The sequence below is a fragment of the Aegilops tauschii genome, chromosome 4, assembly GCF_002575655.3.
Source record: "Aegilops tauschii subsp. strangulata cultivar AL8/78 chromosome 4, Aet v6.0, whole genome shotgun sequence".
NCBI classification, from domain to species: domain Eukaryota; kingdom Viridiplantae; phylum Streptophyta; class Magnoliopsida; order Poales; family Poaceae; genus Aegilops; species Aegilops tauschii.
In genome coordinates, this window is record NC_053038.3 from 114718978 (window position 1) to 114788971 (window position 69994).

At 44.1% G+C, this 69994-nt stretch overlaps 6 protein-coding genes across 23 annotated transcripts; 3 read left to right on the forward strand and 3 right to left on the reverse strand.

Moving 5' to 3' along the window:
- Positions 1-9927: 9927 nt before the first annotated feature.
- On the forward strand, positions 9928-11151 carry LOC109775951 (uncharacterized). Its single transcript, XM_073496383.1, has 3 exons — positions 9928-10160; positions 10576-10651; positions 10871-11151. Exons 1-2 carry the CDS (start codon positions 10038-10040, stop codon positions 10639-10641), a joined length of 189 nt encoding a protein of 62 aa, XP_073352484.1. The 5' UTR covers positions 9928-10037; the 3' UTR covers positions 10642-10651; positions 10871-11151.
- Positions 11089-13977, reverse strand: LOC109775949 (calcium-dependent protein kinase 25). The gene is made up of 6 exons (XM_020334652.4): positions 12800-13977; positions 12596-12711; positions 12313-12480; positions 12091-12218; positions 11894-11993; positions 11089-11711 (listed from the first exon to the last, which is right to left on the reverse strand). The coding sequence occupies exons 1-6, from the start codon at positions 13779-13781 to the stop codon at positions 11607-11609; spliced, it is 1599 nt and encodes a 532-aa protein (XP_020190241.1). The 5' UTR covers positions 13782-13977; the 3' UTR covers positions 11089-11606.
- A 346-nt stretch (positions 13978-14323) lies between these two features.
- Positions 14324-17161, reverse strand: LOC109775950 (uncharacterized). Its single transcript, XM_020334653.4, has 5 exons — positions 16879-17161; positions 16587-16719; positions 16177-16415; positions 15268-15439; positions 14324-15112 (listed from the first exon to the last, which is right to left on the reverse strand). Exons 1-5 carry the CDS (start codon positions 17007-17009, stop codon positions 14957-14959), a joined length of 831 nt encoding a protein of 276 aa, XP_020190242.1. The 5' UTR covers positions 17010-17161; the 3' UTR covers positions 14324-14956.
- A 4747-nt stretch (positions 17162-21908) lies between these two features.
- On the forward strand, positions 21909-29529 carry LOC109775948 (protein ZINC INDUCED FACILITATOR-LIKE 1). 3 transcript variants are annotated; one of them, XM_020334648.4, is made up of 17 exons: positions 21910-22209; positions 22627-22667; positions 23201-23261; positions 23385-23487; positions 23610-23712; positions 23793-23846; positions 23932-23994; positions 24080-24129; positions 24209-24284; positions 24962-25162; positions 27293-27380; positions 27791-27876; positions 27965-28072; positions 28296-28340; positions 28439-28527; positions 28980-29023; positions 29191-29529. In XM_020334648.4, the coding sequence occupies exons 1-17, from the start codon at positions 22053-22055 to the stop codon at positions 29292-29294; spliced, it is 1473 nt and encodes a 490-aa protein (XP_020190237.1). In that variant the 5' UTR covers positions 21910-22052; the 3' UTR covers positions 29295-29529. The 3 variants fall into 3 exon arrangements, with proteins under 3 accessions (XP_020190238.1, XP_020190237.1, XP_020190240.1); XM_020334651.4 differs by having other exon boundaries at positions 22097-22209; positions 23157-23261; XM_020334649.4 differs by lacking the exon at positions 24962-25162 and having other exon boundaries at positions 21909-22209.
- Positions 29530-30612: 1083 nt separating this feature from the next.
- Positions 30613-32972, forward strand: LOC109775947 (uncharacterized). Of its 16 annotated transcripts, XM_040386819.2 has the most exons (5): positions 30637-31033; positions 31602-31672; positions 32038-32065; positions 32483-32559; positions 32673-32972. In XM_040386819.2, exons 1-5 carry the CDS (start codon positions 30950-30952, stop codon positions 32674-32676), a joined length of 264 nt encoding a protein of 87 aa, XP_040242753.1. In that variant the 5' UTR covers positions 30637-30949; the 3' UTR covers positions 32677-32972. The 16 variants fall into 16 exon arrangements, 4 of the variants coding, with proteins under 4 accessions (XP_040242753.1, XP_020190235.1, XP_040242752.1 ...); XR_002235931.4 differs by lacking the exon at positions 32038-32065 and having other exon boundaries at positions 30613-31033; positions 31124-31672; XR_005753775.2 differs by having other exon boundaries at positions 30638-31033; positions 31124-32065.
- A 6793-nt stretch (positions 32973-39765) lies between these two features.
- LOC141021689 (uncharacterized) lies at positions 39766-40122 on the reverse strand. The gene has a single exon (XM_073497544.1). The coding sequence runs from the start codon at positions 40120-40122 to the stop codon at positions 39766-39768; it is 357 nt and encodes a 118-aa protein (XP_073353645.1).
- Positions 40123-69994: the final 29872 nt, after the last annotated feature.

Consider the following 69994-nt stretch of genomic DNA (forward strand, 5'->3'; position numbering starts at 1 on the left):
CGGGATTACCCAGGGCTCGTTCAGGCTATGACTCAATATGGGTTGTAATCGACCGTTTGACGAAAGTGGCTCATTTCATTCCAGTGAAGACCACTTACACCAGTGCTAAGTTGGCAAAGATATACATGACCAGGATCGTATGTTTGCATGGAGTTCCGAGGACCATTGTATCAGACAGAGGAACCCAATTTACCTCGAAGTTTTGGAAGCAGTTACATGAAACGTTGGGAACCAGGCTGGAATTCAGTACAGCTTTTCACCCGCAGACAGATGGACAGACCGAGAGAGTCAACCAGATTTTGGAGGACATGTTGAGAGCATGTGCACTAGATTATGGATCTAGTTGGGACGACAATTTGCCATATGCGGAGTTTTCATATAACAACAGTTATCAAACCAGTTTGAAGATGGCCCCTTTCGAAGCTTTGTACAGAAGGAGGTGTAGAACACCGTTGTTATGGGACGAAGTTGGAGATCGTCAGTTGTTTGGACCAGATTTGATTAAGGAGTCTGAACAGAAAGTAAGGTTGATTCGCGATAGGCTCAAGGTAGCCCAGTCCAGGCAGAAGAGTTATGCTGATTCTAAACGAAAGGAGACCGTTCACGAAGTCGGAGACAGAGTGTATCTTCGAGTATCACCCCTTTGAGGAGTGAAGCGCTTCGGAGTTAAGGGAAAGTTAGCGCCCCGTTTTATCGGACCATACAGAGTGTTGGAACGTATGGGAGAAGTTGCTTACAAGCTGGAATTGCCCGAAGGATTGTCTGGAGTACATAATGTATTTCATGTTTCGCAGTTGAAGAAGTGCCACGCGGAGATGGCTGAGATACCACTAAGAGATACTGTGCCACTGGAAGCGATTCAGTTGGAAAGTGATTTGACTTATGAGGAGAAGCCAGTTAAGATTCTCGAGTATGCCAGCCGAGTTACCCGTAGCAAGGTTATCAAGTTTTGCAAAGTTCAGTGGAGTCACCACACAGAAGATGAAGCCACCTGGGAGCGAGAGGAAGATCTACGGAAAGACCACTCCCACCTGTTTTCTAGCCAACCCGAATCTCGAGGGCGAGATTCATCTTAAGGGGGGTAGGTTTGTAACATCCCAAATTTTCAATTTGGAATGTTATACATAGATCATCATTGCATATCATGTTTTATTGCATTTTGACAAATCCTCGATAAATCCTAAGCAACTCAAGGACCCTCGGAGAGAGTTGGGGATTTTCTCGAATTTTCATATTTGATTTTCGTCAAATAATAAGACGAGGATTTTTGGTTTTAATTATTTTCTCTCTGGAAAAATATTTCATTTTAAATAAACGAGAGGAGAAAACATGACTTCTCCAAAACAATTGAAATACTGGAGGAAAAATGTTAAAATCATTATTTGGAATTTATTTGGATTTTATTGCATTAAAAATATTGCATGTTTTCAAAATATTTATTTTGTTTTAAAACAATGTTCACCCTATTCTAGATTTTCTAACTAGACGGGGAAAATTTATTTCATATTTTTCTGATATTTATTTATTTTTCTACGTATTATTCTCCGCGGAACTTATTTAAAAAATAAAAAAAACTGCGACCGCGCGCCGACTGGGCCAAAGGCCCAGCCGACGGCCCAGCCCCGCCGCCCCGTCGTCTCCGTCCCGGAGACGGGATCGCCGCCCGAGTCCCGGCCGGCCACGCCGCCCCGGCCGCCCCCTTCCCCAAGCTTCGGACCCCCCTTCCTATATATATAGCCCCCCCTCTCTCTCTCCTCAACCGCCGCCGCCGCACTTGTCGCCGCCGCCGCCGCACTCACCGTCGCCGCCGCCGCCGCCGCACCGGAAGCCGCCGGAGTCGTCGCCCCTCGCCGCCCCTCGCCCCCTCCCCCGACCCCCGCACCCCGCCGCCAAGCCCCGCGCCCGCCGGAGCCCTCGCCGGAGCCCGCCCGTCGAGGTACTGCCGCTGCCGTTCGTCGTTGCCGGTTTTCGTTTTTTTTTAAACCCTTCGTTTAAAAAAAACCCTAGATCGGTTTTTTTTCGGTTTTATTATTTTGCGAGCGTTCACCGAACCGTTCGTTTTAACGAACGCGTTCGTCGGTTTTTCTCTGTTAACGAACGTCCGTTATTTAACGTTCGTCCGTTTTTCTTTTTCGTCGAAGTTTTCTCGTTATTTTCTCAGATTCGACCTCTGATCAAATCTTCGATTCTGTTTAACATTTCGCTCGTTTATCGGAATCAGGCGATTCAAGCGCCTAGAGTTTCGTCTCGAAATTCTCTTTCCGTTTAACCTACTCAAACAAGTTTTTGCTACAGTAAAATTTGACCTAGATCCAGATTAGCAAACGAAGTTTCTCTCTTTCGCCGTTTGACTTTCGTTGCTTCTTTCGAGTTGATTCTTTTTGCAAACCGGAGTTCTTAAGTTGAACTTTCTGGTTGGACCTTTCATTCGAGTTTTACCTGTGCATTAGATGAGTACTGATTGTATGCTTGTTTGTTTGCGATAGAGTACCCGGAGTGTGCCGCTTGTTACTTCGACTCGTTAGCTTTTGCGGATCATCAGCAAGGCAAGTAACACTTTGATCATACCCCGTTCATACCCGGTTTTATTGCATTAGATCTGTTTTCCTCAAACACTTGCATGATTAGGATCTAATTAAACTGTGGGTATTGGGAAGTAGTTGAGGTAGTGCCTATTACCTGTTTTCTTATCAAACCCTTGGGAGTTACTTCTACGTTGCTTTTATTATTGCCATGCTATGCTCGTAGACGTGGATTTGGGTTTGAGTGATATTCATGACAGATGTGAGATGTTTATTAATGGTTCAACTTAAGGTGGCAACTAAAACTCACATCTGGGTGGATTGAGGCACCTGGAGAACCCAGTGTTGCTGTATGTATAAGGTCCGCCACCCAGGCTCAAAGGGATCATAAGATTATTCATGCTAGAAACTTCCGTGTGCAGCCACAAGCTATTATGGGCTCTAGCATAGCTGAGTAGGTTACAGGATCTCTTGAAGAGGTGGACTAGCAGATGTAGGGGAAAGTAGGTGTACCGGTCCATCCAGAGTAAAGAGTGATTGTTTCTGAAAGACTGTGTCTCGGTCATCCGTTTCTCAAACATCATGTAGTGCGAGAATCAAGCGGAGGCGATCGAGTCTTGTGGGGAAAAGTGCGCAAACCTCTGCAGAGTGTACAAACTGATCATGATTAGCCGCGTCCCCGGTTATGGACAACTTGAGTATCTAGTACCTGGATTATCATTTGAATCTCATCACCATGTTACTTATAATTAATTTTGTTGGGTTAATGATGACACTTAATTGGGATTGAGTTGGAGGTACCTTCTCAATGTTTCACAACCACCATGATAGTTAAATAAAATTTATTCCTTTGTAGTAGGATAAAATTGGCTTTTCGCAAAACTGTAACCATAGAGCTTTCCACCAGCCATAAATGCATATAGTATAGCATTATTATTGTTCATTGTTCTCTATGTGTTACTTTGCCAGCATATCCTATGTGCTGACCCGTTTTCGGTCTGCAACGTTTCATGTTGCAGAATTTTCAGACGACGAGTAAGGTGCCTTAGGTCGTGGTCTTATACTCAGTGATGCTGCTGGAGTTGATGGACTCACTTATCTTCCAAGTCTTCCGCTGTTATCGTTTTAGATGGCCTTAAGCCATGTTTATCATACTTAACCTCTTCAGAGATTTTCGATGTAATAAGTGTGTGATTGCTACTCTGTTATAAATCCTCCATTTGTACTGTGCGTGTCAGCATTACTGATCCAGGGATGACACTGGTGCACAGCAGCACAGACCATTTGAGGTCTGGTCGCTACATCGCAATGCTCAAAGCTGCAGAGGTAGAAATCAAGAAGGGGCATCAAGTGTTGATGGTTAACAAGACCACTAGTTTCAAGAAAAGGGCAAAGGAAAGAAGGGAAACTTCAAGAAGAATGGCAGGCAAGTTGCCACTCCCGGGAAGAAACAAAGTCTGGACCTAAGCCTGAAACTGAGTGCTTCTACCGCAAAGGGATTGGTCACTGGAAGCGGAACTGCCCCAAGTATTTGGCGGATAAGAAGGATGGCAAAGTGAACAAAGGTATATTTGATATACATGTTATTGATGTGTACCTTACTAATGCTCGTAGTAGTGCCTGGGTATTTGATACCGGTTCGGTTGCTCATATTTGTAACTCGAAACAAGGACTACGTATTAAACGAAGATTGGCTAAGGACGAGGTGACGATGCGCGTCAGGAATGGTTCCAAGGTCGATGTGATCGTCGTCGGCACGCTACCTCTACATCTACCTTCGGGATTAGTTTTAGACCTGAATAATTGTTATTTGGTGCCATCGTTGAGCATGAACATTATATTTGGATCTTGTTTAATGTGAGACGGTTATTCATTTAAATCAGAGAATAATGGTTGTTCTATTTATACGAGTAATATCTTTTATGGTCATGCACCCTTGAAGAGTGGTCTATTTTTGTTGAATATCGATTGTGGTGATACACATATTCATAATATTGATGCCAAAAGATGCAAAGTTGATAATGATAGTGCAACATATTTGTGGCACTGTTGTTTAGGTCATATTGGTGTAAAGCACATGAAGAAACTCCATGCAGATGGACTTTTGGAATCACTTGATTATGAATCATTTGATGCTTGCGAACCATGCCTCGTGGGCAAGATGACTAAAACTCTGTTCTCTGGAACAATGGAGCGAGCTACTGACTTATTGGAAATATTACATACCGATGTATGCGGTCCAATGAGTGTTGAGGCTCGCGGCGGGTATCGTTATTTTCTGACCTTCACAGATGATTGGAGCAGATATGGGTATATCTACTTAATGAAACACAAGTCTGAAACATTTGAAAAGTTCAAAGAATTTCAGAGTGAAGTGGAGAATCATCATAACAAGAAAATAAAGTTTCTACGATATGATCGCGGAGGCGAATATTTGAGTTACGAGTTTGGCCTTCATTTAAAACAATGTGGAATAGTTTCACAACTCACGCCACCTGGAACACCACAGCATAATGGTGTGTCCGAACGTCGTAACCGTACTTTATTAGATATGGTGCGATTTATGATGTCTCTTACCGATTTACCACTATCGTTTTGGGGTTATGCATTAGAGACAGCTGCATTCACTTTAAATAGGGAACCATCTAAATCCGTTGAGACGACACCATATGAACTGTGGTTTGGCAAGAAACCTAAGTTGTCGTTTTCTTAAAGTTTGGGGTTTCGATGCTTATATGAAAAAGCTTCAGCCTGATAAGCTCGAACCCAAATCGGAGAAGTGTGTCTTCATAGGATACCCAAAAGAGACTGTTTGGTACACCTTCTATCACAGATCCGAAGGCAAGATCTTTGTTGCTAAGAATGGATCCTTTCTACAGTAGGAGTTTCTCTCGAAATAAGTGAGTGGGAGGAAAGTAGAACTTGATGAGGTAATTGTACCTTCTCTTGAATTGGAAAGTAGCTCATCACAGAAATCCATTCCCGTGATGCCTACACCAACTAGTGAGGAAGCTAATGATAATGATCATGAAACTTCGGATCAAGTTACTACCGAACCTCGTAGGTCAACCAGAGCACATTCCGCACCAGAATGGTAAGGTAATCCTGTTCTGGAAATCATGTTACTGGACCATGAAGAACCTACGAACTATGAGGAAGCGATGATGAGCCCAGATTCCGCAAAATGGCGTGAGGCCATAAAATCGGAGATGGGATCCAAGTATGAGAACAAAGTATGGACTTTGGTGGACTTGCCCGATGATCGGCAAGCCCTAGAGAATAAATGGATCTTCAAGAAGAAGACTGACGCTGATGGTAATGTTATTGTCTACAAAGCTCGACTTGTCGCGAAAGGATTTCGACAAGTTCAAGGAGTTGACTACGACGAGACCTTCTCTCCTGTAGCGATGCTTAAGTCTGTCCGAATCATGTTAGCAATTGCCGCATTTTATGATTATGAAATCTGGCAAATGGATGTCAAAACTGCATTCCTTAATGGATTTCTTAAAGAAGAGTTGTTATATGATGCAACCAGAAGGTTTTGTTGATCCTAAAGGAGCTGACAAAGTGTGCAAGCTCCAGTGATCCATTTATGAACTGGTGCAAGCCTCTCGGAGTTGGAATATACGCTTTGATGAGGTGATCAAAGCATATGGTTTTTTACGGACTTTTGGAGAAGCCTGTATTTACAAGAAAGTGAGTGGGAGCTCTGTAGCATTTCTAATATTATATGTGGATGACATATTGTTGATTGGAAATGATATAGAATTTCTGGATAGCATAAAAGGTTACTTGAATAAAAGTTTTTCAATGAAAGACCTCGATGAAGCTGCTTATATATTGGGCATCAAGATCTATAGAGATAGATCAAGACGCTTAATTGGACTTTCACAAAGCACGTACCTTGATAAAGTTTTGAAGAAGTTCTAAATGGAACAGTCAAAGAAGGAGTTCTTGCCTGTGTTGCAAGGTGTGAAGTTGAGTAAGACTCAAAAAACCCGACCATGGCAGAAATTAGGAAGAGAATGAAAGTCATTCCCTATGCCTCAGCCATAGGTTCTATAAAGTATGCTATGTTGTATACTAGACCTATTGTGTAGCTTGCCATGAGTTTGGCAAGGGGGTACAATAGTGATCCAGGAGTGGATCACTGGAAATCGGTCAAAGTTATCCTTAGAGGACTAAGGAAATATTTCTCGGTTATGGAGGTGATAAAGAGTTACGTCGATGCAAGCTTTGACACCGATCCGGATGACTCTGAGTCTCAATCTGGATACATATTGAAAGTGGGAGCAATTAGCTAGAGTAGCTCCATGCAAAGAATTGTGGACATGGAAATTTGCAAAATACATACGGATCTGAATGTGTCAGACCCGTTGACTAAACTTCTCTCACAAGCAAAACATGATCACACATTAGTACTCTTGGGTGTTAATCACATGGTGATGTGAACTAGATTATTGACTCTAGTAAACCCTTTGGGTGCTGGTCACATGGCGATGTGAACTATGGGTGTTAATCACATGACGATGTGACTTATTAATGTTTAATCACATGGCGATGTGAACTAGATTATTAACTCTAGTGCAAGTGGGAGACTGAAGGAAATATGCCCTAGAGGCAATAATAAAGTTGTTATTTATATTTCCTTATATCATGATAAATATTTATTATTCATGCTAGAATTGTATTAACCGGAAACTTGATACATGTGTGGATACATAGACAAAACACAGTGTCCCTAGTAAGCCTCTACTAGACTAGCTCGTTAATCAAAGATGGTTAGGTTTCCTAACCATAGACATGTGTTGTCATTTGATGAACCGGATCACATCATTAGGAGATTGATGTGATGGACTAGACCCATCCGTTAGCTTAGCATAATGATTGTTAAGTTTTATTGCTATTGCTTTCTTCATGACTTATACATATTCCTTTGACTATGAGATTATGCAACTCCCGGATACCGGAGGAATACCTTGTGTGCTATCAAACGTCACAACGTAACTGGGTGATTATAAACATGCTCTACAGGTATCTCCGAAGGTGTTTTGTTGGGTTGGCATAGATCGAGATTAGGATTTGTCACTCTGAGTATCGGAGAGGTATCTCTGGGCCCTCTTGGTAATGCACATCATATCAAGCCTTGCAAGCAATGTCACTAATGAGTTAGTTGCGGGATGATGCATTACAGAACGAGTAAAGAGACTTGCCGGTAACAAGATTGAACTAGGTATAAGGATACCGACGATCGAATCTCGGGCAAGTAACATACCAATGACAAAGGGAATAACGTATGTTGTCATAACGGTTCGACCGATAAAGATCTTCGTCGAATATGTGGGAGCCAATATGAGCATCCAGGTTCCGCTATTGGTTATTGACCAGAGAGGTGTCTCGGTCATGTCTACATAGTTCTCGAACCTGTAGGGTCCGCACGCTTAACGTTCGATGACGATTTGTATTATGAGTTATGTGTTTTGGTGACCGAAGATTGTTCGGAGTCCCAGATGAGATCACGGACATGACGAGGAGTCTTGAAATGGTCGAGAGGTAAAGATTGATATATTGGACGATAATATTCGAACACCGGAATGGTTCCAGAGTGTTTCGGATATTTATCGGAGTACCGCGAGGTTACCGGAACCCCCCCGGGGGAAGTAATGGGCCACATGGGCCATAGGGGAGAGGCAAGGCAGCCCGCAAGGGGGTGGCGCCCCCCCATGGGGAGTCCGAATTGGACAAGGGGAGGGGGCGCGGCCCCCCTTTCCTTCTCCCTCTCCCTCTCCTTCCCCCTTTCCCCCTCCGATAAAAGGAAGGGGAGGCCGAATAGGACTTGAGTCCTAGTAGGACTCCTCCCCACTATGGGGCGCGCCTAGGCCAGCCTCCTCCCCTCTCCTCCTTTATATACGTGAGAGGGGGGGCGCCTCCTAGACACACAATTGTTCCAAGCCGTGTGCGGCGCCCCCCTCCACCGTTTACTCCTCCGGTCATATTGTCGTAGTGCTTAGGCGAAGCCCTGCGCGGATCACTTCACCATCACCGTCACCACGCCGTCGTGCTGACGAAACTCTCCCTCTACACTTTGCTGGATCAAGAGTTCGAGGGACGTCATCGAGATGAATGTGTGCAGAACTTGGAGGTGCCGTACGTTCGGTGCTTGATCGGTTGGATTGAGAAGACGTTCGACTACATCAACCGCGTTAAGCTAACGCTTCCGCTTTCGGTCTACGAGGGTACGTGGACACACTCTCCCTCTCTCGTTGCTACGCATCTCCTAGATAGATCTTGCATGAGCGTAGGATTTTTTTTTAATTGCATACTACGTTCCCCAACAGCTGCACACGAGGTTGGCTCCGGGGCGGCGGCGCGGGCACGGATCCATCGCGGATCTGGTCCTGCGGCGCGGTCTCGGCCTCCCCTGCTCGATCGGCGGGTCTCGGTTTGGGGACTTCTCCTTGCTGAGATCTAGCAGCGGCGGCCTGGATCATCTAGATCCCAACAAGGATGGCGGCGACCCGTGCACGAGAGATGGAGGTCTTCGATCAGATCTGGGTGAAAACCTACTATTGGCTATTGCCAAGGCTGGCGATGGCGACGTTGTCTGCATTGTTCCCTTCCTGAAGGCATCGCCGTGGAGAAGTTCAAGGCCACTCTCTGCTACCTCCGAGGGAAACCCTAGATCAGTAAATCGGATGACAGCGGCTCTCTGGTGTCGTTTCCCCCTTGGGGGCGTCATTCTTGGAGGTGCACACGGGCTCGAGGGACCGGAGGACGGCGCCTTTGGTGGAGCGGTGCTTCATCTTACACATTGATGGTGGCGGATCTCGGCGGCGTGGCGCTGTGGAGACTCGGCGTCTGATGCGTGGAGATGGACTCGCGCAGGTGGAGGAAGCTGTCTGGCATCATGGTGGTGTTGATGGCAGAGAGGCCTGGCAAGGTGGGTGCTTCAGTTCTGCTCTGAGGATGGACCGAGGGATGATGGATGTGACGGCCCTTGCAGCGTGCGGTGCTCACTGGGAGTGTGCCAGACCGGTGTGGGACCCAATCCAGGTAGTGGCTTGGATGAGACACCCGACTTTAGATGTTAGGCTTTGGTGCGATGTCTGTTTGATATTAGGCCCGGACATTCGGCACGCCTTCATCAATGGGATAGGAGTAGCAACGGTGTTGCCAAGATGGTGGCTTCAGACTTATTGATGTATCACCATGTATGATCTTTGTGAATAATTAATAATATGGCTGCATGCATCGTCCAAATGCAGAGGCCGGGGTACATCCTCCTTTTCTAAAAAATAAAAATAAAAAAATTCTTTCTTTAGAGGGAGTATTTCTTTTTCTTTCTGTCGAGAGATATTATCAGACTGGTGACTGGTCAATGATCTGATGGTTTGGTTTGGTTTGGTTTATCCGACTCGGCCCCACCTGTAAGCGCTGCCTCCTCTCTCTCATTTACTTTTGTCGCATCGAGAGCTCTACCCGGAACGGCGGCGAGAAGGGACGGGCGGAGGAGAGATGCCGCACCGCGCGCGGCCGATGACGGGGCTGCTGGTGTTCATGGGCGTCAACCTCGTCCTCCTCAGCACCATCACCCCCGTCTACGACTTCGTCTGCTTCCACCCCTACTGGGACCGCAGGGTACCCCCACCCTCTCCCCGCTCCTTCTTCTCCGACTATATGCGGAAATGCCTGTGATCGTCGTTGGTTTAGACATACCCACTGGAAACTTCACTCGCCGTGCAATTCCTAGCTAGAACGAGTGCCTGTTTGGTTGGATTCTTGTTCTAGATTTGCCCATGCGCATCTGCACACCAGCTGTTTGTGGAAATGCCCGGGGGCGGTTAGATAGATAAGTTGTTTGGACTGGATGTGCCTGGGGGCGCCTCTTCCTGCCGTTCTTGAAAATTTTCCAGGGAAACTACATCTGCACATGTTCCATGATAGGCCCATCCTTACTTCCCAACAACTTGCAATGATAGTACTAGGATCTTGATTTATTGAATACAATTTTGAATTCTGTATGTAATGTGTAATTTCTTGTCCAAATTTGCAGAGAGAACGCCGTCAAAGGGAACGTGAAGCACTGCAAGGCAATGGTTCTCTAGAAACTGCAAAATAGACTCTACTAGGTAAATACATGCTTCCGGTGAATTAACTAGACTTCAACTACACTACACTGATATTCCACAAATAAATGCCTTTTTTTCGAGGTGAGAAGCGCTCATTCCTCGCATACCATTTGGTGCCAGGAAACTGGGAGATTCCGTTGATGTATCTCATAGCAAATAGTCCAATAAGTAGCGACCTCACTTTCCATTGACAAAATATTTTACTTTTCATTCGTGCAGGTATCTGCTTACATTATTAGCTTATCACATCCTGGATTGTTCATTTACGTGGGATGAAGAAAGTTTGATGAAGTTGCGACCAGGCTTTTCAGTGTCGGTGGGTCATTAGATCTTGTTTCGTGATGCTCCTGCAACGTGTCAGTCAATTCTCTGTAATGACAAACCAAGGAACACCATACGCTGTGAAATAAGTTCTTTAAACTACACTGTTATGAATCTTTTGTCAACTTCTTGTATTCATCTGGTGTAACATAAGCAAATGAAATCATCTATTTAGTTCAGACCTGTTGTAATACAAGTAAATCAAATCATCTGGCCTCACTATATACTATATGTAGTCTTGAAATTGTTGGTGAAGACCAATCATATCTTCATTCATCTAGTCTTCCCTCTATGTTTCTTCTCCCTCAACCACATCAGCAGAGGCTTGCACCCTCATGAATGCACCGATGACCTCTAGGGCTTGCGCACCACCAACATCTTATGTAAGTGTACAAGATGACAAAAATGTGCAGGGGGGGGGGGGGGGGGGGGATAAATCCATCTTTCTTCCCCAAATTCATGGGTATGTATGTGGATTCCAATCCAAGTGATACTCCTCAGCAACTAGTGAGTAGATTGTACAAATCTGTCCACGGTTTTAGCTCAAGCTGAGAAGCATCTGGAAAGAGGGTTCCATTATGCACTCTGCACTGGTGGTGCTGCACATCTCCCTGTTTGAGCTAAAATGTATGTTTCACTCTAGAACTAGATCTCTCCTCTTCTTTGGGTTCGTTGGCTCGGTGCTGCCTGCTCCTTTCTTCATCATCGCCACAAATTCTGAATAATCTATCCTCCCATCCTATATGTGCAAAAGTATCTTTAGTTTCTTTGGATGCAATAAAGTAAAATAATCATCATCAACTGAGTAAACTGGCTATCAATTTGATTTATCAGGTCCTATTTTTGGGTGCAATGTAACTTCTGTGCGTCAGATCGCGTATGTGTAATGTATATACTCAATCTATACTTGTTGTTCCTTACATTGTCAGTGTCAGCCTCTGAGATGATCTCCTTGATCTCTTTGGCATCATACATTCCCTTCTCCTTCAAGGCTTGCTCGAGCTCATCTCTTGTTATGTACCTGCAAGATTTGTGAGATAAAACATAAGTCGTAGTAAAATACTATCTAAACTACATAATTCAGCTACCTAGTCTGTTGATTTTGTTGTTCAGCTTACCCACTGTTATCCTTGTCGAAGAACTGGAATGCTGTGTATAGGTGCTCCTCTCTATGCATCTTGTTCATGTGAACTGTCGCGGTGACAAACTCCTCGTAGTCAATCAATCCATTGCCATCTGCATCAGCCTGGAGAAATTTGAAGTACAGATGAATTTTGATGAAAAATCTGTCGTGCAACGGAACCGTGTTATCGATAGCTCGCTGAAGAGTGAAGACTCACTGCTTGCATGAGTTGCTCAATTTCATTGTCTGACAGCTTTGTGCCCTGCTTTGCTAGCCCGTTCTTGAGCTCTTCGAGCGTGATCGTGCCGCTGTTATCTTTGTCGATGTTCTTGAACATCTCCTTGAGCCCCCTGATCTCCTCTTCCGATAAGCACCCAGCTATAACCTGACAGCACACACACCATCAAGGTTGAGTGCCTGACAAACTGCAATCTAAGCATTGTTTGTTCAATTCAACAGCTACGAGTAGATACGAGGAGAAAAACAAGAGTTCCTCCTACCCTCAGCGCAGCTTTCTTGAACTGGTTCATGGCCCTGAATTGCTTCAGCCTGTTGAGAACGACATTGTCGAGCGGCGTATCGGGTGCGTCTCCGTCTTCTTTGATCCATGGGTGATCTGGCAACTCAAACCCACACAACTTTCAGGCCATGAGCTTCGACACAAGAACCATATGCACATGAATCAGGTCTGGGAGAGTGCTTACTGAGGACTTGGAAGGCCGTGAGCCTCTCCTTGGGGTTGATGTTGAGCATCTTCTTGACAAGATCCTTGGCGCCAGAGGAGATGTTTGGCCATGGATCGCCGTTGAAGTCGACCTGCCCGCGCAGGACGGCGGTGAAGATGGCGTTCTCGTTCTCCGCCCAGAATGGCGGGACGCCGGCGAGGAAGATGTAGAGCATGACGCCGATACTCCAGATGTCAGCCTCGGGGCCGTAGCGCCGCTTGAGCACCTCCGGCGCGATGTAGTAGGCGCTGCCGACGATGTCCCTGAACACCTCGCCTTCCTTGAAGAAGACGGAGAGGCCGAAGTCGGTGGCCTTGAGCGGCGAGTCTTCCCCTTTGCTGAGCAGGAGGAAGTTCTCCGGCTTGAGGTCCCGGTGCATCACCCCCATGCAGTGGCATGTGTGGACGATGCCGACGATGGCCCGGAGCAGCGCGGCGGCCGCCCGCTCCGTGTAGTGGCCCTTGGCGATGATCCGGTCGAAGAGCTCGCCGCCGGCGCAGAGCTCCATGACGAGGTGCACGTTGTGCTTGTCCTCGTAGGCGCCCCGGAGGTCGACGATGTTGGGCTGGCCGGAGAGGTGGTACATGATCTGCACCTCGCGCCGGACGTCCTCCACGTCCTCCTTGTTGGCCAGCTTCCGCTTGGCGATGGTCTTGCACGCCAGCTTCTCGCCGGTGGAGCGGTGCGTGCACAGGTGGGTCACGCCGAACTGGCCGCGCCCGAGCTCCTTGCCGATGGAGTAGGTGGTGCGCACGTCCTCCATGGCGCGGCCGAGCACCTCGCCCACGGGGGGCGGCGGCTTGCCCGGCTTGGCATTGGCGGCCGGCGGCGCTGCGAGGCCGTTGCTGGCGGTCGACGACGACGCGACGGGCTCCACCTTTGGGGCTGCGGGCGGGGGCGGCGGCGGGTCCGAGTTGGCGTCGCCGGCGCGCCCGGCACCCTTGGCGCAGCATTGGCCCATGGCTCTCCGACGGAGACACAGGCATGCATGGAGAACCGGCCAAAAGAGAGACCAGCATGCAGCATTTTTCGCTTTGTTTGGTTGGAAAGCCTTTGTGTGATAGAGAAAAAGATGGATTCGGAGTTTGGAAGGTGTGGAGGGAATGGCGGCAACGGGCGCCGGATTCCGGATATCCGGATATAGCTTACTTGCTTGCTTCCTCACTTGCTCTCTTTTCCGGTCAATGTTTTATAGCCATGGCTGTCAGTTCCTGGTACGCCCCATTTTGATACTAATAGTACAATTCTTCGAGTGTATGCCCATTATTTTTCCAAGATAAATGCACATTATGGAAGTGACTTCAAATTGCTATGATAAAATGTTGCGGTTGCACTTGGGGTGATCATCTTAGAGATTCACAATTATACTTGAAAATAAAATATATCATTCTGCAGGCTTGCAGCCCTCGTGCATAAAATTGAGGTCGATTCAACATTTCTCATCTATCTAAAGCATCCATAAGGCTCCGGGACTTTTCAATCTCTATACACACACCAATGAAATTTGACCAAAAGGCAACTAAAACATTTTCTATTCTTCTGATGATTCAACATCTCTACATAATTTACAGAGTAATCTTCCAGGCCTCAGAGCTCAGGTGACTGTATCCTATCACCTGGAAGCAGCCATACAGAATGTTTCAACCTTGAGAGGCCTCTGAAACTCCAAATAAGATAGCTATATACAGTGCTTATGTTGAGAACTGACTAGAGACACCTAGCTAAAATTCCTCATGGGGCAACTTGCGTACAGTATATGCAGCTCCCATCGTAAACAAGATTATCATAGCATGTAAACCCTTCCAAAATTGTGATCTCCTTTTGCCATAAATTGGAAAAAAAATCCTAATAGATCATCCTGCGCAAAAGCTCTGAGCATAAATCATGCAACCTTGTTCTGAATAAAAATTGGCTTACATTTAGCAGGCATACATCGATCTTTCTAGTTTGAAGGATTTTTTTTTATCTCTTCGATGTAATCCACTTATTTGACACCTTCATGTATATATGTCATCTCTTGATTCATTCCTGCAGTAGTACGCAACTGGGAATTAATAAGCCTGAGGCGTTTCATCTCTTGATGTGATCCTGCACTCGTATGTTACTGCACTATATAGGAAAGCTAGCCAGCTAAGATTATAATTGTGTAAGTTGCTCCACTGTCTGTAGCGTGAAAGTTTCTTCTGGGATCTCTAGTGCAGCATAAAATTCTTCTTCCTCAACAACCACATTAGACAACGTTGTCTTGAAGCTGTGTATAGCATCCTCCGGATGCCCTTTCGCTATGGACGCCTGCAATTGCATTTGTAATGGTAAGTAAGTAACCTGTCACAAGAACTAACCTGCAAGAGCATATCCCTTCTCTACGCTTTGTAAAAAACATATAAAAGATTTTGAATTGGATTTCTATCTGTGCAAAGTATATGATGTGAACAATCCATACATACCAAATGCATTTCATCAAGCTTGAAAAGGCAGAACCTCCATTTCCTAGACTCTATCCCGTCAATGTAGACAGAGATGTTACTCCATTCAACATGGTGGAATTCCAAGCGATGCAGCCCAAATCCAACACCAGCGCCTACAGCTTTAACAAATGCTTCTTTGAGACACCAGTACCTACAAAAGACGAACAATTTAAAGCCTGGTATGGCGAGGGCATTTGCAGGTGTCCCTTTTCTTTACTGTTGACTCAGTGCGATTTCAATCTCCGACGGGCGGCAATCAATCGAAGGAAGAAGAAGGCCAGTATGTTTTTCAATGTAATGTACTGGTTGTTTTCATTGATAATTATCAAATCAAAGATGGCACTTTGGGTGTCTTTCTTCAAAAAAAAAAGACGAACAATTTATACTATGCAGATCATCAAAAGCATGAAGATGATCTCAACTAACATAGCTGTTAACATACACTTCTTACAACAGCAGAACAACCACATCCTTGGTAGGGTTTGAAGCGTACTTATTTCAAATTTAAAAACACCAGTAAAGAAAAATCTCCTTTCACGTTGTTGGCAAAACTCAGAGATTTGTTATGCTAAAATATTAAAAATTAGGACTCAAGCCCCATGCAGCTGAATGGGTTGTTAAACACTGCGGCGTCTATGAACTTGCATGCAGTAATGATAAGCTTTAGTACATGGGAGTACAGGTACTTGGTTAGGTTTCAGCAGAAATTCATAAGTAGTAGCATCGATCTACTACTCTTTTCTTGTGCTGTTTTCATGGTGATTCTAGAACTAGCTCATAGTCCTCTGAATTATCCTTTAGGGTAGAGGTTCTGACGCTCAACCACATCTCCGAATGCTCATTATGTATACATTATTGTCTATTAGAAAGCTCCCAACAAATAATTACCTGTAGAACTCTGTTAACATCTCAATGGAGCCGGCAGCGCGACCAATGCAGTTCCACTCATGGCCAGTGAGGTACGAAGAGAAGTTCTTAAGGAATTCCACGGTGGTTTCTCCCTGAGGCTTAGAGATACACACAATATCAAGGCCAACAAGGCAAAGCAGCTCTGATGCTATGCCGACGTAGTCACCCTGATGCGACGTGTTGAAATTGAAGTTTTTGAAGGCCGGAGGGCCATTCTCCTGCAAGAATGACAGGGGTATACAACTTAATCAGAGGGTGATCCATTGATTGCAGAAGCTATTCGACCTAACAAATGCTCATTTCATCCGGTGATGTAGTTGAGAGTAAATAAAGGGTAAAGAGTTGTTGTAGTGACTTCGGAATGAAATTGATTGAACAGGCTGCAGTACCAGATACGGCTTCCCTTCAGTTGTTCGGTATATGTGAATTTGGTGGAATGGGATGCCAAGAACACGGTGCACAAGCGAGTACTGGAGCAGCCGGCTGAGGAGCGCTCGTTTCCTGTCTTCCTCCTTGACAAACCTGCACCAGCGAGCAAGATGAATCTCCGAAGGGCATGGTTAAGGGTTTTGATTCGAATTCAACCCTAGCAATTCCATGGGTTTTTCTTATCGATCTCCGAAGGGCATAGTTAAGAGGGCAAGGAAGCATGGGGGGAGTTAAATTGGTGGGAGAGTTTACCTGGCGATGGCATGGCGGTGGTGCGGCGGCAGGAGGGCAGCCGCGGCTTGGAACTGCGTCGGGGAGGGGCTCCAGCGGGCGACGTCGACGAGCCACCTCCGCCGCACCCCGCCGCTGTGCTCCTCCTCCATCTCATTCCTTTCTGGTAACTTCTCCCAAGGTGAGATGGCGGGGCCGGGGCGGGGGCCAGGACGCCTCGCCGGCGCCGCCGGCACCCCCACCTCTAGACAAGTGGAGTGCGACGACAAAGTCTCCCACCTACAAGCAGGCTGAATCCTATTCGGCGCCCTCTGCGCCCGCTACAGTGCAATACGCAAACGGGCGCATACCCCCCCTTCTCCGCTGGGCCGGCCCATCTAGCTCTTTTACTCTGTGTTTATCAATTCGCAAAAAAACTCAGATTGTACTGAGAATCGAACTCGGGACGACCTGCTTAATAGTAAACCACGGTAACCACCCCGCCATCCCCAACTGACATGCAAACTTTTAAATATTTTTTTCTTCTTTCTTTTTTTCTTCTGTGTTCGTTTTTCTATTTTCATTTTTCATTTTTTCTTCCTAGGTTCCGTGAACTTTTTTCAAATTTGTGAAATTATTATTCAAAATCGATGAACTTTTATCAAATTTGACGAACTTTTTCAAATCGATGAACATTTTCCAAATTCGATGAACTTTTTACCAAATTTGATGAACTTTTTCCAAATTTAATGATTTTTTTCAAATTCAATGAACTTTTCTTCAAATTCGATGAACTTTTTTCAAAATTGATGAACTATTTTTTCAAATCGATGAACTTCTTAAATTTTGTGAACTTTTTTCCAAATTTGATGAACTTTCCTTAAAATCAATGAACTTTCTCAAATTGAGGAATTCTTTTTCAAATGTGATGATTTTTTTGAAAAGTCAACACGGTCAACTGCAAAGCGGTCAAAAGTTTAATGGTCAACTGAATTGAACGATCAACGTGTTAATTGAATCGGACGATAGAGTTTTCTGTCTGTAGAGCGATCGAAGAAGAGGAATGATCGATCCAGCTAAATGGGCCGGCCCAAGTGAGCTGGGACGTGAGCGCCAGCAGCCGAAAGCGGCGCATAAGGCGCCAACGAGGAGGACTCTACAAGCAGGGCCCACCACCAACCGGTGCCGAACCCCTGAGAAGAAGCTGGAGGCCCGTCAGGAAGGACTAGGCACACAATCAAAGGCCCATGTAGCCCTAAAAAAAAAACCTCAAAGGCCCATGTACGCAACGGTCAGCTACTTTTTTGATGAGGGGGGCAGCTCTGAAGGGAGAGCTCCTAGTTGACGCTCGCGAGCGTCAACCACACGAGCTTCCGCGCAGGCGCACGATCAGAATGGGCCGGCCCATTCAGTGGCGTCAAAACGAGCTGCTATTAATCCAAAAAAAAAAGATGCGGCATCGAGGAATCGAACTCGACACCCCACGGTAGTGGGCAAGTGTCCAATACCACTTGAGCTGCTCACTGTTTGCTGTGTATACGCCGCGCGAATTTATAAGAACTAAGAGCAGCGGAAGAAAAAAAATCAAATGTTTTGATCATTAAACATTTTCGTGATATATGCTCAACAATTCTTAAAAACACATTGAACATTTTTGTGATATATGCTGAACATTTTGTAAGTACACAATGAACATTGTTATAAATACGTTGAACATTTTCCTAGTATATGGTGAACATTTTGTTAAATGTGTGATTAATTTTTTTTGTAATACACAATGAACATTTTTATAAACGCAAGGTGAACTTTTTTGCAATATATGTTGAACATTTCCTTAATATACGATGAACATTTTTTTGTAATACACAGTGAACTTTTTATATAATACCAAAAAATGAGAAGAAAAAAGAAAATAAGAAAATAAATGAAAAGGTAAAAGGGAACAAAAAAAACATAAGAAATCACTGAAAACCGGACAAAACAGTGAAAAACCGGAAGCAAAAACAGCACAGAAGAAAAACGAAATAAAAACACGAAACAGCGAGGGAAAGCAGCAGGGAACGGATAAACAGGTGAATCCCGCACGTGGGCCGGCCCAACCAGACGCTAGCCTCAGCGAAGGCACGACGTTTGGACGCTAACGAGCGTCATATAGGATCCACCCTCTGAAGGAGGTGTCCAAGAACAGATATCTCTTTTCTCTGTCTCTCTGCACCTGCGTGTGCCTCTCTCCTTCCTCCTAGAACCCTAGACTAGAATCATCTCCTTCTGATGAATTAGTGCATCGGATCTCGAATTACCGTCTAGTGTGATGCTAAAGTTAGACTGTCTATAAACAAATTATTGTATGTGTTGTCTAGTATATTGTAGTAGAAACTACTCCCTTCGTTCGGAATTACTTGTCACAAAAATGGATGTATCTACAACTAAAATACATCTTCGGCCACTGGGTGGACACAGTTGCAAAGCCAATGCACGAGAATTGGGTCTAAAATCTAAGTGAACCCAATAATCTGTTCGAAAACCTCTGATAGACAGTAGTGTGTGTGCGCGCGCGCGCTGTTGCCGGCTTCGAACGAAGGTTTAAGTGATTTAAAAATATTGGAGCCGGTTATATTTGTTAGAGTTGTGTCGAATATTGTGTACAAGGCAGGTTACAGTTGGACTTGTAGTTGTATTGTGTTAAGATAGGATATGGAGTCGTGTCCAACCGACTTCTGGGCGTGGAATAGAAACCACACCACTCAACCCCCACTGCAGAGTACCATCGATCATCACCGACCGATGACGAGTTTCACACTTCCGCGCCAAGTGGTCTGATGGAAGCGTGAAACTCGTCATCGGTCGGTGATGATCGATGGTACTCTGCAGTGGGGGTTGAGTGGTGTGGTTTCGCGGCCCTTGAGACTCGACCGGGACAGCGGAGGCTCGACGTGGTAATAGCGGTGAGGCGTGCGGTATGCATGGGACATGGAGACGGGCCAGGGCTCTGGTGGTCATACATGTGGTGAGACAACTGCGAATTTGACTCGGGGTGACTACAAGCAACGGTGAAATTCTTTCAAGTTTCAGACAGGCGGTCAAGAAAGGAGCGGTGATGTTGAGTTCAGGTAACTCTTATGTTTGACACCCAATATGTGAGTTGTTCACTTTCACGTAGGTCAGTGATCAGTGTGTGATGACGTTGGACTGAAACTCTGGAAGTTGGGAGCGCAAAGTAGAGTAATGTGGAACTTAATTTCGCTCGAGTGTTGACTGTGGTCAAGAAAAGAAGGGACTACAAGTTGCAGGTGGAGTCACATGGAGTCTTGGAGTAGCAGCGGTGCTCATGGTATAAGCTCAAGTCCAATGTACATGCAAGTTTGACACATGGGCGAACTCAAGGTGGTGGAGAATATTCGCCAAGGTAGAGTTTGTTAGAGTTGTGTCGAATATTGTGTACAAGGTAGGTTACAGTTGGATTTGTAGTTGTATTGTGTTTAGATAGGATATGGAGTCGTGTCCAAGTAGGACACTTGTATCCTAGGCCTCTCATATATAGCGGGGCTAGACACACGATGTAACCTATGCCAACATAATAGCACAGGCGCGCAAGGGGGAGCCGACGGCATGTGCCGGTGCCCGGGTGGCCGGTGTGCAGTATTGTGACGGTGTCATGGGGAGGAGCGCCCATAGTCAGGCCCGGGGGATGTAGCCATATCGGTGAACCTCGTTAACAAATCTCGGTGTTGTGCCTCGTGTGATTGCTTGGTCCTCGGATGATCAACGATATGCCTCGGATTTATTCTAACAATATTTTATTCTAAGAAGCAGAATGAAATAAGTAAATAAAATTATAAGCCTGCATGCAAATGCTGTTAGGATGATCTCCACCGTGTGGGCCCAACGGCCCACCGGGCCCTTAGATCCGCGCCCTGATCGGGGGCGCTCAACCCACTATGGTTGACGGGCCCCTGTCACCTGCACTATATATAAAGAGGTGGGGTAGGCGGCTCGAGATACGAGGTTCGTCGCAACGCCGTACCCCACCTACATCCCTACCGATCTAGGGTTAGTGCAGTGCTGACGGGAAGCGCCGTCACCACTTCACCCACTCTCTGCCACCGCAGCCGCCGCCATCCCATCATGGCCACCGGCGGCAGCTCTTCAGGCAAAGGAGAAGGTAATACCTATCATCACTGTTGCCGGAATTCGAGCCTACCCGATCCAAGAGGTCCAACAAATGCAAGTGCTGTTATTTTTAACAGGCTTGAGAAATACTCTTTTCGTTCTAAAATAGATGACCCAACTTGGGTCATCTATTTTGTAACGGAGGGAGTATTAGGCATGTAAAGATCAAGGGATGGGAGAGAGCCTTGTTTGGAAGACGGCACGTGCGACCGACAAGATGACATACAATGATCGGGATTAGGTGAAATGAGACAGAGAGTATTTCCAAAGTCTTGCACATCCCAATCAACGTGTAATTACGGTGATGGAGCTAGCTCGTGGCCCTGGGGATGAGCTATCCTCTGTTTAATACTAGTTGTGTCTTCCAGGTTAAGACAAACCACAACCGATCACGTGTATACTTGCTCAGCCCACTCTACAGGTTTTGGGAGAAGAGAGAAAGAAAATAGCGATGGCCGCTAGCGATCGAGGCAGGCCACCGTTGATGGAGACGGGGGAGAAGGTGGCGGGCGCGTGCGGTGTAGTATGAGGGGTGCCCGGGAGGCCTCTCAACAAGATTCTGAACTGGGAGCATCGTTTTCTGTTCATGTCGGCATTTATTTTAGTGTGATGATGATGTGTTGGAATCGGAAATCCTGGCTATCATGGAAGGCCTTATGCTGGCCTCACAACGGAGCAGCCTCCCAATAGACATCGAATTGGATGGTGTCGATGCAGTTAAGATGGCGCAGAGTACAAAACAAGATTCAAGAACACATACATCGTACAAAACCAGCAGGACATGTACATATCAAAGCACTGTTTGGAGAACAGACACGAGAGGCTGGCAAGACGCCACGCACGCGGATCAACTAGGATTGCAGGTGAAACCACAGCATAAACCAGTTCCAAGAACAACATTACATACATGTCTCAGTCAACTTGTGCCCACGGTCGTTCAGTCGTTGAGCACATGCATAACAACCACCCCTCGCCCTTGTTTATCGATCGCGCTGCACACACGAGTGGAGCTGAGCCACTGAGCGGCGAGCCTGGATAAAGGATCGATGGCCGGCGGCGAGGCAGCAGCACCGTTGCTGGAGAAGAAGGAGGCGGTCTACCGTGAAGGGTGCCCGGGATGCGCCGTGGAGCGGAGGAAGGCGCTGAACCCCGGCGTCCCCTACAAGGAGTTCTTCCACATCTGGACCATCATCCTCGCCTCATGTATGTATCTACCTAGCCTAGCTACTGGTTACTTCTGCATCACATCTCTCTCTCTCTCTCTGGAACAATGCTTCGTCCAGCTAAACTGGGTGAGGCCAGGTGATGTGAAGCAGAGCATTTCGAGTGGTAGTTGTTCTGTTTTGGTACCATCTCAGAAGATAGTTGTGCCAGTTTGGCAGCTTAAGCTGCTGCAGTAATCCGTGGCAGAATCAACGAGGAGCATCAGTTTCTGAAATGTCTGTCTAATTAATTCCTGAACAATTATACCAAATATTGTGCATGATTGCAGCTAGCTAGCCTTGTTCTTACAATATATTTATGCATGATTTTTCTACCTTTGCTCTATTTTTGTGCCATCTGATAACTGGATCATCAATGTAAAGGTGTATTTTTAACTCTTTGTCATTCTTATTCTAGGTTTGCCAGTATCATCACTATTCCCCTTCTTGTATTTCATGGTACGTTTTTCTAATGTAAACGAAAACCATAACATTGGGATCAAAAGAATACAAAACGCTGCTTACGGAATTATGTGCGTACATCTTTTTTTTTTTGGTCAAGACAATAAGCTTTGCATCGTAGGAAATGTGAACCATTGAATCTTGAAACTATAAGTATGCTTAGTATTGTCTTAACTATGTACATAGTTTGTGCCTGCATTACATATTCATTTGTCATGTTGTTATTTAGTTCTCCAAGGTTGTAAATTGTAATACAATATGATACTCCCTCCGTCCCAAACTATAAGACGTTTTTTACACTATCATAGTACCAAAAAACGTCTTACATTTCGGGACGGAGGGAGTAGTATTTTACTAACATAAATAGCATGCATCTGCAGTATGGAACAGTGTTTGGTACATTTGTCCTGACTTGGTTATTTATGTTAATAATAGTGTAGTCATGCATCTATGCAAATGTCGGCCCAACATTATCCATGACCACAGGTAACCTTTGAAAAATATTGTGTGGTACTCCTCTCAAATAACAGATACGAGACTTGCACATTGCCAAAACAGTAGAGGACATTGGATTCTATGCTGGGTTTGTAGGTAAGACCCTTCCAAATTGTTGGAACTCTAAGTGCCAAGAGTGTTATATTTACAGATAATACAAACGTGTTGTGCACTCTCACTCAGGAAGAATGACCAATGGCCTATTTTGAATCTTTGTAGGCGCCTCCTATATGCTTGGTAGAACTTTAACCTCCACTGCTTGGGGGATGGTAGCAGACCGCATTGGGAGAAAGCCAGTTATTGTGCTTGGAATTTTCTCCGTGTTAGTATACTTCTTTTATGTTTACATAAGAATGAATTTAGGTACTAGCTAGCGCTATTTTGCTTTCACTATATTTTTATGACACATCCCAAATTGATGATGCGAAATTTATAATATCTCAGGATTCTATTCAGTGCTTTGTTTGGACTAAGTGTGCATTACTGGATGGCAATATCTACACGATTCCTTCTTGGTTCTTTGAATGGCATAATTGGACCTATAAGAGTATGTTGGTTGTGTGCTCTGAAGTTTTATTTGCCATTTGAACAAGTTACGGCTGTTTACTTGGCAATTGATGGTTGCAGGCTTATGCTATTGAAGTTTGTCGACCAGAGCACCACGCTATTGCATTATCACTTGTAAATTACACATTATGCTCCAAACATTTTCCATTGCACTCTAATTCTATATATTTAGATAATGCATTCAATTTTGTATGAATAGGTTAGCACAGCATGGGCAATAGGTCTCATTGTAGGACCAACGATTGGCGGATATCTTGCACAGGTATCCATGAAAACTGTAGTAATACATTAGTTACTGTATCCTATATTAATCAATTCATATTATGTTACATTTACTTTTTTGGTAGCCTACAGAAAAATATCCAAAGTTATTTCCCGTCGACTCATTATTCGGAAGGTATTTTTTGTTACTTTGAAGTTATTTACCGTTGACTCATTATCCTTCAACTTACTAACTACTGAATATTATTTTTTAGGTTCCCATATTTCTTACCTTGTCTGTGTATATCAGTCTTCAGCTTTCTCGTTCTAATAAGCTGCATTTGGCTCCCAGTATGTGCCATTAATCCACAATGTTCTCATTGCTTATACATTTTGCTGCAAATGTGCGAACAAAATATTCATCACATAAAGATTTTTTTACAAAGTACTCTAATATAGGGTGGTCTAAATAATGGGAAGTATCCGATGGTTGTGCACTGATCCGATGGCATGCTAGGATCAGTAGTCCAATGTCTAGTCATGTCAAAGATTTTATTGTAATCAAGCTCATCGTGTTACCATTTCAACTTTTATCACCAACTTTTGGGTTTAGTAAATGTGAGATTATACAACTTATGACTTATTTTTATTTTCCTATGTAGTACTAGTACAAGTATTCTATGAAAAATGATACATTTTGATGCATGTCTCTAGCTGTATAGTTACCAATGATGAATAGTAAGGTTCACCATACATTTTGTGTGCTCCTAAGCTCTTAGCAATTTAACCAAAATATGTGATAAATTTCACAAGATAATGCATAACCACATATTATACTACTTATCACTTGATTCTAGTTTTCCCTTTTTTCACTAGTAAAGTATCTCCTGAAAACAAGGCATGCATGCAGCTGATTCGCTAGACCTAAAGGCCTTACTTGATTTGGTCCTAATTTGATAAGATCCGTTGTGCACTTCATGCTATCTTTAGTTCTTAATACCATAATTATAACATTACATAAATTTCAGGAGACACTACATAACCACAACACTGACAAAAAGGAAGATCAAGCAAGTGAATCTTTGACTGTAATTTTTTCTAATTCAGAAGAGATTGTTGAGCATAATATTACTTCAACAACGAAAAACAATGTATTGAAGAACTGGCCATTGATGTCATCTATTATTCTGTTCTGTATCGTGTCCTTTGATGACATGGCATATTCAGAGGTATTCTTTGGAACGGGTTTGCTTGAAAACTTGTTGTTTCCAATGTCTCGTTTATGGTGTTCCTTTAATAGCTCTTTTATGGTGTTACTTTAAAACTGTATGTTTTCAACGAAAAATATGGTCTCATTGAGCCTCAGATAAACTAATAGCAAACACATGCATAGTGAAAGGCATGATTAATTGTCCATATTGTTTTCTTTGATACAATGACGATAATTATTTTAACAAGTTAGACACGACATGAATAATCATATGTTATGTTGTCTAAGCTAGATAAATTTTCCAAATAGTTTGTATTTATCTTTTATAAAACACAACTAATAACATTACATACACATCATTTTCTTTTCGCATGAGTTAATTATTTATTATCATTGAAGATCGAGTTGGTTAAGCCAAAATACCATTGATACAACAAAATGAATAATCTCCGTACATTTTTTCAGTATATCTTAGTACTCCTTGCTTTAGTCACCATGATCGATAAATCAGTTGGCCCCCGCGTCGCCCGAGGGGCGACCTAAACTTCTCAGGGAAAACCACCCCTCCTCCTTCCCCTTCCCCTCGCCGCCGTCGGCCAGTCCCGCTAGGGGAAAGCCCTGTGCGGCACTCGGCGGCAGCGGGGAGGTTCTTCTCTCCCTCCCATGCCGTGTTACGATGCTTGTGGGATCCATCGCTGATCTGCGTTCGCCGGCGCCGCCGCGGGTCAGTGCCCTCCTCTGCCGGCTGCAGGAGTTCTGGGAGTACAGGGACCGTAGCCAGCGGGGACAAGGTCGCGTACTTGGCCGTGGTGTGGCTGGTCTCTGGCTGGACCATCTTAGATCCAACCTGGATGGATGGCCGCCTGTTGGGACTACCTCCCGTGATGGCAGCTATGGCCGGGCTGCAGCTACTCCGGTGGTGTCAGCCGTGTCCAGGTGGGCTGCCGTTGCTCCTGACCACCGGGTTTTGACCCGCCTGCACTCTGTTGTGGTTGGCTTGGTCTGGACCCGACGAGTGCGTCGACGACATTGCACTAGTTCCAGCATTGTTGTGGGTCGTGCCAAGCCGGCTTTGAGCTAGGTGGAGGGAAAGGACCAGCCGGTGGCCCTAGTGGTCTTCGTCCGAAGTGTCTGTTCTACCTGCGGTTGGTCCTCTTCGATCTGGCCATCAGTGAGTTCCGGACTTATCCTTTGAAGGAAAACAAGGACTGGCGTATATGGCGCTCTTTGAACACTTTGATTGAGTAGGGGCCGGTCGTGTGCACCCGCAACATCAGCATAACCAACTTCACCGGGTATCACAAAGCTCTGTTTTTGTTGACACCTTGGGACATGTCTGTAACAAAGATTTTCAAGGGATCAACACATGCGGAAATGCCATGGCGTGATTGGAGGACCTGCAAGTGGCGAAGGCGGGGTCTTTTTGATGCGATTGAGACTTTGCTTCACAGGCAGTTGTTCAGACTTGGCTTGCGGGATATGTTCCCGTCCAAACCGGACACGAGTTCCTGTGAGCCTGGTGGTACGTGACTTACAGTAGTGGCCTCCGCAAGTGGGGGCGGCAGCATTGGAGGACTTCTTTGTTGGTGGTGCTTCTTTGAGTACCGAGTCATGATTTCCATGGTGAAAACCTAAGGTCTGGTCTTTATTGGTTGTGCCTGGCAGTGGCCTTGTTGAAGACATTATTTTAGGAACGTGGTCTTTCTCGAGGCTGAAAATCTAAGATCTCTGGTCGGGAAACGACAACGCTTGTGCATTGTTTTCTTCCTGGAGGCGTTGCTTGTGGAGAACCTCCTTTGCAGTACGGGTATTGTCTTTGGTAGTGGTTAGAGTGCTACTACTGCGGGTGATTGATCTTTTTTCTCTTTTTGTTCTTTTTTATTTTCTTTTTTGGTTGTGTAGATCCTGGATGTTTTAGACATCTTGTTGATGTAGAGGCTGGATGTAATTGATATCTGCTTGATATTAATATACGCCCTTTTTTTTAAAAATGGTCGATAAATCCGTTCAGATTATCCTACTATAAACTATGTGAAAGAAAAATAATTGTCCTTTGGGACATTTCCTTTGTGCCTATAGTCAAAATTAGTGTAGCCTGGAAATTTAGTTTCTATCACCTTAACACTTATGTTTCGGATCACATATTTAGATATTCTCCTTATGGGCTGAAAGTGACAGAAAGTATGGTGGACTAAGTTTCTCGTCTGAGGATGTTGGTCAAGTTCTTGCAATTACAGGTATGGATGTTTGTTCTATATTATAATAATCTGCATAACCTTAATATGCATCAGTACTTTAGTCCACTTCTTGTTCCTTATTTCATACGGGATCCCTTGTTTGAGTTGATATGCTGATGCGGTAGAGAAACTGAACAGCACACACCATGGTTGGCAAGATCAAGTTAAACAATTTTTAGTTGACAAGAGAAAGAGAAACAATTTTGTACTCACAACTCGAATTATGTTGTCTCGCGAGTATGAAATTGTTGAATTATGATATGTTGTACGATATGCTGGAGTGTCTTCATTACGATATGGAAATATGCTAATGCCCCTTACCTTTTATAAGAACCCCTCCTTTAAAATAATATTTTTCTAATTTCATACTACAATACTTGTAACTAATGATTTCATATGTTCGTGTATAGGTGTTAGCATTCTTGTATACCAAACATTTATTTTCCCACGTATTAACAGAGTTTTGGGACCAATCAATACTTCTCGTGTTGCAATTGTGAGTTCAAGTTATACATGATTGTATTTCAATGGAAGTTCACTTTTAATTTGAATCGACTAAATATTAATGTGGACTAATTTTGCAGAGTCTGTCTGTGGTGCTTCTGTTTACATATGCACCAATCACACATCTCTCAAGACCTTGGTCGTCAATAGCAGTAAACATCGCATCGATTCTTAAAAATAATTTTCTCGTGAGTATCCATATCCTAAATTTTTGTATGGCATTTTTAAGAATTTATGAACACCTTGATACATGATTCTTTTCTATCTTTGCAATGACTAATGCGAAGTGTTTTTATGACATCAACCTCTTTTTGTACCTGCCCTTATCTTGTACAATGATTTTTTTTAATATATACATCAATTTTGTCTCAGTGTTCTTACTAACATCGTCCATTTTCACATACTTATCAGATTACCATTGTTACTAGTTCTTTCATTCTTCAGAATAATTCTGTGGTACGTGTCTTCGTATTTTATTCAATTACTATTTTGGTGCAGTTACATTTTCTGCAGCTTTGTAATTGTCTCTAACTCTCTATACATGGGACTGACAGACTCAAGGTCAAAGAGCAACTGCAAATGGCTTAGGCACCACTTTAATGTCCTTTTGTAAAACATTCGCTCCAGCAGGAGCTGGAATTGTGTAAGTATAAATGCATATTATGTTAATATTTCATAGGAACATAAGCTCTTGGCTTCTATTTTAGAGCGACATGAGATACATTTTCTGATATTTCAACCGCCGCACATATAATTCCCTTTCAAGGTTCAAATTTCTGGGAAAAACATAAGCCATATCTTTCATCCTTAATTAGGTTTAAACTTTTTTAGATAGGGGAGTTACTATTTACACCAAAGATATAAATATAGTGACCAATAGGGTTGGAACTACATATGTTAAAACTAGATCAAAGTTAGTTTCAATTAGTTTTTACGTGTACTATGAACACAATGTAATCCTAGTGATCACTGTACTTATATCATTGATGGAAATGACACCAATTTAGTTTGTTTCTGAGATAAATTAATCATCCACAAAAGTGTGTAACATGTAAAGGTTCTAGTGTTCACATATTTAATAATCTGGTAATGCAGGTTTTCATGGGCACAGAAACGCCAACATGTTTTCTTTTTTCCAGGTAAATTCTATGCAATGAGTGCTTTATCATTTAAAACAATAAATGAACAAATTGATTTGTTTAGTTTGTTTTGACGGGTATATGCTTTTATGTATAATTAGACAAGCAAAATTCTGCAAACATCCTATTCTTGTTAACTCCTCTTTTTTGGCTTTTGCTATATGTAGGTGACCAGATGTTGTTTTTTCTTTTGGCCATTGTCGAGCTTGTGGGACTTGTTTGGACATTCAAGCCGTTTCTTGTTGTGCCTGATCAGTTTTCTTCAAATTAGCACTCCGGATTTGTACGTGCTATTATGGGTGCACGCCTGTATCATACTCTTCTTACAAAACTGTATTCATACTTTGGCGGTATGCGCAGTTTGAATCGGGTTGTAATGTAATTACGCAGTTAGGATTGCGGAGTAGCTGAAATAAGTAGAAAGCCATTTTCAAGTGCCATTATTATCTCCCTGCAAAAAAATACTGCCATTATTTAGTAATTAGAGAAAAATACTACGAATCAAATGCATCCCTATTGTCCAATTGTCATGGAGCTTTTTCTTTTGGGAAATCCTACTTTGTATACGTGTGCATGTGTGCACTCTGGTGTTGCGGCATCCTAATGAAATGTGTACCTTATAGAGAGAGCACATGCATGAATGCAGGATTCTACACATCATGCTGACATCATCATATTAATTGTTTTCTTTGCTTTTTTTAAAAATTATCTCACAAATGGTTAATTTGATTAGTGATCCGTTTTCTTCAATGACTTCGTCTCAATGAGGTCATCAAAACAGATCCCCACTTTCGATCATTTTTTCACCACCGCGAGCTGCCAGATGATTCTTGTTTCAAGATGATTGTCTCGAAGATTGTGTAGCTACTGTGCAATAGTTTTGTATGTTTTAAAACATTGTGATGCTATGGACAACTAGGGAGTCAATCTCTAATGTTAACAATAAGTAAGAAGTGGCATCACTCCTCTCCCGCATTGAGCTCAACACCGCCGACCACGCATCCGCTCATCGTCGGTGACCCATGCCATCGCAGAAGGGCAGTAAGGAGAGCACGGATGATGACTACGACATGGCTAGTAACATGGACATGGAGATGTGGGCAAGTATCTTCCGCACCTAGGGTTAGGGTTCTTTGATTTGATCTCTGTTTTGCATTGATTTGAAAGTTTTTTGGCTAATGTTCATACTAATCAATCTAGGAGAGCCTTGACATGATTCCCGAGCCACTATATTGTGGTGCTGCTGTAGATGAATCACCCAAGTGTATGCTGCACCAGCTGAGGCCAAACAAATGTGTTGCCTTTGATGAAATGAAATTGATACTCAAAGGAGATTTCATGGCTGCTCTGTGCAAGTGAGTTAGCGGCCGATGAAGCTTTTGTGGAATTTAATTTTTTCGAAGCATTATTCGTTGACCGTTGTGGCCGTACCTATGTATGTAACTGAAATACTCAACTGAAATGGAATGTCGCTGGATGACTGCATCATAGGATAAAAGCTGAGCCTAGGGTGCAAAAATAGAAAAAACATTCTGGGCCCTCGGATTGAAGATCGATGGTGCAAGTTATGGTGGACCAATCTGTGCAGAAAGACCCCTCGTTTATGTATAATTTTCCCCGCGACGTCCTCCTCTTTCCAACGAGAGTCCCCGCCCATCTCTCTATCGCTTTGCCTGACGGGGCGGCGGCAATCCAGATCCGGCGCAGAGCTTGAGGGCTATGCCGACGGCAGGTGCTTGACTACATCTTGCCGGAGACCATCGACGTGCACCACGTCGCCGCCTTCTACGAGGATGTACTCCGCTCCGCGCGCGTCCCTTCTCCCTATGGTTTCCAGGTCGTCTGTCTCCTCCTCACGGGCACCCCCGCCGCCATGGGCTACTGCACCCAGGGGGTGCGGGTGCCCCGCCCACGTAGCTGCCCAGGATGCACCACACGGCCTTCTTGAAGCCCGCTTCTGTCACATCTGCAACAAGGAGGAGCCCACCCTGCCAGCAGCCAAGCTGCAAGGTTGGTACCTCGCTGCTTTCCTGTAGTGCCGATGAGGTGATACAGTGATTTTCTTTGTTGTGCATAATTATTTTATCAATATGTTGACAGGGAAGATGCTAATATGAACCTGAAGTCAAAGCTGATGCCATTTATTAGCTTGGAGATCGTTAATCTCTCAATGCTTTGGTTACATTGATTAGGAAACGTGTTAATGATAGTGAAGTTGCAGAGACTGTGGTGACATTGCATTCCACATTTGGAGGTGCTGTGTAGTAGGCAGCAAAATGGGTTGCACTGGACTGTTGCATGTGATTAGTTCATTTTAGGAGTTCAGAACAGGTGGTTAACAAAGGAATGATGGACTGGAACTGTTACTTTGTTTACTTGTAGTTTTCTGTGTCTATGCTATTGTCCGACTGAGGATTTCGTCTTTGATTGGCATCGTAGTTCAGCGATGTTCAAATTTCTTCATAATACTTTTTGTACATCCCTCGTTTGATGTTGTTTGCTAAAATCCGTTTGTAGCCATGGTGTCGGTCAAATGGTGTTCAAAATATAAATGTCGGAGCTGCTACCTCATTTGCAGCGATTAATTTCCCAGTGCTTCTCATTGATGATTTCAGTACACCGGAAAAGAACCAATCATTCTCTAACGAGGTACCCACACAGCTGAATTTTAATCTAACATAATTTCTTATATCTGTCCATGTTTAAGTCCCTGAATTTATTCATGTCTGATAGGACATTATACACACTTATCACATGTGTCACTTGCCTTTAAATCAAAACTCTGTTGCAGTTTTCTTATTCTATATGAGCATTCATGAATCATGCTTTTCTGATTGCTTGGGAGACAACTGAACTTTGATATTTAAACAATCAGAAGTTGTAACTTGCAACACCATAAAATTGCACTTTCACTTTTCCAATTATACAAGAGATTCGTCCTTGCTGTGAATATATTTTGCCAGATGGTACTCCTTTTTCTTTTCTCTAGCCTGACATACGTCTTTGTGCTGCAGCATTTTAACAGGGTTTCTATCATTTGTGGTGAGTTGTTCCTTTTCATCATGTACGAGTTTAGAAAAGCAAACGAACTTCAGTTCCATTCTTAATTGTTGAACACCTACGCGATTAGGACACGAGCTATTATTCAAGTCTAGAAATTTGTAGTATAAATACGAAGTAAGCACTATGCCACTACTGCAAGCAATTCTTTTGGGTCTGTACACAACCAATGTTGGTATTTCACTTGCAAGGGTGCAGTACTTTGTTCACTGTTTCGGTTCTGGCAATTTTACTTAACTTTCATGCTAGTTACCTAAATATGATATTCCAGTGCTTAAAATACAAAAGCTATGCTTTTACAACATGTTGTATTTTATCACTTACAACTGTTTAGTCCACCAAAGAGCATCATTTCTAATTTCTTGCCATGTGATGTAAACCACAGAAATGTGTTTGCAGATTGATGAGACGAAGAATCAGGAGTACAAATGGAGAGAAGAAGCATTTAGGAAAGGCTTCCCTTGCTTACCAACCACGTGAGCGAAACTAATTTGTCTGATAATTTTAATTTATTTAGTAAGCCTATGCATACAGCCGCACAGACTCGTGCTGCTGAATCATACTTGTTTGGTGTGATCTCTCCCTTCAGATGAAACAAGATGAGCAAGAAGAACTTGAGCTAGAGGCAAAGGTCAACTGACGTGTTCTCTATGTACCATGAAGATAGTAAACTGATGCAATTTTAGTTGCAATGGTTCTCGGTCATGTACTAAAATGGCCATCTCATGTTATGTTACATTTGATATGCATGCAAGTGGATCAGAAGGACCCAGAAAATGGATACCTTGCTGAAATCCATTTTCACCATTATATTCAGATGTGGGTGTGTATTGCCAGATAAAGTTAATGTTGGCTTTAATTTAATATGCATAATTTTTACGAAGGAAAACATTACTTTTCTTGTTTAATTGCTGGGCTATTCCCTATTTATCCAGATCTATGGTCATCTTATTTTACTTTTCATTATGATAATTCTGTTAAACTTCTAATGCTTGGTTGTGAAGATCAAGCTACAAGACATACAAGTGTCATAAGGTGTTTACTGAGTCTGGACTAATGTGAATCATCTTTTGTGTTCTATTCTGTTTCGGATGGTCCACTTTCTCATGTACACAAAGACATGCAACGCTGTGAAGATTTGGAAACGGATGAAAAACTTGAGGTTGTTACTGCAAATGTCATGTTTATATCTAACTAGAACTAGGGGGTGTTCCACAAAATGTACAATAAGTGGGAACAAACCCCTTCCTTCAGAATCTGTACCATCGGTCTGTAATCTGACGGCTCAGATTGCATTTTTCTATTTTTGCACCTGTACATCATCTTCTATTGTAGTCGTTCCCGCATCATCATAAGCTGGTATTCTTTTGTCCGTCTCTAATAATAATAATGATGTACTCCCTCCATCCCATAATATAGGACGTTTTCTAACAACTAGTGTAGTGTTAAAAAACGTCTTACATTGTGGGACGGAGGGAGTAGTATCCATTAACGAGATAATGTATGTCGTGGTGGCAAGGCGAAGGGTATGGCATGCTAGCAATGGAGTGTCTTTTTTCTTTTGAAGAAAAGACATCTAAAGGTGATCTTCTGATATATCTATATCTATACCTAATATTAAAAGGAGGAAGCTTTCATAGTTCTTCATACGTCACCCCTTTATATCCATCGTTACCACAAAAATTGACGGTTGAGATTAAAAAAAAAGATTGTTTCACTTTTTTTTTTCTGATCACATTAGAAATTGACCCGGGTGCACACGAACCACAATAGGTTTTGGTATAAAAACCAAAACCATCTCGGGCCACGTTGGAACTGATTCATGCTAGAGCCAGGGATCGAACAAGGAAGTGAGCCCGACATCATGTGTATTGCCGACATAACCCACGTTCATGTCAAAAGAAGGAAAAGTTTCTTCACGTCCATTTTTTTCCGGTTGCACATAAGTCCATCCTCTTAGGTTTGTTTCTTACACATAAGACATAAGCTTCCATTGTCGCCTGAAAAGAGAAGCGAAGGCTGGATCCGGTGGAGGCGGTGGAGCAGTAGTTGTGGAGCCGTCGAGGAGGATCGGCTCGAGAAAGAGAAGGGAAGGGGTGGATCAAGCGGAGGAAGGGGAGCACCAGATCTGGAGCCATTGGACTAGGAGGATCAGCTGAGGAAACATGAGGGAAGGGGTTGATCTGGCGGAGGCGGGGGAGCAGCATATGTGGAGAATAAAATCTAATCCGTGGCCGGCAAGACAACGATGAGGAAGAGCAACCAAACTTAGGAGGAGGATGAGATGAAAAGATCAAGACGATGTGAAGGGTTGCATGGACAGCCTGGCACCTGTGCGGGCGCACGATGAAAATACTTGATTCTGGCCGACGACATTGAGATCTGCGCTTCCCGCGACATAGGGCGCCTAATACGAATCCAACTATGCAGCGCTCGCCGATGGCCTCACGAGGGTGTCGTTTTCCTCACGGGGCCATCAGGCAGAGCAACGAGAGGAACGGCAGGAACCTTCCGATCTGGCCTACGAACGAGCCACGCGACAACCCATGCCTGAGAAAGACGACGCCGTCGGCCGCGATAAAGGAGTAAAGGAAGCTAGGGATGTCGAAGCTGACATAGACGGGACGCCGGGGATGGCTTGGAAGGAGCACTGGTCGGAACTTGGCCCAGTCGGACATGGACGCCTCAGGCGCTGCTGGAAGTTAGCACCCTGTGCACCCGAAAGACGTAGATGGGCCGCCAGCAGCTGCCAGGTTTGCTGGATTCTTGCATAGTGTTGTTTCCCTTTGTCCATCGATGTCTCCCTCCAATCAATAAACAGCATGCAGTGTGCAAGTATGCATCTACTCCTACAATTCTACTCCATGCATGCATCTTATGATTTTTCATAATTTTGTTTGGTTCTCCCAATGATATTATCCTTATAACAAACTTAAGCATATTGCCTATTAAATTTATCGACAACAAAAAATCCCTATTACGTGTATGTGTTTAGCATGCTCCCAGCCTCCCATAAGGTTTAGTGTAAGGTTTATCATATTATGCATATAATTTTTATTTCTTCCATTGAATCCATAAGGCTTATTATGACTGTGCTCTTCCTCTATTACCTGATTAATTCATTGTGCCACACGTGAAAGTTTGTTTCTGCCTCAGCGAGGAGCACCAGGATGCCGGATTTGTATTGTTGTTCCTCAAGCGCGCCGCCAGCAGCGTCGACGCAGAGTACGAGTTCGCTCTGGTGTATCATACTCCCTCCGTTCCACAATACATGACTTTCATTTGTCAAAATATAGATGTATCTAGACATGTTTTAGTATATAGGTACATTCATTTTTTAACAAATGGAAGTCCAGTATTTTGGAACGGAGGGAGTACTTGACAAGTGCTTTCCGGCAATGTATTCAGGGTATCACAATGGCTTGATTTCTTCCAAGCCGACATTCCGGCGACATGATAGTGTACCTTTTTGTTTTGGCGGGTGGAGACATGATAGTATACGGTGACACATGCCTACAAAGCTAGGTAAGCAAGCAGCTGGTTCGATTTTTTCGTTGGCAAACACACATACGGAGCAAACAACTAAGCTGCTGGCTAAGTTGGTTGATCTGGATTAGCACAAGAGCAAGCTTTGCTACCAGCTGCCGGCGTCAATTGATCTGGATTGGCATTAACAAGAACATGCATACATGCGATGGGCATATGTTTGCGAAGCTACGTGATAAGCAGGCTGATGGATCGATCTGGCGTATACACATGTACATGAATCGATTGATTGCTTGCAAGAATTGCTGGGTAAGTAAACTAACAGTTGCACAACTCCAATTGGATCGAGTCAAGTTAGCCTTATAGTAAGTACTTGATTTTCTTCTTCTTTTCTGAACCCCTTGCCAAGAGTCCATGCACCATGTTAAATAAGTTTCCTTAGCTAAATTGACTGCACACGTTACTTCTCTACAAGGAGGAGGAATAAGGTATTTTTCATATTCCAACAATTCTGAATGTTCTATCAGTTCACGTACTTCTGTCTAACTTGACATGGATAACAGGTTACCCCTTTTTCCTTTTTATTACAAGTTGGTTACCCTTCTTTTTTCATCTTCAAGACAAAATTCATTTTTTCCCATGGTGCTTTCAGTGTGGAAGAAAACCAATGCTCACATGAGCTAATTTGCAGGTCTAGGAATGCAGAGGAGGAATCCAACAATTACACGTGCAACTCACGTGGATCAATCATGGTTCTATAGTATTAATTCTTGAATATTTATGCAGATGTGTTGCACTTTCTTAAGCAGATTCACACTTTCAATTTCCTTGGGTGACAAGGCTATTTCCATGGGCCGGGAGACAATGTTATTTCGTCTCCTGTCTATCTACTGTTATATCATACGTAGTGGATGCAAATTTGAATGTGTTTTAGTTGCACATGAATTGCTACTGGTAGAACTTTTTTTCATTTTCCTTATGGTCCTACATGGCTGGAAAGATCATCATATCTTGATTCATATGCACAAAAATCCAAGTTTTGGTTCCTTTTTACTTTATAGAATATATATTTCTAAGTGTATGATGTTTTCTTTAACAATCAAGTGCATGGTACTTATTTTCCCCGTTGCAACGCATGGTCATGTTTCCTAGTAAATATCAATTATAACAATAGTCGGTTCAATGAACAAATAACTGAACGCAGAACGACTAGTAAAAAATAAAAGTACACCCCCTTTTGGGGTTCTCTTTTACTACTAAGAATAGGCGACTTATGGACGCTGGCCACTAGAAAGACAGTGAATCCTACACAATTGTTTACTTGACAGGAGAGAAAATTATGGCCGTCCATCCCTTCCTTTGGAGATTGATTGGTGTCCTTTTGCTACTTGCTGGAATAATGTGTAATTAAGTAATGCAATCAGAGTGGTATAGTCGAGTTTTATAGCAAAAGTGCCTTTCTACACCCAGGTGCAAATGCTCTGTGTGAATAATAAAATCAAAAAAATCAAAAAAATCTGAAATTTTTCTGTGACATACTTTCACAAATGTTTGTCGTGCACGCATTGGTGGAAGTCGTGCCAAAAAAATAATAATCGAAACTCTAAAATGCTTTTGTAAATAACATTTTCAGAGCATCGATTTTTTTTTTACCACGCCTTCCAGTGATGTGATTTGATGATGAAATTTTGCATGCACAACAAACATTTGTGAAAGTATTTGATGCGGGGCATCCTACGGTCATCCCCATGGACCTACCATCGTCTCACCAAGTGCCAAGAGGACCTATGCCACGAGCTAGAGCTAGAGCTCCCGAGACCGAGGTGACTTCCTTCCTTAGTGATATCACACATGATTCACTCGAGACATGGCTACTACCTAAGTCTGGAATGTTGTGCATGATTAGGTACCAAGAGGACCCTCCCGAAGATGCACGTGAAGACGGACAAGTCCCCAAGTTCACGGATGAAGAGAACCAACGGAAGGAGTCAAGAGCAGCTTCCAGGACCCGGACATCCGGCCCCTGGAGCGTCCACCACGACAGTCGCCAAGTACCTACAGGCCCCGGACATCCGGCCAAGCCCGGAAATCTGGACCAAGCCCGGAAAATCCGGCGACCTCCATCCCGAATGCATCAAGACCAACCCCACCAGCCCGGACATCCGCCCCCTCGCGAAAGCCCGGACATCTGGCCCGATGCCGGACGTCCGGCCTCCCCTATCTGCGCACAGTGTAGGGCCGAGGCCCATGTACCCCTTCGCCCCCTATATACTCATCCTCCACCCTCTTTCTAGGGTTAGCGTTGTGATAGCTCATATGTGAGATAGAGCCTCGCTCACCCATCCGGATCTACTCCACCGCGATGGACCGACACCTCTTCGGAGAAGATCCACTTGGATTCAAGACCCCTAATGGGAAGACCTCAAGACCTCCTCACGGAGAAGAACCGGTTACCCTATGTATCGTCTCTTGTTGGATTTGGACCGTGTGATCTCTATGTGTACTCGGATCTAGCATATGTGTGACCTAATCTTGTTGGTTTGAGTGATTTTCTCATGTTTCCCCTCGTGATTTCTCCTCGTGTTCCTCGTGTTCATCGTGGGATCCGCTCCTTTCGTGAAAGATCGGCCGTATAGGGTTCCACCCTACATCAGTATTCCACAACAAAATAGATTTTTTTACTGTTCATACCAGGAGCATTTGCTCCTGGGTGTAGAAACTCCACGTCCGTTTTATAGCTACTCTTCTCTCCTGCGAAACAATCGCATCGTCATGATTTTGTGTAGGGCAAGGTTTTTTTTTTGAAATGGTGTAGGGCAAGGTAGGATGACGATGTACTACACAACAAACATATATACTTATTCAGTTAGTTGTCAGACTAAATGACAACAACACATGCCATAGTACAAGTGGTTGAAGGCTGATACAACAGGGGCGAGAGCTGACGTAAGAGCTGACGATGCACGATGTTTAGAATTCCACGAGTGCATCGAGTCCTGTGCACGGCTGCACCGGCGCTTTCTCAACGACGACGATGATGATCCTCTCGTGAACCCTTGCTGCCGTTGGCTTGGCACGTCTTTTTGGTTTTACTGTCCGCGTCTCTTCTCTGGTCGTTTCTCTTGTACTGGCTGTCTTGAGGTTTTTTTTTTTTTTTCTATCTTTTTGGCTGCAAAGCTTCAATAGACAACTCGAGAAAAACCAAATTTCTTTCAACACACCGAGTTAAACGGACGACGCTTTTGTTTTTTCTTTTATTCATTTGGATCGGCCGCCCGCTCAGTGTTCGCCCTGTTTAAAATTTTGGTCGACAATGTGCTCAGCACGCCGATCCATATTTGCCGGCGTGATCGGCCGACCGCCCTTTTTCAACAAATATGCACACATTTTGCATTATTTCATAAGCAAACATATAGTTTTACAATCAAATAAAGTATAGTTTTACAACCAAATAAATTAAGCATAGTTTTACAAGCCGAATGAAAATAAAATTGTCTCACATAGTTTTACAAGCCGAATAAAATCTATTGGTTGCCAACATGAGCCCACATATACTCAATCAAATCATTTTGCAGCTGCACGTGAGTTTTTTAATCACGCATGTCATGATGAAATTGGGTGAACTGTTCAAACGTTGCGGCTCCTCGATGCTCAGGCACAACATTCTCACCCTGAAACTGAAACCCTTGGTTGTAGATACGTTCCGGCCGCTCATCTTCTACGATCATGTTGTGCATGATCACACAAGCAGTCATCATCTCCCACAGCTTCTTCGTGCTCCAAGTCCTAACAGGATACCGAACGATGCCCCACCGAGATTGCAAAACACCAAAGGCACGCTCAACGTCCTTCCTAGCACTCTCTTACTCTTGGGCAAAAAATTTCCTCTTCTCTTCGACAGGGTTGGGGATTGTCTTCACAATAGTGGTCCACTGAGGAAAGATACCGTCACATAGGTAGTATCCTTTGTCGTAGTTGCGGCCGTTGATGGTAATATTCACCGGTGGGTTGTTGCCTTCGGCAAGCGTAGCAAACACCGGCGAGCGTTGAAGCACGTTGATATCATTGTGTGGTCCGGCCATGCCAAAGAAAGTGTGCCAAATCCAGAGATCTTGTGAGGCTACGGCCTCAAGTATGACAGTGCAAGCCCTGGCATGGCCCTTATACTGCCCTTGCCAAGCAGAAGGGCAGTTCTTTCACTCCCAGTGCATGCAGTCTATACTGCCAAGCATCCCTGGGAAGCCCTTGCTGGCATTCATGGCCAGCAAGCGGGCTGTATCTTGAGCAGTCGGCTCTCTCAAGTACCCAGGGCTAAACACAACTATCACAGCCTTGCAGAACTTGTACATGGAGTCTAGGCATGTAGACTCGCTCATACGGACGTACTGATCAATGAGATCACCAGGCACTCCGTATGCAAGCATCCGGACAGTTGCGGTGCATTTCTGATAAGATGAGAAGCCAATCTTTCCAAAGGCATCCTCTTTGCACTCGAAATAGTCATCGTATCCAACTACCCCCTCTCTAATACGGCTGAAAAGGTTCCTACTCATGCGAAAACACCGCCGGAATTTCTAATGTTTGAACAGCGGGTTGGTTGTGTTGAAGTAGTCCTTCCAAAGAAGGAAATGGCCGCTCTCTCAATTGCGATTCAACGCCGGAAGGTGCCCCGGGATCGAGCCAGGGAACAACGGCCGTTGGCTATTAAGGTGGTGATGGACCAACACGGCAGCCAAGATCTCCTCCTCCTCATCGGACGAGGAATCGTCGGAGTCACAAAGGAAATTATGGAAAAAAACTCGTCGGCAGAGTCCATTTTGTACCTTGGCAAACCGCCGAACAGCTTGCGGGCGTCGACAAAGGAGCTAGCCCGTGAGGAGACGCGCGCCTCCCTTGGACTAGGTGGCTGCCCTGGAGGCGTCCGACGAGCGTGCCGGCGTCAGGACGAAGGAGCTGGCTGGCGGCGAGGCAGCTTCCTGCTCGCGTCGGCGTCGAGAGGTGGGGGTGGGAAGCTTCGGTGCCCCGGCGGTGAGACGGTGGTGGCGGCGATGTGGGAGGTGGCGGCGTTGGGGGGAGGTGTGTTGGCACCGGCTGCTGGCAGAGGCACCGAAAATGAGCGGCGGCGGTGACACGGTGGAGGCGGGTGAGGGTTTGCTGTCGATCTTGGGATGTGAGAGTGAAAGAACATGTGGTGCCCCCATGTTTGGTTTTGGTAATTGACGACAATCTCTATGGGCTAATGGTTGCCTTGAGTTATATTTGAAGGTTTTGTCCATAGGCTTTTCTTGGAGTACATGTGTTGGTTTCAAGGAGAGTTTGTGTTGACCAAGGTGCTATTAAGGAATTATCCAAAGATTGGTCATGTGAGAGTTGAGCTTATTGCAAGCATGTCTTGAAGAAGAAGATTGTGTGATCATTCATGTTTACCTTCAATACATCATCCAAATGAAGAGAGTTGGAAAGATTCTAGGTTGATCAAAACTAAGTCAAGAGTGAATCAAGTTGATCAACTCACAAAGCATAGAAGATGTACCGAGAGGGATCAAGTGATCCTATGGTATGGTAAGCATTGTCCATTGTGCTTTGTGTACTAACCCATGGTATATGTGAGAGTTCTATGTGGGGTTAGGTACGTGTTCATGGGCTTGCGTCAAGAGGAAGATATCACTCAACCCATGGAGAGGATGACATCAAGTGGTGATCGTCATCAAGATTGCCGTGTGCAAGTTCAAGTGGAGCATCACGAAGAGATCAAGTGCTTGAAGCTTGACGTCCATTGTGGTTACAATGGACTTGTGAAGATGTGCCGAAGAGTGGCTCACCCATAGTGGACTATGGGGAAGTAATCATCTAGTCTTCATCGAGCCAACGCAATCAAGAAAGGTGGTCCAACTTGAGGGAGTCAAGATCGTCATCATCTAGCTCAAGTGGACCATGTGCAAGGCAAAGGTTTGCCCTTAATAGGTTTTCTATTTTACCGGTCTCATGGTGGTAGTTGGGAGACCGGGTTATAGGATCGATAGCCGTACTATCAAGGGGGGCTCTCAAGTGAGTAGCTTGATCGTATCGTTCGTCGAGAGCTCAAACCATTGCATCCTTGCATCATGTTTCTTGGTTCTTGTTTGGTTCTCTTTGTGAGTGTTAGAGCTTACGGTCATCTTGATGACAAGCTTGAGTTCATCGAAAACGGAGTTTGCATGCATCTTCTATGATGTTTTCGATGTTGGAGGTTTTACCGGTCTTATCCGAGGAAGGGTTCTCACCATTTTCTTTTGGGCCTTTTCTCATTTGCTTCTTATTGGTATTTCTATCAAGATTGTGTTAGCCCTTGTCGCTAGCTTTCCAACAAACTTGGTTTCGTCGAATTCGGAGTCCGTTTGCAGAAGTTGTGTCAGTTCTGGTGTTCTGAAAAGGATGCAGCGGTACTACCGCGGACAGGAGCGGATGTAATTTTTTACTACTGCTCTTGGGAGCGGTACTATCGCTTGGAGCAGTACTACCGCGGCTACTTCCGTGGCTACTTCCGCTCGGGACCAAAAACTCGTCACAAGTCCAGCGGTGGTAGGCACGGATATAATTTTTTAGTACCGCTCGCAAGCAGTAGTACCGCTACCCTTAGCAGTAGTACCGCTACCCCTAGCGGTAGTACTGTGAGGTCAAGCGGTACTACCGCTCCGACGGTTCTTCTGGCTTTTTTGCCTCCTCGCTGTTGTGTTTCAAAGGGCTACTACCGCCCTAGCGGTAGTACCGCTCCTTGGAGCGGTAGTACCGCTCGGTGCGGGCTGTGACCATAACGGTTGGATTTTTCCACACCTATAAAAGGGGGTCTTCTTCCCCAATGAACCTTATCCTTTGAGCTCGTGTTCTTCCCCCATTGTTGACCTTCTTCGAGCTTGCTAACTCTCAATCCCTCCATGGATTCTTGCTAGTTTTTGAGGGAAAAGAGAGAGGAGATCTAGATCCACATTTCCACCAATCACTTTCTCCTCTATGTGAGGGGAACCCCTTGGATCTAGATCTTGGAGTTCTTGGTGTTCTCCTTCTTGTTCTTCCTCTCGTTTTCCTCCCTAGCATTAGTTGCTTCGGTGGGATTTGAGAGAGAAGGACTTGGGCACTCCGTGTGCCCTTGTCATTGCATTTGGTGCATCGGTTTGAGTTCTCCACGGTGATACATGGAAGTTACAAGTTGAGAAGCTTATTACTCTTGGGTGCTTGGTACCCTTGAGCTTGTTCCTCTTGGGTGCTTGGGCGCCCTAGACGGTTGGTGGTGTTCGGAGCTCAATCATTGTGGTGTAAAGCTCCGGGCAAGCGTCGGGGTCTCCAATTAGGTTGTGGAGATCGCCCCGAGCAATTAGACGGGTTTCGGTGACCGCCCCCAAGGGTTGCCAAAGTGTACGGGTTCGGTGACCGCCCCAAGGGTTGCCATTTGTACGGGTTCGGTGACCACCCTCAAGGGTCCCTTAGTGGAATCACGACATCTTGCATTGTGCGAGGGCGTGAGGAGATTACGGTGGCCCTAGTGGCTTCTTGGGGAGCATTGTGCCTCCACACCGCTCCAAACGGAGATTAGCATCCGCAAGGGTGTGAACTTCGGGATACATCGTCGTCTCCGCGTGCCTCGGTTATCTCTTACCCGAGCCCTTTACTTATGCACTTTACTTTGTGATAGCCATATTGTTTCCTGTCATATATCTTGCTATCACCTAAGTAGTTTTTCTTGCTTAGCATAAGTTGTTGGTGCACATAGGTGAGCCTAGTTATTGTAGGTTTTGTGCTTGACAAATTAACCGCTAGGTTTATTCTGCATTTGTTCAAGCCTCAACCGTAATTATTTTAAAGCGCCTATTCACCCCCCCTCTAGGCGACATCCACGATCTTTCAATTGGTATCAGAGCCTCGTCTCTCTTTGTTAGGCTTAACCGCCTAGAGAGTAAAGATGTCGACTAGGGGATTAGGATTCTGTGACACACTTAGTTTCGATGGCACAAATTTTGATGTTTGGGTAATTCGCATGCTTAATCTCTTTAGGGTCATGGACCCAAATTTAGAGCGAATTGTAGATATGGGTTTTTCTCCTCCAAAAGATCCCCAAATATTATCTTTAGAGGATGAGAAAAACTCTTATCTGAATGCTCAAGCTTCTAATATGATTTTCGATGCTTTGAGCAATGTAGTTATATTTCAACTCATGCCTTTCCGGGATGCTCATGAGTTGTGGACAAAGCTTCAAGATAAATATGGCGTGTCTAAGTTTTGTGGGGATGATTGTTCTCCCTCCACCTCCGGTCGTGTTGTGTTCTCAACTTCTTCTACTTCACCTACATGTGGTTTGCCACAAGGTAATGACATGGTGAGTAGTGGTGTTCATTGCAATGATGATAGTGGGCTTAGTTTTGATAATCCTTCATCACTTTCTTGTTGCAATGCTTCATCTTTGGACTCTAGCACTTCGAGCACTCCAAATGATTCACATGCTTGTGTTGATAGTCCTTGGATATCATGTACAAATTGCTTGACTAAATCTCATGATGATATGCTTGCTATGTCTTGTTGGCATGATAAAAATGCATGTATTTCCTCGAGTTGTTGTGCTAACAATGTAGAGGAAACCCAACACTCCATGGAACAAGATGTGGTCTTGAATGGTGCTTCAAGGGATCCCACATCATCATCTATTGCTTTTTGCCTTATGGCCAAGGCTTCAAAGGTATCTCCCATTTTGAATCCCAATATATCTTGTGATAATATTGATGATGGCAAGAGTGATGATGATGTCGATTATGATGAAGAGAATGATGATGTTGCCTCCTTAAAAGTTAAGGGGGAAATAATTCGTAAAGCTCTTCTTAAGAATAAAATTGCTCGTTCCAACTTCATGGAAATCATGTCTATTGTTATTGAGGGCAAGAAATATATTGATGAGTTGGAATCTCGTCTTGAGGAGCATGAGGTCACCATTGATAAAATGGAAGGTCATGAGCGTGATTACGCTAATGAGATTGCGGACCTCTCTCAAGCTCTTGAACTTGAACAAACCACCAAGGAATCTCTTGAGGAGACTTTTGCTCTAGAGTTATCTAGAGTGAAGGAATCTCATGATAGAGCTCTTGAGGTGGTCAATGTTTTTGAAACAAAAAATGCTAAGGTTGAAGTTTCTCATGCTAGACTCCTTGAGGATTTTGAGCACCTCAAAAATGGCTCAAGGGTCATCAAGGGTGAGCTCATCAAACTCACCGAGTCTCATGCTCAACTTGAAGCTTCTTATTTAAAAGAGCTTGCCAAGTTGCCTTCTCCTCTTGTTGTTAATGATGATGCTTGTGCTACTAACTTTATTTCTTGTGAAGCATCCATTTTAAAGGAGAACGTTGAGCTACGGGCTCAACTTGAGTTGCTATCTAGCAATTATGGGAAATTGGAAGAAAGCCATGAAAAGCTCTCAAGCTCTCATGATGATCTTCTAGTATCCCATAATGTGCTAAAGATAGCTCATGATGCCATGATTGCTAAGGTAACATCTAGTGAGCCTCATGTGGACACTAGCACTACTTTTAGTCAAAATGCTATATTGCCTTGTGCTAGTCCTCGCGATTCATCCATGCATAACGTTGGTACATCTTGTGATGAATTGCTTTCCTTGCCTTGTTGCTCTAATGATGAAGCTTATACTTCCTCTAGTGCTTGTGTTGAGACTAACCATCTAGAGGAAATCAAAGAGCTCAAGGCCCAAGTCACTTCTTTGAAGAAAGACTTGGAAAAGAGTCATGAAGGGAAATTTACACTCAACAACATCTTGAGAGTGCAAAAATCCCCCAATGACAAAGGTGGACTTGGATTCAACTCCAACAAGAAGAAGAAGGGCCAAGAACAAGTCAAGAATTCGGCCAAGATTGTTTGCTTCAAGTGCAAAGTAGAAGGGCATCATGTTAGATCTTGCCCATTGAAGAAGAAGGCCATTAGTGACAAGCAACAAGGGAAGCGGCCACAAGTTCGATCTCATGCTCAACCACAAGTTGAAGAAAGTCCTCTTCCCAAGAATCCTCAAGCTAATGCTTCTCAAGTTGAGAAATCAAGTGAGAAGAAAGTGAAGAGTAGACGTTGCTACTTATGTCGTGAGAAAGGTCACCTCGCCTCTTCATGCACTAGTGGTAACTTATCCAACCCAATTATTATTGATGATATCTATTCTCTTGGGAAGGATAATGTTGGCCATGTGTTTGCCAAATTTGTTGGTGCTCAAAGTGGTGTCAATAAAAGAACCATTTGGGTAGCCAAGCCTATTGTGACTAACCTCTTAGGACCCAACTTGGTTGGGGACCAACTAGCTCAAACTTGATCAATAGGTGTTGTTGGAGGGCATTGGAGACTTGGCTACATTATGAAGATTTAAGGGGACTTCATCATTCTTATTGTCTCAAGCCAAGTCAATTGGGTTATCAAGTTTCTATTCTAGATCCAATGTGCCTCCTTCCGGTAACTTGTACTTAAATTGTTTACATCGAAAGTTACTTGCCCCTTTGCATGTTTTGGTTTTGTTCCTTGCATGTGGTTGTATATGTTGTGCCTCCAATTTGCTTATCTTGAGTAATCAAGTATGTGTGTGTTGGTTTGCACATCATGTACGTGTGTGTAGTGCGTTGAGCCTTTGTGCATCTTGTTTGTATGTTAGTTGGCTCTTGTGAGAGATTAATGGAACATCCCATTTTGGGGGAGTGATGTGCTTTGTGAACCTCACGGTCCCATAAATGTGTTTACATGAGGAATACCACCTAGTATTGATATTGCAAGCTTATCTAGTCACTATGTGGTATGTCTTCTCATGAGAAATTCAAATTCTAAATAGTCCATTAATTATCTCTTGTTGGATCCTCTTTTTGCCTCTTGTTAAGTTTTCTTTAATTGGTATCATATTATGGGGGAGTAATATGCTATGTATATTACTAGCCTAGAAAATGTGTACATTTGAGATATTGTCACCTAGAATTGATATTGTAAATTATCTTGTTCCTACGTGGCATGTTATCTCTACAAGTTGCAATTTGCTTGTGTTTGGTGTGAAGATGATGTCGGATATCCTTGCTATCTACCACCGGGAATTATTTCCAAATACTTCTTGTCTTTTGACAATTGGTACTCACTTATGTGTGGTAGAAATTATTGATCATCTTCATGTTGGCGTTTGCTTTTTATTTGCCTTATCTGTTGCCAAGTTTGTGTCAACTCCCATTGCCTTCCGTGCCACTTGAGGATCTTGTTGTTTTCTTGATCTTGTCTAGTGTTTTCCTTGATATAGTGAACGTGGTGATCCTACCTTGTGCATTTTGTATTCAAATGCAAATTCTCTATAATGCACAACTTGTGGGGGAGCTATCCTATTTTCTATAAAACACTAAACTTGTGATCCATTTTAAGTGTGTGTTGGTGGATGGCAAGCCGTTTCTTTTTGGTACTTGTGCCATCATGAAACTTTGTAGAGAGCTTGGTTTGTTTGAAACCATCCTCTCTTTTGGGAGTTTGATATCATTTTGTGGGTTCCAATGGATATCTCATTCCTTGATGTATCTTTTAATGATATCTTCCAAGTGATGATTTCTCCATTTGGTATTCTTTTCACTTGGTATTTCCTTGTATTTTGGTATCGGTTCTTGAAAGTCTTGAGCATGCATATTAACTTCATGTAGTTTCCGTGGCATGCTTTCTCTCTTTGACCCAATATATAGGGGAAACTCCACCAAGTCTCAAATTGGATGAGATGTGCATGAATTTCATTTCCATATCTATATGCACATATTATGTGGAGTTTGTCCTATGTATTGTTGGTGTTTCTAACTCTTTGGTCCCAATGAGTTTGGGTACCATTTTGTTTGTGTTGTTGTTCTAGGAACAATTGGAGATGCATTGGATGCTCGGCTCACTCACAAGGAAGGTGTTGTCACCATGTGCTTTTTGGAGTCAAGCTAGGATGATCAATGAACTACTTTGTACCTTCAATTGGTATCTACTACATCCTTCCAATGTTAACTCGGTAACAAGTATCTTCATATACTTCATGCACACATTTCTTGCATCAACCTTGTGTAGGTTGTATCATGGCATGTTATTCATTCTCTCTTGTGATACTTGTTTCCTTTCTCAAAGCATCCCAACAATGATCTCTTGTTGCTAGTTGTGATGTCTTTGATGGTTGTGTGGTAGGAATTCATTTCTGTACAATAAGACCATATCTAGCCATGTGCTATGCTTCCAAGAAAATATCTTATTGGTATATCTATGACTTCCTTTTGGATATCTTGTTCCTTCGTGTTGTAACTATTTCGGGTGTACATCCTTCTTTGTAGATATATATCATCATGATCTCGTCTACCTAGAACCTTATACACTTGAGAGAAATTACATCTCTAGATGATATCCTTTCTTTCACGTCCACCTTGTCTTTCTTGTTATTTCTTTGGTGGCTCCGTGAAAGCTTTTGCCTTGAGTGCATGTCTTATCTCGTTGCATCCTGATGCACTCCTGTGTGGTGAAGATTATTTTCCTCATGCTTATCTCTACGAGGCTTTTGCCATCTTAATTGGTATCCCTCGTCTTGATGAGGCTTTCATCTTCTATATTCACCATGGGTTGTCACAAGTGTTGGTTATTCATTTTGCATTTTTAGTGTGCTTATGAACCCTTTTGCTTGGTGTGTGTGGGGAGGACATGTCATGCACCTTGTATCTCCACTATCCAAGACTATGTTGATGCTTAATGCTCATTCGTACATTAGTCTTCTCAAGTGCTTTGCCATGACTCACACACATCATTTTGGTTGAGCCTACTCTTAAGTTGCCTCTTTTATATGTTGCTCAACCATTTGTTTGTTGCAAGTGCTAGGCTTTGTTTCCTATATGCTCACTTGCATTTGTTGTGAGTTTCTATTGATTTTCGGGGAGTGATGATCCTATTTTGTGCACTCGGTATCCTAATGCAAATATTGTAAGAAGTGCACAAATCATGGAGAGCTTCACTAGTGTCTTTAGAACACTCTGTTGCTCTCTTGCACTTGTCGTGAGGTTCTATTGATCTTGGGGGAGTGACGATCCTATTTTGTGCTTGTTGTATCCACACTACTAGGAAAAGGCCTGCTAGTGGCGCACCTGTTTTGGCTACTAATGGCGCACTACAGGTGCGCCACTAGCATCACGCCATTAGAATTTAATACTAATCTAATACCAGATACTAATGGCGCACCAGGGAGTGCACCATTACTAACCAATTTTTTTTTCATTTTTTCGTTTTTTTCTTAATCTCGGGTCACTATGGCTTAATCTCGGGTCAATATGCTTAATCTCAAGTCAAATCGCACTAAGTGGTCAAACTTCCCGGAAGGTCACCCATCCTCACACTACTCCAGCCCGAGCACGCTTAACTTCGTAGTTCTATCCAACCCCAGCAGCACCTCACTTAACAGGCACTAGTTGATATATCTATCATATCAATCCTATTAAACCTTGTTGATGTCTCGGACTTTGTTCATGTTCATGAGTATGATGAAATTTTGAAAAATATTTCAAACTTCCCGGTCATATTACGTATCATTTTTTGAAAAAAAATAAAAAAAAGTTCGAAACCAATTTTTTTCTGCTACTAGTGGCGCACCTAGCAAATGGTGCGCCACTAGTAAGTTTGAATTTTTTTTTCCATTTTTTCCCCTCTAGATCTTAAAAGCCCCGTAACTTTTTTTCTGTTAGGTTTTTGAGGATTTTGAAAATGTTTAACGGGGTTCCCCTGGTTAAATTCGGATGTAACTTTTCGAGTAGATGATTTTTCATATAAAAAACTTTTTAATCCGAGTTCGTATGCAAAAGTTATGCCCATTTTACAAATTTCAGAGAGATTTTGCAAATAAAGTCGAAATTCATATTTGTAAATTTTCCCAACAAGTAGACCACATATCACATGGGAAACTTATTTTCTTTTATTTTTTTGACATTTCCATCATTTTCTTTTATTTTTTTAAACTGAAAAGGCGGTCCAGGGGGGTGCATCCGGTGGAATTTTTTGGCCAAGTTAGTAATGGCGCACCATGGGAGTGGTGCGCCATCACTAGTTTTGAAAAAAAATTAAAAAAATTACTAGTGGCGCACCGTGGATGTGGTGCGCCATTACTAGTTTAACTAGTAATGGCGCACTATCCACTGGTGCGCCATTACTAGTTTTGAAAAAAAAATAAAAAAATAAGTTACTAGTGGCGCACCGTGGATGTGGTGCGCCATTAGTGTACTAATGGCGCACCAACACATGGTGCGCCATTAGTATATAGTAGTGGCGCACCACATGTGTGGTGCGCCATTAATGTCCATATTATCTATAGCCTTTTTCCTAGTAGTGCCAGTTACAAAACTAAATTGTGCACAAATCATGGGGAGCTTCTCTAGTTTCTCTAGAACACTCCTTTGCTCATATCATAATTTATTTCATTCATGTGGCACGTAGGATCATTGGTCTAGTTGGCTCAATTGATATCCGTTGATTGCTTGCTTCAATTGGTATCTTTTGATTGCTTGTTTCTCTCTTTCTTATGTCTTTGTGGCATATCTTTCTTTTGTAAACTTTGGGCCTAAATATAGTTTGTTTTCCTCCTAGTATTTACCGTCAAACTTGTGTATTGCATTCCACTCTCTTGTTGAGAAATACACAAATTATGGAGGAACACAATTTATATTGGCCTTCTAAGCTTTTCTCCCATTTTGGCAATCGATGCCAATGGGGGAGAAGTTTCAGAGAGTTTTATGGAGAAGTTTAGAGAATTCTCTTCTCTTGCTTTGGTTTTGTTCCTAAGCATTTGCATCTCTTACTCATGCATCATTGGTTGTTGCATTGCATGGTGATGCATAATTCCTTATATAAACTCTCTTGAAAGTGATTGTCATCAATTACCAAAATGGGGGAGATTGAAAGAACATGTGGTGCCCCCATGTTTGGTTTTGGTAATTGACGACAATCTCTATGGACTAATGGTTGCCTTGAGTTATATTTGAAGGTTTTGTCCATAGGCTTTTCTTGGAGGACATGTGTTGGTTTCAATGAGAGTTTGTGTTGACCAAGGTGCTATTAAGGAATTATCCAAAGATTGGTCATGTGAGAGTTGAGCTTATTGCAAGCATATCTTGAAGAAGAAGATTGTGTGATCATTCATGTTTACCTTCAAGACATCATCCAAATGAACAGAGTTGGAAAGATTCTAGGTTGATCAAGACTAAGTCAAGAGTGAATCAAGTTGATCAACTCACAAAGCGTAGAAGATGTACCGAGAGGGATCAAGTGATCCCATGGTATGGTAAGCATTGTCCATTGTGCTTTGTGTACTAACCCATGGTCTATGTGAGAGTTCTATGTGGGGTTAGGTATGTGTTCATGGACTTGTGTCAAGAGGAAGATATCACTCAACCCATGGAGAGGATGACATCAAGTGGTGATCGTCATCAAGATTGCCGTGTGCAAGTTCAAGTGGAGCATCACGAAGAGGTCAAGTGCTTGAAGCTTGCCGTCCATTGTGGTGACAATGGACTTGTGAAGATGTGCCGAAGAGTGGCTCACCCATAGTGGACTATGGGGGAGTAATCATCTAGTCTTCATCGAGCCAACACAATCAAGAAAGGTGGTCCAACTTGAGGGAGTCAAGATCGTCATCATCTAGCTCAAGTGGACCATGTGCAAGGCAAAGGTTTGCCCTTAATAGGTTTTCTATTTTACCGGTCTCATGGTGGTAGTTGGGAGACCGGGTTATAGGATCGATAGCCGTACTATCAAGGGGGGCTCTCAAGTGAGTAGCTTGATCGTATCGTTCGTCGAGAGCTCAAACCATTGCATCCTTGCATCATGTTTCTTGGTTCTTGTTTGGTTCTCTTTGTGAGTGTTAGAGCTTACGGTCATCTTGATGACAAGCTTGAGTTCATCGAAAACGGAGTTTGCATGCATCTTCTATGATGTTTTCGATGTTGGAGGTTTTACCGGTCTTATCCGAGGAAGGGTTCTCACCATTTTCTTTTGGGCCTTTTATCATTCGCTTCTTATTGGTATTTCTATCAAGATTGTGTTAGCCCTTGTTGCTAGCTTTCCAACAAACTTGGTTTCGTCGAATTCGGAGTCCGTTTGCAGAAGTTGTGTCAGTTTTGGTGTTCTGAAAAGGCTGCGGCGGTACTACCGCGGACAGGAGCGGATGTAATTTTTTTTACTACCGCTCTTGGGAGCGGTACTACCGCTTGGAGCAGTACTACCGCGGCTACTTCCGCTCGGGACCAAAAACTCGTCAGAAGTCCAGCGGTGGTAGGCACGGATGTAATTTTTTAGTACCGCTCGCAAGCAGTAGTACTGCTACCCTTAGCAGTAGTACCGCTATCCCTAGCGGTAGTACCGTGAGGTCAAGCGGTACTACCGCTCCGACGGTTCTTCTGGCTTTTTTGCCTCCTCGCTATTGTGTTTCAAAGGGCTACTACCGCCCTAGCGGTAGTACCGCTCGGTGCGGGCTATGACCATAACGGTTGGATTTTTCCCCACCTATAAAAGGGGGTCTTCTTCCCCAATGAACCTTATTCTTTGAGCTCGTGTTCTTCCCCCATTGTTGACCTTCTTCGAGCTTGCTAACTCTCAGTCCCTCCATGGATTCTTGCTAGTTTTTGAGGGAAAAGAGAGAGGAGATCTAGATCCACATTTCCACCAATCACTTTCTCCTCTATGTGAGGGGAACCCCTTGGATCTATATCTTGGAGTTCTTGGTGTTCTCCTTCTTGTTCTTCCTCTCATTTTCCTCCGTAGCATTAGTTGCTTCGGTGGGATTTGAGAGAGAAGGACTTGGGCACTCCGTGTGCCCTTGCCATTGCATTTGGTGCATCGGTTTAAGTTCTCCACGGTGATACATGGAAGTTACAAGTTGAGAAGCTTATTACTCTTGGGTGCTTGGTACCCTTGAGCTTGTTCCTCTTGGGTGCTTGGGCGCCCTAGACGGTTGGTGGTGTTCGGAGCTCAATCATTGTGGTGTAAAGCTCAGGGCAAGCGTCGGGGTCTCCAATTAGGTTGTGGAGATCGCCCCGAGCAATTTGACGGGTTCCGGTGACCGCCCCCAAGGGTTGCCAAAGTGTACGGGTTCGGTGACCGCCCCCAAGGGTTGCCATTTGTACGGGTTTGGTGACCACCCTCAAGGGTCCCTTAGTGGAATCATGGCATCTTGCATTGTGCGAGGGCGTGAGGAGATTACGGTGGCCATAGTGGTTTCTTGGGGAGCATTGTGCCTCCACACCGCTCCAAACGGAGATTAGCATCCGCAAGGGTGTGAACTTTGGGATACATCGTCGTCTTCGCGTGCCTCGGTTATCTCTTACCCGAGCCCTTTACTTATGTACTTTACTTTGTGATAGCCATATTGTTTCTTGTCATATATCTTGCTATCACCTAAGTAGTTTTTCTTGCTTAGCATAAGTTGTTGGTGCACATAGGTGAGCCTAGTTATTTTAGGTTTTGTGCTTGACAAATTAACCGCTAGGTTTATTCCGCATTTGTTCAAGCCTCAACCGTAATTATTTTAAAGCGCCTATTCACCCCCCCCCCCCCGCTCTAGGCGACATCCACGATCTTTCAGAGAGGATGGCCAATGTGCCACCGACAAGTGGGCCATGGGGAGGAGTAGGTGGGCGCCACACGCGTCCGTTTCGTGTCCGCGCTGACGCAAATGAGGCTAAAAATGGGCTGGGAGCGGTGTTGGGGTTTTGATCCTGACAATGAGTACTAGGGGTACGAATAAGGGGCAGAGACTAGCTACGGCGTAGGTGTAACACACGGTGTTTAACGAGTTCAGGCCCCTCACTCGGTGGAGGTAAAACCCTTACGTCTCGTGCCCTGTGGCTTGCTTTGATTTGATGGATAAGACTACAAGGTTGAACGTGCCCGGCTATGGAGAGGGGTGCGGCTTATATACACTAGTAGAAAAAGTCCCATTTGTCCCGGTTGCAGAGGCCCATTTGTCCCGGTTCTGGAACCGGGACTAAAGCCTAATACCTTTAGTCCCGGTTCGCTTACGAACTGGGACAGATGGGGCTCCACGTGGCCACTGCGGCTTTCCCAGGCAGGAGGGCCTTTAGTCAACCGGACCAAAAAGCATCCACGCGTCAGCAGTTCAGGGGCTGGGTTTTTTGTTTTTTTTGAAGGGGGTGGGGGTTTTGGAGGTTTTGTAGGGTTAATTTAGGGGTTTCATATATTGTGTTAGCTAGCTAATAGAGAGAAGTGACCTCTCTTATCTCCGTGCTTCGTCGACGCTACGTACTATACGTATAGAGAGAACTCACAACACGCTAGCTAGTAAGCAAATGAAGGAAACCATTAACTACACAAGATCGTCATGAACATATATACATATAGAAGTGATCGACCTCCTCCTTCTCCGAGAGATTGATCGTACAACAAGTTTTCGTATATCTATCCGACGCTACTAGCTACATATATACAATATAAACTCTCTTACAATCCCTAACATCTGAAGTCAAGTTCCACATGGTATTCTCCGGATTTATTGATGACGTGGTCGAAAGAATCCCGCGATTTCCTCTTGAATTTCTTTTATGCGATCTTGTGGTAGGAGATCATCCCACATCTGCCAGATCTAAATCGAAGAAGAGGGTCAATACATGCGTTTGAATGAAACTCAACACAAATGATGGTAATAAAATAAAATTGTGAATAATTTTGCTTACGCACTTCATATTGTTTTTCAGAGTAGCCCCGCTTATTCTTGGCCGTCTCGTTGTATATGAACTCGCAAACGTAGTATCCACATAAATCATTCCTGGCTTCCTACCACAAGCACTTTACGACAAATAGAGGTCAATCAAACTAATAAGCAAGCATGCTAAATGGTATTGATGAAACTAGCTAGAATCAATGGGAGATGCGCGGAACTAGGTAGTAGTACTTGTTGGGGAACGCAGTATTTCAAAAAAAATATTACCTACGATCATGCAAGATCCATCTAGGAGATGCATAGCAACGAGACGGGAGAGTGTGTCCACGTACCCTCATAGACCGAAAGCGGAAGTGTTTAGTAATGCGGTTGATGTAGTCGAACGTCTTCACGATCCAACGGATCCAAGTACCGAACGTACGGCACCTCTGTGTTCAGCACACGTTCAGCACGATGACATCCCTCAAGCTCTTGATCCATTTGAGGACGAGGGAGAGTTCCGTCAGCATGATGGTGTGGCGACGGTGATGATGAAGTTACCGGCACAGGGCTTCGCCTAAGCACATACGACGATATGACCGAGGTGGTAAACTGTGGAGGGGGGCACCGCACACGGCTAAGACAATTGATCTTGTGTGTTCTAGGGTGCCCCCAGCCCCCGTATATAAAGGAGGAGAGGGGGAGGCCGGCCGGCCCCTGTAGGGCGCGCCAGAGAGAGGAGTCCTACTAGGACTCCAAGTCCTAGTAGGATTCCACTTGGTGGAAGGGGGAAGAAGGAAGGGAGAGGGAGAGGGGAAGGAAAAGGGGGCGGCGCCCCCTTCCCCTAGTCCAATTCGGACTGCCAAGGGGGGGGCAGCCCCTTGCGGCCCTTCTCTCTCTCCACTAAGGCCCATGAAGGCCCATTAGTTCCCCCGGGGGGTTCCGATAACCCTCCGGCACTCGGATAGTTATTCGGTACCTCTCGGAACTCATCCAGTGTCCGAATAACATTGTTCAATATATCATTATTTATGTCTCGACCATTTCGAGACTCCTTGTCATGTCCATGATCTCATCCGAGACTCCGAACAAACTTCAGTCATCAAATCACATAACTCATAATATAAATCGTCATCGAACGTTAAGCGTGCGGACCCTACGGGTTCGAGAACTATGTAGACATGACTGAGACACATCTCCGGTCAATAACCAATAGCGGAACCTGGATGCTCATATTGGCTCCGACATATTCTACGAAGATCTTTATCCGTCAAACCGCATAACAACATACGTTATTCCATTTGTCATTGGTATGTTACTTTCCCGAGATTCAATCGTCGGTATCATCATACCTAGTTCAATCTCGCTACCGGCAAGTCTCTTTACTCGTTCCGTAATGTATCATCCCGTAACTAACTCATTAGTCACATTGCTTGCAAGGCTTATAGTGATGTGCATTACCGAGAGGGCCCAGAGATACCTCTCCGATACTCGGAGTGACAAATCCTAATCTCGATCTATGCCAACTCAACAAACACCATCGGAGACACCTGTAGAGCATCTTTATAATCAACCAGTTACGTTGTGACGTTTGATAGCACACATGGTGTTCCTCCGGTATTCTGGAGTTGCATAATCTCATAGTCAGAGGAACTTGTATAAGTCATGAAGAAAGCAATAGCAATAAAACTAAACGATCATTATGCTAAGCTAATGGATGGGTCTTGTCCATCACATCATTCTCTAATGATGTGATCCCGTTCATCAAATGACAACACATGTCTATGGTTAGGAAACTTAACCATCTTTGATTAACGAGCTAGTCAAGTAGAGGCATACTAGGGACACTCTGTTTGTCTATGTATTCACACATGTACTATGTTTCCGGTTAATACAATTCTAGCATGAATAATAAACATTTATCATGATATAAGGAAATATAAATAACAACTTTATTATTGCCTCTAGGGCATATTTCCTTCAGTCTCCCACTTGCACTAGAGTCAATAATCTAATTTACATAGTAATGATTCTAACACCCATGGAGTCTTGGTGCTGATCATGTTTTGCTCATGAGAGAGGCTTAGTCAACGGGTCTGCAACATTCAGATCCGTATGTATTTTGAAAATCTCTATGTCTCCCTCCTTGACATGATCGCGGATGGAATTGAAGCGTCTCTTGATGTGTTTGGTTCTCTTCTGAAATCTGGATTCCTTCGCCAAGGCTATTGCTCCAGTATTGTCACAAAATATTTTCATTGGACCCGATGCACTAGGTATTACACCTAGATCGGATATGAACTCCTTCATCCAGACTCCTTCATTTGCTGCTTCCAAAGCAGCTATGTACTCTGCTTCACACATAGATCCCGCCACAACGCTCTGCTTGGAACTGCACCAACTGACAGCTCCACCATTCAATATAAATACGTATCCGGTTTGTGACTTAGAGTCATCCGGATCAGTGTCAAAGCTTGCATCGACGTAACCATTTACGACAAGCTCTTTGTCACCTCTATAAACGAGAAACATATCCTTAGTCCTTTTCAGGTATTTCAGGATGTTCTTGACCGCTGTCCAGTGATCCACTCCTGGATTACTTTGGTACCTCCCTGCTAAGCTAATAGCAAGGCACACATCAGGTCTGGTACACAGCATTGCATACATGATAGAGCCTATGGCTGAAGAATAGGGAACACTTTTCATTTTCTCTCTATCTTCTGCAGTGGTCGGGCATTGGGTCTGACTCAACTTCACACCTTGTAACACAGGCAAGAACCCTTTCTTTGACTGGTCCATTTTGAACTTCTTCAAAACTTTATCAAGGTATGTGCTTTGTGAAAGTCCAATTAAGCGTCTTGATCTATCTCTATAGATTTTGATGCCCAATATATAAGCAACTTCACCAAGGTCTTTCATTGAAAAATTCTTATTCAAGTATACTTTTATGCTATCTAGAAATTCTGTATTATTTCCAATCAACAATATGTCATCCACATATAATATTAGAAATGGTACAAAGCTCCCACTCACTTTCTTGTAAATACAGGCTTCTCCAAAAGTCTGTATAAAACCATATGCTTTGATCACACTATCAAAGCGTATATTTCAACTCCGAGAGGCTTGCACCAGTCCATAAATGGATCGCTGGAGCTTGCACACTTTGTTAGCACCTTTTGGATCGACAAAACCTTCTGGTTGCATCATACACAACTCTTCTTTAAGATATCCATTAAGGAATGCAGTTTTGACATCCATTTGCCAAATTTCATAATCATAAAATGCGGCAATTGCTAACATGATTCGGACAGACTTAAGCATCGCTACATGTGAGAAGGTCTCATTGTTGTCAACTCCTTGAACTTGTCGAAAACCTTTCGTAACAAGTCGAGCTTTGTAGATAGTAACATTACCATCAGCGTCAGTCTTCTTCTTGAAGATCCATTTATTCTCTATGGCTTGTCGATCATCGGACAAGCCAACCAAAGTCCATACTTTGTTCTCATACATGGAACCCATATCAGATTTCATGGCCTCAAGCCATTTCACGGAATCTGGGCTCATCATCGCTTCCTCATAGTTTGTAGGTTCATCATGGTCAAGTAACATGACCTCCAGAACAGGATTACCTTACCACTCTGGTGCGGACCTTACTCTGGTTGATGCTACCTCTTGAGCACTGCGTTGGTTTTCCCTTGAAGAGGAAAGGGTGAGGCAGCAAAGTAGCGTAAGTATTTCCCTCAGTTTTTGAGAACCAAGGTATCAATCCAGTAGGAGGCTACGCGCGAGTCCCTCATACCTACACAAAACAAATAAATCCTCGCAACCAACGCGATAAGGGGTTGTCAATCCCTACACGGTCACTTACGAGAGTGAGATTTGATAGATATGATAGGATAATATTTTTGGTATTTTTATGATAAAGATGCAAAGTAAAATAAAAGCAAAGTAAAAAGCAATGGAAATAACTAAGTGTTGGAAGATTAATATGATGAAGATAGACCCGGGGGCCATAGGTTTCACTAGTGGCTTCTCTCAAGAGCATAAGTATTTTAAGGTGGGTGAACAAATTACTGTTGAGCAATTGACAGAATTGAGCATAGTTATGAGAATATCTAGGTATGATCATGTATATAGGCATCACGTCCGAGACAAGTACACCGACTCTTGCCTGCATCTACTACTATTACTCCACACATCGACCGCTATCCAGCATGCATCTAGAGTATTAAGTTCATAAGAACAGAGTAACGCCTTAAGCAAGATGACATGATGTAGAGGGATAAATTCATGCAATATGATAAAAAAAACCATCTTGTTATCCTCGATGGCAACAATACTATACGTGCCTTGCTGCCCCTACTGTCACTGGGAAAGGACACCGCAAGATTGAACCCAAAGCTAAGCACTTCTCCCATTGCAAGAAAGATCAATCTAGTAGGCCAAACCAAACTGATAATTCGAAGAGACTTGCAAAGATAACCAATCATACATAAAAGAATTCAGAAGATTCAAATATTGTTCATAGATAAACTTGATCATAAACCCAGAATTCATCGGTCTCAACAAACACATCGCAAAAGAAGATTACATCGAATAGATCTCCACGAGAGAGGGGAGAACATTGTATTGAGATCCAAAAAGAGAGAGAAAACCATCCAGCTACTAACTATGGACCCGAAGGTCTAAGGTAAACTACTCACACTTCATCGGAGAGGCTATGGTGTTGATGTAGAAGCCCTCCGTGATGGATGCCCCCTCCGGCGGAGCTCCGGAACAGGCCCCAAGATGGGATCTCGTGGGTACAGAAGGTTGCGGCGGTGGAATTAGGTTTTTGGCTCCGTATCAGATCGTTTGAGGGTACGTAGGTATATATAGGAGGAAGGAGTACGTCGGTGGAGCAACATGGGGCCCACGAGGGTGGAGGGCGCGCCCTAGGGGGGTAGGCGCGCCCCCCTACCTCGTGGCTTCCTGCTTTGTTTCTTGACGTAGGGTCCAAGTCTCCTAGATCATGTTCGTTCCGAAAATCACGTTCCCGAATGTTTCATTCCGTTTGGACTCCGTTTGATATTCTTTTTCTGCGGAACTCTGAAATAGGCAAAAAACAGCAATTCTGGGCTGGGCCTCCGGTTAATAGGTTAGTCCCAAAAATAATATAAAAGTGAAAATAAAGCCCAATAATGTCCAAAACAGAAGATAATATAGCATGGAGCAATCAAAAATTATAGATACGTTGGAGACGTATCAGTTGACCTACGAGGTTCGGTAGTAACTTGATCTGAAGTTTCATGATCATCATCATTAGCTCCCTCACTAATTGGTGTAGGAATCACTGGAACTGATTTCTGTGATGAACTACTTTCCAATTCGGGAGAAGGTACAATTACCTCATCAAGTTCTACTTTCCTCCCACTCACTTCTTTCGAGAGAAACTCCTTCTCTAGAAAGGATCCATTCTTAGCAACGAATATCTTGCCTTCGGATCTGTGATAGAAGGTGTACCCAACAGTCTCCTTTGGGTATCCTATGAAGACACATTTCTCCGATTTGGGTTCGAGCTTATCAGGTTGAAGCTTTTTCACATAAGCATCGCAGCCCCAAACTTTAAGAAACGACAGCTTAGGTTTCTTGCCAAACCACAGTTCATATGGTGTCGTCTCAACGGATTTAGATGGTGCCCTATTTAACGTGAATGCAACCGTCTCTAAAGCATAACCCCAAAACGATAGCGGTAAATCAGTAAGAGACATCATAGATCGCACCATATATAATAAAGTACGGTTACGACGTTCGGACACACCATTACGCTGTGGTGTTCCAGGTGGCGTGAGTTGCGAAACTATTCCACATTGTTTCAAATGAAGACCAAACTCATAACTCAAATATTCACCTCCACGATCAGATCGTAGAAACTTTATTTTCTTGTTACGATGATTTTCCACTTCACTCTGAAATTCTTTGAACTTTTCAAATGTTCCAGACTTATTTTTCATTAAGTAGATATACCCATATATGCTCAAATCATCTATGAAGGTCAGAAAATAACGATACCCGCCGCGAGCCTCAACAGTCATCGGACCGCATACGTCAGTATGTATTATTTCCAACAAGTCAGTTGCTCGCTCTATTGTTCCGGAGAACGGAGTTTTAGTCATCTTGCCCATGAGGCATGGTTCGCGAGCATCAAGCGATTCATAATCAAGTGATTCCAAAAGCCCATCAGCATGGAGTTTCTTCATGCGCTTTACACCAATATGACCTAAACGGCAGTGCCACAAATAAGTTGCACTGTCATTATTAACTTTGCATCTTTTGGCTTCAATATTATGAACATGTGTATCACTACAATCGAGATGCAACAAAAATAGACCACTCTTCAAGGGTGCATGACCATAAAAGATATTACTCATATAAATAGAACAACCATAATTCTCTGATTTAAATGAATAACCGTATCGCATCAAACAAGATACAGATATAATGTTCATGCTTAATGCTGGCACCAAATAACAATTATTCAGGTCTAAAACTAATCCTGGTGATAGAGGTAGAGGTAGCGTGCCGACGGCAATCACATCGACTTTGGAACCATTTCCCACGTGCATCGTCACCCCGTCCTTGGCCAATCTTCGTTTAATCCGTAGCCCCTGTTTCGAGTTGCAAATATGAGCAACAGAACCAGTATCAAATACCCAGGTGCTACTACGAGCATTAGTAAGGTACACATCAATAACATGTACATCAAATATACCTTTCACTTTGCCATCCTTCTTATCCGCCAAATACTTGGGGCAGTTCCGCTTCCAGTGACCAGTCCCTTTGTAGTAGAAGCACTCAGTCTCAGGCTTAGGTCCAGACTTGGGCTTCTTCACTTGAGCAGCAACTTGCTTGCCGTTCTTCTTGAAGTTCCCCTTCTTCCCTTTGCCCTTTTTCTTGAAACTAGTGGTCTTGTTAACCATCAACACTTGATGCTCCTTCTTGATTTCTACCTCCGCAGCCTTTAGCATTGTGAAGAGCTCGGGAATAGTCTTTTCCATCCCTTGCATATTATAGTTCATCACGAAGCCTTTATAGCTTGGTGGCAGTGATTGAAGAACTCTGTCAATGACACTATCATCAGGAAGATTAACTCCCACCTGAGTCAAGTGGTTGTGGAACCCAGACATTCTGAGTATGTGTTCACTGAGAGAACTATTCTCCTCCATTTTGCAGCTATAGAACTTGTTGGAGACTTCATATCTCTCAACTCGGGCATTTGCTTGAAATATTAACTTCAACTCCTGGAACATCTCATATGATCCATGACGTTCAAAATGTCTTTGAAGTCCCGATTCTAAGCCGTAAAGCATGGCACACTGAACTATCGAGTAGTCATCAGCTTTGCTCTGCCAGACGTTCATAATGTCCGGAGTTGCTCCTGCAGCGGGTCTTGCACCTAGCGGTGCTTCCAGGACGTAATTCTTCTGTGCAGCAATGAGGATAATCCTCAAGTTCCGGACCCAGTCCGTGTAATTGCTACCATCATCTTTCAACTTAGCTTTCTCTAGGAACGCATTGAAATTCAAGGGAACGGTAGCACGTGCCATTGATCTACAACAACATAGACATGCAAATACTATCAGGTACTAAGTTCATGATAAATTAAAGTTCAATTAATCATATTACTTAAGAACTCCCACTTAGATAGACATCCCTCTAGTCATCTAAATGATCACGTGATCCAAATCAACTAAACCATGTCCGATCATCACGTGAGATGGAGTAGTTTTCAATGGTGAACATCACTATGTTGATCATATCTAGTATATGATTCACGTTCGACCTTTCGGTCTCAGTGTTCCGAGGCCATACTGCATAGGCTAGGCTCGTCAAGTTTCACCCGAGTATTCTGCATGTGCAAAACTGTCTTGCACCCGTTGTATGTGAACGTAGAGCTTATCACACCCGATCATCACGTGGTGTCTCCGCACGACGAACTATAGCAACGGTGCATACTCAGGGAGAACACTTATACCTTGAAATTTAGTGAGGGGTCATCTTATAATGCTACCGCCGTACTAAGCAAAATAAGATGCATAAAGGATAAACATCACATGCAATCAAAATATGTGACATGATATGGCCATCATCATCTTGTGCCTTTGATCTCCATCTCCAAAGCACCGTCATGATCTCCATCGTCACCGGCTTGATACCTTGATCTCCATCGTAGCATCGTTGTCGTCTCGCCAACTATTGCTCCTACGACTATCGCTGCCGCTTAGTGATAAAGTAAAGCAATTACATGGCGATTGCATTTCATACAATAAAGTGACAACCATAAGGCTCCTTCCAGTTGCCGATAACTTTTACAAAACATGATCATCTCATACAACAATTTATATCTCATCACGTCTTGACCATATCACATCACACATGGCCTGCAAAAACAAGTTAGACGTCCTCTACTTTGTTGTTGCAAGTTTAACGTGGCTGCTACGGGCTTCTAGCAAGAACCGTTCTTACCTACGCATCAAAACCACAATGATTTTTCGTCAAGTGTGCTGTTTTAGCCTTCAACAAGGACCGGCCGTAGTCAAACTCAATTCAATTAAAGTTGGAGAAACAGACACCCGCCAGCCACCTGTGTGCGAAGCACGTCGGTAGAACCAGTCTCATGAACGCGGTCATGTAATGTCGGTCCGGGCCGCTTCATCCAACAATACCGCTGAATCAAAGTAAGACGTTGGTGGTAAGCAGTATGACTATTATCGCCCACAACTTTTTGTGTTCTACTCGTGCATATAACATCTACGCATAGACCTGGCTCGGATGCCACTGTTGGGGAACGCAGTATTTCAAAAAAAATACCTACGATCATGCAAGATCCATCTAGGAGATGCATAGCAACGAGACGGGAGAGTGTGTCCACGTACCCTCGTAGACCGAAAGCGGAAGCGTTTAGTAATACGGTTGATGTAGTCGAACGTCTTCACGATCCAACCGATCCATGTACCGAACGTACGGCACCTCCGTGTTCAGCACACGTTCGGCACGATGACGTCCCTCGAGCTCTTGATCCAGTTGAGGACGTGGGAGAGTTTCGTTAGCACGACGACGTGGCGACGGTGATGATGAAGTTACCGGCGCAGGGCTTCTCCTAAGCACTACGACGATATGACCGAGGTGGTAAACTGTGGAGGGGGGCACCGCACACGCCTAAGACAATTGATCTTGTGTGTTCTAGGGTGCCCCCTGCCCCCGTATATAAAGGAGCAGAGGGGGAGGCCGGCTGGCCCCTGTAGGGCGCGCCAGAGAGAGGATTCCTACTAGGACTCCAAGTCCTAGTAGGATTCCACTTGGTGAAAGGGGGAAGAAGGAAGGGAGAGGGAGAGGGGAAGGAAAGGGGGGCGCCGCCCCCTTCCCCTAGTACAGTTCGGACTGCCAAGGGGGGGGGGGGCGCGGCCAGCCCCTTGCGGCCCTTCTCTCTCACCACTAAGGCCCATGAAGGCCCATTAGTTCCCCGGGGGGTTCCGATAACCCTCCGGCACTCCGATAGTTATCCGGTACCTCTCGGAACTCGTCCGGTGTCCGAATAACATCGTCCAATATATCATTCTTTATTTCTCGGCCATTTCGAGACTCCTCGTCATGTCCGTGATCTCATCCGGGACTCCGAACAAACTTCGGTCGGCAAATCACATAACTCGTAATACAAATCGTCATCGAATGCTAAGCATGCAGACCCTACGGGTTCGAGAACTATGTAGACATGACTGAGACACATCTCCGGTCAATAACCAATAGCGGCACCTGGATGCTCATATTGGCTCCGACATATTCTACGAAGATCTTTATCCATCAAACCGCATAACAACATACGTTATTCCCTTTGTCATCGGTATGTTACTTGCCCGAGATTCAATCGTCGGTATCATCATACCTAGTTCAATCTCGCTACCGGCAAGTGTCTTTACTCGTTCCGTAATGTATCATCCCATAACTAACTCATTAGTCACATTGCTTGCAAGGCTTATAGTGATGTGCATTACCGAGAGGGCCCAGAGATACCTCTCCGATACTCGGAGTGACAAATCCTAATCTCGATCTATGCCAACTCAACAAACACCATCGGAGACACCTGCAGAGCATCTTTATAATCAACCAGTTACATTGTGACGTTTGGTAGCACACAAGGTGTTCCTCCGGTATTCGGGAGTTGCATAATCTCATAGTCAGAGGAACATGTATAAGTCATGAAGAAAGCAATAGCAATAAAACTAAACGATCATTATGCTAAGCTAATGGATGGGTCTTGTCCATCACATCATTCTCTAATGATGTGATCCCGTTCATCAAATGACAACACATGTCTATGGTTAGGAAACTTAACCATCCTTGATTAACGAGCTAGTCAAGTAGAGGCATACTAGGGACACTCTGTTTGTCTATGTATTCACACATGTACTAAGTTTCCGGTTAATACAATTCTAGCATGAATAATAAACATTTATCATGATATAAGGAAATATAAATAACAACTTTATTATTGCCTCTAGGGCATATTTCCTTCAGTACTTACTTTCGGGTGTTTAAATTTCAGCTCGGCCGGCAGTCCCAGAGAAATTGCGGTGAACTCTTTCCAAACCCTGCCAGACAAAGAAAATAATTACTTGATATCTAGAAATGAACAAAGTTGCCAATATGGTACGATAATGATTGATTGAACTTACTTCTGGAGCATCTCAGTCATTTTCCATACTCCTGGGGATCTTTTCGTCTCGAGTCTAAGACGGTTACTACTCCCTGCTCAAGCTTAATCTCTAGGAGAATAAAGTGGTAGCTGCGCATGCATGCATAACTCATCAGTTACATTACTATAACCTTGAGTAATAAGGGAAACCGAATGTGCACAAGACAGTAACACTCACTTGAAGTTGTAAGGAAAGAGTATTTTATCTTTGCTTTGATTTTTTAGCAACGATTGCAGCAAGTTGTCCTCGGTATCTGTGACTATTTTTTTAACCGTCCATTCATGTATGATATTTGGGTTAATGAACCCAATGTCATAGATTTGTGCTTTTCTGCATTCGACGATCTTCAATCTGCATAATATAGTGAGGATAATTATATATACATGCAATGAAAGAGCTGAGCTATATATAGAGAGACTTAATTATAGAAAGTGGTACTTACAAACAGTAGCAAGCCACGAGTGATTTGTCGAGGGCCTTTAGATTGTAGAACTGGAAAAACTCGTCAAAATCAACAGTTAACAGTTCTTGTCCAACGAAGTCATGGTCCTCTTTAATTCTCATTGACAAAGCATCCTTCCCAGACTCCCTGCAGGTTTTCATGTACCATTGGTGGAATCTTCGCATCATCGTTGTTAGAGGAGGACTTCCATCTTTGACGAGAGGCTTCCCGTACTGGTATTTGAATTCGTCCACCTCCATTGTATCAAAATGTGCATCGTCGGGCAGGTAATCACCAGGATTGGTACCGAGCACCATCCCCGGCAGATTTGCGACGATGTCGCTAGACACCTTGAGCGGGGGGCACGATTGGTTCTCCTGTTCTCCGAGCTAGGGATTTTTTTCCCACTTCTTCGTTCTGCTAACCTTTTGTCACTTGAGGTAGTTCCTGACCGCCACGCATCTTCATATGATCGGGCGGAGGCGGTGGTGGTCGCTTCAGGGCATTGATAGTGTGCTTCAGTTTCACCGGATCTATCTTCTCCTCTGGAGGTGGATGTTTCATAGCTCTTCGCGTTTCAAAGAAGTCCTTCACTTGGGCTTCACAGATCTTCGCGTTTTCCTCCTCGGTCATCTCGTATGGTAACTTCTCTACAAGCTTGAGAGATGGACCGAATCTGTATTGCCTCCCGCCTCTGGCTGTACTGCTAGACGCCGAAGCAGCAGCGTCTCTCTTCCGTTGCTGCTGACGAGTAGTAGGAGGCAGAGTGCTCCGACGCACCGGATCAGCTGGAGCGGCGGCGTCTGTCTTCCGCCATTGCTGACGAGGCGGAGGAGGAGGCAGGCTGCTCGGACGTGCCGAAGCAGGCGGAGAAGGAGGCGGGGTGCCACCCTCACGCGTCGGAGAAGGAGGCGGAGTGCCCTGATCACTCGCCGAAGGAGGAGGAGGAGGAGGCGGAGTGCCCTGACTCGCCGGAGGAGGAGGCGGAGACGTCCAGTTCGGAAGCTTGATGTGCTCCTTCAGCCATAGACATGGAGTCTTCAGAGCAAGACCCAGCTGAGTCTCCCCTTCACCGGTAGGGTGGTCAAGCTCGAGCTCCTCAAATCCCTCCATTATTTCATCCACCATCACAACAGCATAGCCTTGTGGAATCGGACAACAGTGAAAAGTTGCGTCGGGTTCAGGAGGTGCAACAGAGCCGACAGCCGCCTTGACTTTGAGGTCCTACCATTGCGTCATAAGGTGGCAATGTTGAGCCTCCATGATAGCATCCACGGGGTAGCTAGGAGCCGTGAAGTCAGGCTGCCGAACGAGCTCGGTGGAAGCCACGCTGCTTCTCCGCTGAGATGGCGGGGTAGCTTCTAGGGTAGCTCTGGCAGGTCGCTGGTTGTTAACTGCTTGTTCCTCTAGCTTTCGCACCCTTGCATTCAGCTTCTGCAGTTCGCTCTGCTCCACTTTCCTCCTCCTCTCCCGGTTTTTCTAACCGCCTGCGCCCGGAAACCCAACCTTCCACGCAACGGAGTCTGTCGTGCCTCGTGTTCGTCCAGTTGCTCAGAATTCCCGAGGGCCTCTGTGAGCTCGTCGTTCTCTCTGTCGGGAACGAACGTCCCTTGCTGCGCCGCGGCGATATACTTCTGAAGCTTCTTGACGGGTATTTCAAGCTGCTCGTCCGTCCAAACACACTTCCCTGTTTCAGGGTCCAAGGTTCCCCCAACCCCGAAGAACCAAGTCCTTGAACGGTCTGGCTAGTTGAATGTCTCTAGTTCGACCCCTTTAGCAAGCAGGTCATTCTCGACCTTGTCCCACAACGGCCGGGCTTTGAGGTAGCCACCTGACCCCGTGCGATGGTGATGCTCCTTCTTTGCAGCATTTATCTTGTTTGTCGCTGACATCTTCTTACTCTTCTCCGATGTCTTGTAGGCCACAAATGCGGGCCAGTGATCTCTTATCTTCTCAAATCGGCCAGTGAATTCTGGAGTCTTCCCTTTGTCGACATACGTTGATTTCAACTCATTCTTCCACCTCCTGAATAGATCTACCATCTTATTAAGAGCATAAGCCTTGACAAATGGCTCTATAACTGGCTTATCCGGATCCTCCTCTGGTGGTAGGGTGAAATTTGCCTTCAGCGCGGTCCCAAGATCATCTTTCTGTCTATCGTTGACATAAGACACTTAAGGGTCTTCGTTCTTAGGCTTATTCCATTGGCGAATGCTGATCGGGATCATGTCCCTAACAAGAGCACTGAGCAGAAAATGCTTCATTGGTCTGTCTGGGTTCAATCAGTTGGCCATCGCCCGCGATTGCTGTGATCATGAACCTTTCATCCTGGCGCAACCTTTTCTTCGGGCCTCGTCTCGTTACCAAAGTTTGGCTCGATCCGGAGGGCTAGAAAAGAAGAAAGCAGAGTTAATATGTGTACATACCAAAACAATTAATGCATCAATTAGCTAGTCAGCACAGGCTTAATTAATATATATACCTCGCCGGACTTTGCAACAGCTCCCTGCTACCTCTTGAGCATGTGTTGGTTTTCCCTTGAAGAGGAAAGGGTGATGCAGCAAAGTAGCGTAAGTATTTCCCTCAGTTTTTGAGAACCAAGGTATCAATCCAGTAGGAGACAATGCACAAGTCACCTAGTACCTGCACAAACAATCAAGAACCTTGCAACCAATGCGATAAAGGGGCTGTCAATCCCTTCACGGTCACTCGCAAAAGTTAGATCTAATAAAGATAGTAAAGTAAATATTTTTGGTATTTTTGTTATATAGATTGGAAAGTAAAGATTGCAAAATAGTAAATGAGATGCAATGCAAATAAAAGAGATGCAATATAATAAGAAAGAGACTCGGGGGCCATATTTTTCACTAGTGGCTTCTCTCAAGATAGCATGTATTACGGTGGGTGAACAAATTACTGCCGAGCAATTGATAGAAAAGCGCATAGTTATGAAGATATCTAAGGCAATGATCATGAATATAGGCATCATGTCCGTCTCAAGTAGATCGAAACGATTCTGCATCTACTACTATTACTCCACACATCGACCGCTATCCAGCATGCATCTAGAGTATTAAGTTCATAAGAACAGAGTAACGCATTAAGCAAGATGACATGATGTAGAGGGATAAACTCAAGCAATGTGATATAAACCCCATCTTTTTATCCTCGATGGCAACAATACAATACGTGCCTTGCTGCCCCTACTGTCACTGGGAAAGGACACCGCAAGATTGAACCCAAAGCTAAGCACTTCTCCCATTGCAAGAAAGATCAATCTAGTAGGCCAAACTAAACCGATAATTCGAAGAGACTTGCAAAGATATCAAATCATGCATATAAGAATTCAGAGAAGAACCAAATAATATTCATTCATAATCAAGTTCATAAATCCACAATTCATCGGATCTCGGCAAACACACCGCAAAAGAGTATTACATCGAATAGATCTCCAAGAACATCGAGGAGAACTTTGTATTGAGAATCAAAGAGAGAGAAGAAGCCATCTAGCTAATAACTATGGACTCGAAGGTCTATGGTAAACTGCTCACACTTCATCGGAGAGGCAATGGTGTTGATGTAGAAGCCCTCCGTGATCGATTCCCCCTCCGGCAGATCGCCGAAAAAGGTCCCAAGATGGGATCTCACGGGTACAGAAGGTTGCAGCGGTGGAAAAGTGGTTTCGTGGCTCCCCCTGATGTTTCTAGGGTAAATGGGTATATATAGGCGAAAGAAGTATGTCGGTGGAGCTACGAGGGGCCCACGAGGGCGGGGGGGCGCCCTCCTGCCTCGTGGCTGCCTCGTGGCGTTCCAGACTTCAACTCCAAGTCTTCTGGTTTGCTTTCGGTCCAAGAAAGATCATCGCGAAGGTTTCATTCCGTTTGGACTCTGTTTGGTATTCCTTTTCTGCGAAACACTAAAATGGGCAAAAAAACATAAACTGGCACTGGGCCTCCGGTTAATAGGTTAGTCCCAAAAATAATATAAAAGAGCATATTAAATCCCATTAAACATCCAAAACAGATAATATAATAGCATGGAACAATCAAAAATTATAGATACGTTGCAGACGTATTAGGCATCCCCAAGCTTAATTCCTGCTCGTCCTCGAGTAGGTAAATGATAAAAACAGAATTTTTGATGTGGAATGCTACCTAACATATTTATCAATGTAATTTTCTTTATTGTGGCATGAATATTCAGATCTGAAAGATTCAATACAAAAGTTTATATTGACATAAAAATAATAATACTTCAAGCATACTAACAAAGTAATCATGTCTTCTCAAAATAACATGGCCAAAGAAAGCTATCCCTACAAAATCATATAGTCTGACTATGCTCTATCTTCATCACACAAAATATTTAAATCATGCACAACCCCCATGACAAGCCAAGCAATTGTTTCATACTTTTGATGTTCTCAAACTTTTTCAATCTTCACGCAATACATGAGCATGAGCCATGGACATAGCACTATAGGTGGAATAGAATGGTGGTTGTGGAGAAGACAAAAAGGAGAAGATAGTCTCACATCAACTAGGCGTATCAACGGGCTATGG

Excerpts from the sequence above, each read along its gene's own strand:
- LOC109775951 (XM_073496383.1), top strand. The coding sequence starts at position 10,038 with ATGCCGCACCGCGCGCGGCCGATGACGGGGCTGCTGGTGTTCATGGGC. Across the intron at positions 10,161-10,575 it reads ACCCCTACTGGGACCGCAGG|AGAGAACGCCGTCAAAGGGA; the intron begins GTACCCCCACCC and ends CCAAATTTGCAG.
- LOC109775949 (XM_020334652.4), bottom strand. The coding sequence starts at position 13,781 with ATGGGCCAATGCTGCGCCAAGGGTGCCGGGCGCGCCGGCGACGCCAAC. Across the intron at positions 12,481-12,595 it reads TCAAGAAAGCTGCGCTGAGG|GTTATAGCTGGGTGCTTATC; the intron begins GTAGGAGGAACT and ends GTGTGCTGTCAG. Across the intron at positions 11,712-11,893 it reads CAGAGGCTGACACTGACAAT|GATGGGAGGATAGATTATTC; the intron begins GTAAGGAACAAC and ends TTGCACATATAG.
- LOC109775950 (XM_020334653.4), bottom strand. The coding sequence starts at position 17,009 with ATGGAGGAGGAGCACAGCGGCGGGGTGCGGCGGAGGTGGCTCGTCGAC. Across the intron at positions 16,416-16,586 it reads CTGAAGGGAAGCCGTATCTG|GAGAATGGCCCTCCGGCCTT; the intron begins GTACTGCAGCCT and ends TCATTCTTGCAG. Across the intron at positions 15,440-16,176 it reads ATGTTAACAGAGTTCTACAG|GTACTGGTGTCTCAAAGAAG; the intron begins GTAATTATTTGT and ends CGTCTTTTGTAG.
- LOC109775948 (XM_020334648.4), top strand. The coding sequence starts at position 22,053 with ATGGCCGGCGGCGAGGCAGCAGCACCGTTGCTGGAGAAGAAGGAGGCG. Across the intron at positions 23,262-23,384 it reads ATTCTATGCTGGGTTTGTAG|GCGCCTCCTATATGCTTGGT; the intron begins GTAAGACCCTTC and ends GAATCTTTGTAG. Across the intron at positions 27,381-27,790 it reads TCAAGTTCTTGCAATTACAG|GTGTTAGCATTCTTGTATAC; the intron begins GTATGGATGTTT and ends GTTCGTGTATAG.
- LOC109775947 (XM_040386817.2), top strand. The coding sequence starts at position 30,817 with ATGTACTCCGCTCCGCGCGCGTCCCTTCTCCCTATGGTTTCCAGGTCG. Across the intron at positions 31,034-31,601 it reads GCCAGCAGCCAAGCTGCAAG|CGATTAATTTCCCAGTGCTT; the intron begins GTTGGTACCTCG and ends CCTCATTTGCAG. Across the intron at positions 31,673-32,482 it reads ACCAATCATTCTCTAACGAG|ATTGATGAGACGAAGAATCA; the intron begins GTACCCACACAG and ends ATGTGTTTGCAG.
- LOC141021689 (XM_073497544.1), bottom strand. The coding sequence starts at position 40,122 with ATGAGTAGGAACCTTTTCAGCCGTATTAGAGAGGGGGTAGTTGGATAC.